General features: G+C 41.1%; 3 protein-coding genes and 1 long non-coding RNA gene across 4 annotated transcripts in view; 3 read left to right on the top strand and 1 right to left on the bottom strand.

The window, feature by feature from the left end:
- Nucleotides 1–9,379, top strand: part of Klhdc1 (kelch domain containing 1) — a 37,257-nt gene extending 27,878 nt beyond the window's left edge. The window contains 3 exon segments of the mRNA XM_038336997.1: nucleotides 1,644–1,728; nucleotides 2,954–3,006; nucleotides 8,199–9,379. Coding sequence (XP_038192925.1) covers nucleotides 1,644–1,728; nucleotides 2,954–3,006; nucleotides 8,199–8,385 — 325 coding nt within the window. The 3' untranslated portion in view covers nucleotides 8,386–9,379.
- An 11,254-nt stretch (nucleotides 9,380–20,633) lies between these two features.
- Nucleotides 20,634–35,216, top strand: Klhdc2 (kelch domain containing 2). The gene is made up of 13 exons (XM_038336952.2): nucleotides 20,634–21,047; nucleotides 25,094–25,173; nucleotides 27,298–27,415; nucleotides 29,324–29,439; nucleotides 29,793–29,874; nucleotides 30,240–30,323; nucleotides 30,847–30,927; nucleotides 31,003–31,061; nucleotides 32,256–32,365; nucleotides 32,713–32,785; nucleotides 33,934–34,021; nucleotides 34,742–34,794; nucleotides 34,906–35,216. The coding sequence occupies exons 1-13, from the start codon at nucleotides 20,895–20,897 to the stop codon at nucleotides 35,027–35,029; spliced, it is 1,221 nt and encodes a 406-aa protein (XP_038192880.1). The 5' UTR covers nucleotides 20,634–20,894; the 3' UTR covers nucleotides 35,030–35,216.
- Nucleotides 35,217–35,538: 322 nt separating this feature from the next.
- Nucleotides 35,539–70,660, bottom strand: LOC119818997 (nuclear export mediator factor Nemf). Its single transcript, XM_038336951.2, has 24 exons — nucleotides 70,591–70,660; nucleotides 70,438–70,513; nucleotides 65,226–65,303; nucleotides 64,931–65,139; nucleotides 64,555–64,737; nucleotides 63,552–63,615; nucleotides 61,262–61,352; nucleotides 56,192–56,293; nucleotides 55,373–55,435; nucleotides 50,815–50,927; nucleotides 48,854–48,911; nucleotides 48,340–48,398; nucleotides 48,144–48,264; nucleotides 46,321–46,591; nucleotides 44,530–44,572; nucleotides 44,356–44,405; nucleotides 41,633–41,786; nucleotides 40,541–40,618; nucleotides 39,895–40,092; nucleotides 37,477–37,509; nucleotides 36,517–36,617; nucleotides 36,354–36,397; nucleotides 36,193–36,272; nucleotides 35,539–35,984 (listed from the first exon to the last, which is right to left on the bottom strand). The coding sequence occupies exons 1-24, from the start codon at nucleotides 70,620–70,622 to the stop codon at nucleotides 35,907–35,909; spliced, it is 2,379 nt and encodes a 792-aa protein (XP_038192879.1). The 5' UTR covers nucleotides 70,623–70,660; the 3' UTR covers nucleotides 35,539–35,906.
- LOC121677265 lies at nucleotides 38,734–40,664 on the top strand. Its single transcript, XR_006020854.1, has 2 exons — nucleotides 38,734–39,654; nucleotides 39,820–40,664. It is a non-coding gene; the product is annotated as an uncharacterized LOC121677265 (long non-coding RNA).
- Nucleotides 70,661–71,635: the final 975 nt, after the last annotated feature.

Below are 71,635 nucleotides of genomic sequence, written 5' to 3'. Positions count from 1 at the left end.
CCTTGTAACATTCTGTTTATCTTGTGCAATTGAGAATTAGATTCAGTTTTTTTCTTTTTCTGAGAGCTAGAGCCTGTGGAAATATTGAACTTTATAAAGCAATAGAGTTGTTTTGGGTGAATAATGTGAAATTTGAGATAGGTATGAACTGCCCATCAGACCATTTCTCGAAGAACACTAGACTGAATAAATTAATCTTTTTATGTGTTTGCCTTTGCTAATCAAAAGTTTTGGAGTACCTACTGGGTGCAGAATACCATCCTGGGCCTTTTTTGGAGGGGAAAGTTAGAACATTCAAGTTGTGGTGGTGTCTTGGTGTGCGGCTACAGTCACTCTGACACCCAGAGCACCTAATGCTAGCTTTGCTGATTCCCAAGGTGCCAACTCCCACCATGACCGACACCAGATCACCAGCACGATGTCACTGAACCTGGAGCTGGATGGAAACTTGCAAAATCGACTTCAAACAGCCCGTGCGTGACCCAGGTCCAGCACACCACTGTGGCCATTTCTGCCTCCCAGGCTGTGGCAGTTAGGGAGTTAGAAGACGCACATTCAATAGCATGTAGAGCAGCTGGTCTCCAAATGTGAGCTAGAAATACAAAGGCCGCGAGCCAGAGTCAAGGGCATAAGCAGAACCAGTTCTCACGGGTGATTTGGAGAAGTTCTTGGGGGTTGAGCCTATGAAGGAGAGAACAACTTAATCTAAGCATTGAAAAAGGACATCAAAAGCCTGGAGTTTACACTTTAGGGTAGGTGCAGTTGGAATAAATAGAGGACTCATCTGGGGAAAGGAAAAAGTTAAGCTTTGTGTATGGGGGGGAATAGTAGTTGATCATAAATATTAGGCTAGGAAACCCATCTTGTAGCAGAGACCTCCAGGCAGGAAGTCCCTGAGACAGTGCTGGGTTATAACAATTGCCTTAAGACTAGGGATGTAGCTCTGTGATTGCCACACTCACAGGCCTTGGGTTCCGCCCCCGTACACACACACACACACAAAACCTGCAGTATATTCCAAACTATTTAGAGGAGAAAACCCTGAAGATTCCCGACACAGATGTTTGAGGGACAAAGAGCTGATTACCCAGATTTCACCACCGCACCCTGCATGTGTGTGCAGGTGACTCAGATCGTGGCACTGCAATCTGCATGTGTGTGCAGGTATCAGGTAGCAGTGAAAACCTGAAGTGGTTGAGACAGGAAAAAGAGTCTGCAGTTGGAGGAGGTGACAGAGGGAGAATGCGAAACTCATTATGGTATTCTGGACCCAGAGTGACAGCTTTGAAGTAGACGTGGGAAGGGGGTTCCGTGTGCACTTGTCAGCTGATGGGGCACAGAGTACGGAGGAAGGACAAAGGTGACAGGAATTGACATGGAGGCCACCAAAGGTGCTAGAAAAGGTGCTTGTTGCACTTGAGGAATTGAGCGTTTAAATTCATTTCAGGGATAATATGTATAAGATAAGGAACCTAGCAAATCTGGGAGCTGAGACAGTTACCAGGCGTTCTCTCTCTGACTGAAATATGATGAAGCCGTGGGGTAGGTCACTTCAGAGTGTGAGCGTTGGAGTCGGCTGTGAGGCTGTGATGTGCACTCTCTTCCCTGACGTGTCTCACTCTGTCCACACTTCTCCATCACAGGTTATGGCACACGGCCTGTTTGGGAAAAGAAAATGAAATAATGGTCTTTGGTGGGAGCAAAGATAACTTACTTTTCTTGGATACAGTAAGCAAATCTTATATTTAAACATTTTCTCTGAGTAATGATATTCCAACAACTGCTCAGCAGTACTGTTGCTGTGGTAACTGCAGGACCACAAGTGTTGCCTGGAGGACCATCTCCCAAGTCAGAGGCTTCGTGATATATGTCAGGATACTTCCTGTTTATAGACTAAGATCAGTCTACTAATTTCACTAGTTAAGTTACTAAAAAGGGCTTTCTCCCTCCAGTGCTGGGCTTGAACCTAGGGCCTTGCACACACACACACTGGGCTAGCACTCAACCCCCACACCACAGCCCTGGCTCCTTTTCTGTTTCTCTCTGAGCTTTGCCACAAATGAGCACTTGTAGTTTAAATGTATTGCAATGTCTGTATAGAAAAAGAATACAGGGGGCTGGAGAGATGGCTCAGTGGTTAAGAGCATTGCCTGCTCTTCCAAAGGTCCTGAGTTCAATTCCCAGCAACCACATGGTGGCTCTCAACCATCTGTAATGGGGTCTGGTGCCCTCTTCTGGCCTGCAGGCATACACACAGACAGAATATTGTATACATAATAAATAAATAAATAAATATTTAAAAAAAAAAAAGAGTAGCCTAAGTTCCAGGCTAGCCTGCGTTGTATAGAAAAATCTTTTTTTGAAAGAACACATATCAAATATTTTATTTAACTCATTAATAAGTAAATTAGGCAAATGCCATAATAAACTCAAAATAGAAGTCAAAAGTCAGAGGCATTATAGATTTGTATAAAAAATCTTATTTGAAAAGAATAAAACAAACGCGGAGGAGGTGGCACTCACTGGGACCTGCTGGCCTATCAGGAAGGCGTCAGTGCCGCAGGAGAACCTCCTGGGAGACGGAGACAGGGCACAGCGCCTTTCAGGGTACGAGTAATGTGGAAGAAATCTATCTAATGAAACAAATATTAACTAGTTCTGTTACTGTACTCAGAGAGCTGTCTCCTATTTTTAAATTTGTAATTATATTGGGTATTGATTAGGCAAAATTTTGGTTGCTGAAATTTGTATTTGTAAACCTCATGCTTCCAAATAGGAAAAATATGTATGTGGATGTATGTCTGTGGTTATGTACACTTGTATGTTTGCGGACATGTGTGTTACTAGCTAAAGAGAAATTTATTGACTATTTTATACTTATACAATAGAAATAATCTATAGTTAAGGCTGTTATTTTCTTTAAATCCTTAATAAGACTTTTTTTTTTGACTAGGGTCACTGTAACGATTTATTGATCTTTCAAACACAGCCCTATTCGCTGCTCCGGTGAGTAATATAGTATTTTCCATATGTACAATGTCATGTGTGAAAGTGTGTGTTTACCCAGCATTAACAAGGCCCTGGTACAAACTGCAGCTCTGTATAAACAGGACATGGCATCTGGTGTCTGTAATCCCAGTACTCGGAGGAGGAAACGGGCTGAGGAGTTCAGTCTCTTCAGCTATATAATGAGTTTGGTTTTAGGGGATTATTGTTGTATTGGGTCTTTGTTTTTCTTTTCTTTTCTTTTCCTTTTTTTAGAGAAACCCTAAAGCTGGGTGGGTAGGGAAGGGGAGAGGATCTAGGAAGGATTTGGGGTAAGGAAGAATATGATCAAAATATATTTAAACTTAAAAATGTTTTAAATAATAAAAAAGCCAGGCAGTGGTGGCACATGCCTTTAATTCCAGCACTCGGGAGGCAGAGGCAGGCGGATCTCTGAGTTCAAGGCCAGCCTGGTCTACAAGAACTAGTTCCAGGATAGGCTCCAAAGCTACAGAGAAACCCTGTTTTGAAAAAACAAACAAACAAACAAATAATAAAAAATTTAAGTTTTTTAAAAGGAGGGAAATTCTGACATGAGCTCTAACGTGGATTGACCTCTAAGATGTGCCTAGTGAAATCTGTCAGTCACAAAAGAACCAATGCTGTGTGGCTCCATGTGTCTGAAGTAGCCAGAGTGGGCACACGCGTGTGGACAAAGGGTGGATTAGAGGTATCAGAGTGGGCACACGCGTGTGGACAAAGGGTGGATTAGAGGTATCCAGAGGCTTGGCTGGGGAATGGGAAGTCAGTCTAACATGGGTTCAGGGTTTCATCTAAGGAGGATGGAAAGATTGTAGGGATGGCGGGTGTGGTGACTGCAAGTCCTTAACAGTGCCGAACTGTTAGCATGGCAAAGTCTCTGCTCGGTTTACTTTAGCTTAGCTTTAACAATAATAAAATGTCTGTTAAACAACAAAACGTCAAAATATGTGCTAATCTCTTGTTCCTTTGGGGAGGAATCATACTATTTTACAGGTAGTTTATTACTTGAATTCAAGAAAATATTTACATCTGCCTAAGAATAAAAGCTAGATGTGGTGTGCACACTCAGGAGACAGAGGCAAATAGATCTTGTGAGTTCAGGCCAGTCTGGTCTAGATAGCAAGTACGAGGCCACATAAAGCTACATAGTGAGACTGTGTCTCAAAATAAATAAATCTTTATTTCATCACTTGGGAGGGAGAGGCTATAGTTCAACTTTCTGGAAATCAGAATATATCTGCTAATGTCTTTTTTAAAAATATTATTTACTAGATATACAGTATTATTTATTTGTTTGTTTGTTTATTATGTATTTAATAGTCTGTGTGTATGTCTGCAGGCCAGAAGAGGGCACCAGACCTCATTACAGATTGTTGTGAGCCACCATGTGGTTGCTGGGAATTGAACTCAGGACCTTTGGAAGAGCAGGCAATGCTCTTAACCACTGAGCCATCTCTCCAGCCCTGCTAATGTCATATATAATATATGGTATAAATATATCTACAGATATACTTAAAAGAATTTAAGCTGGGATTGGTGGCACACACCTTTAAGTCCAGCACTTGGAGGCAGAGGCAGGGAAGTCTCTAAATTCAATGCTAACCTGTCTACAGAGTGAGTTCTAGGACAACCAGAGAAAGCATGTCCCAAAAAAACCAAGTCACAACGATGATGAAAGAATTTCTTTTAACTCCAAAGCTGTTTAGCTGCTTGAACACATGATCCTCTGTCTCTGTCTTCAGGATGCTGGGGTTGCAGATGACACCCAGATGACACAATCACAAGGAAGTAGATTTTAGCAAAAGAGAAAAACAGATAGACATTGGCTGAATAGGATACTCTTCTTTTTGACATAGCAGCTGGGGTACTGCTAGTAGGAAGTGTGCCTGAGCAACTAAACAAGCATATGGTGAGCCAGGTCGAATTTCTCAGTGGTTGGTCTAGAATGAGCGGAAGGGAAAATAAGGTGGCCTGGGAGCTGGAGACCGACACTGGGCCACCGTACTCAGCTGATGCTGGACGTATCTTTATATCTCCACATTTGAACATGGGGACTAAGGAGGTGGCCCGGTCAGTAAAGTGCTGATCATGCAGAGGACCTGAGTGTGGGTTCCCAGCACCCGTGCTCAAAGCACAAGACTGGGTGCCCGTGAGTGCACTGGGGAGGTGGAGGCTGTCGAGTCCCTGGCGCTGGCTGGCATCAGTCAGGCTAGTCAAACAACTGAACTCCGTGTCAAATCATCATCAGTATCATTATCGGTAATAATATGTGGAGAATCATCATCATAATCATAATAGAGTAGAGGGTGTCTCTGGTCACTTTACATGTACATATACACACATGCACACACACACGCGAACATGTGCCCATGCATACAGCATGCACCACTCATATACAACACCCTCCATACACACACACTTGAATGTGACAGGAACATAGTAGTTCTTCTGTGGTGCCTACTCACCATAGTGAATCATTCACAGTGCAGTAATGTGTCCATTTTATTTTAAATGTTAGGTCAAGGCATTTGTCACTGGCCGTTCTGAAGATCTGGGAAAAAGAATTGTGAATAGGGCAGAAACCATTGGAAGCCTTAGTAGGAACACATGTGTACACATGTATGTATAGACATACATCTCTCTCTATATATATATATATATATATATATATATATATGAACAAATTAGATGTGCTGTCTTATAGTATTTTCCAGTGCATGGGTATCTCTCATGTAAGTATGTGATCACGAAGCATGACAGTCTATATCTATATCAGAAAGGCTAGTAAGGTTCTCTCTTATGGACAGGATTGACCAGACTGAAGATAGCTATTTAGTATGTCCACAGTTTGGGGCTGTTACAAAAAACTTAGGTACGAAGTCATCTTGGGTATCCTCTTTGGAAAGCATACAGATCCTCTCAGGAGAAATTCCCAGAGGGAGTATTGATGGGGCAGACTACACTGTGATGCTCTTTGGTGGCCCCACTACTTGCTCAACCTCCGTCTCTCTGCCTCGCATCTTGTTGTGCCCGCTTTGATCACCAGCTATATTTAACCCTTTCACTGAATTGTGCTTTCTCTACTAAAGCTCATCTTTCATCTCCGGGGCTTTGGGAGTGTTTGTTGAGGTCCTGAGGTCTTAGCATGGGGGTTCCACCCAGAACTCTCCCCTGACTTATGTTGTTAGAATCATCTCTGTAGAGCCCTTCAGAGCCGTAGGACTTCCATCACCAACCCTTGGCATTTCTGTCAGCTAGACGTTCATTTCCTTTGCTAGCTCATGAGCTCCTTGGATGTGGACACAAGGGTTTCCTGTGTTGATTTCCTCTCCCAGGACATGCCCACTGAGAGTTATCTTTCATAGGCTGGCTCCTCTCTGCCTCCTCCTCTTTCTCCCCATGACAAGGGCACAGGAGTTGGGGTGCCAGCATAGGAGCAGAACTGGGCATCTACCTGGGACAAAATTCAAATCTGCCTGTACTTCTACACCCACAACTCCTTAACTCTTCTTATTTGGACTTAGTAATGGGAAGGAAAATGCCCCATGAAAATAAGAACGAGTGATGGGGGTCAGCTCAAAGAATTCAGACCTACATGGAATGTTTGTGCCAGTGACAGCTAAAGCAAGCGCCGGAGGCTGATGCAGACCCGTGGTGGGTAAGAGTCACCGGTGTCTAGTTCTCCAGCCCTGCAAACACTGAACAAGAAAGAAATCCAGTCTTGTTTTTCTTTTAGAAATCAGAAATGTTTTATTTTATAATTAGTTTTGAAATTATCAAAAGCAAATTAAAGAAGTATTTCGAAAAGAGAAAGAGGTAAAGAAAAAAAGATGACAGGAAATATGCAAGTTTCATAATTTTAAGAAGATTTATTGTTATTTTCTCTGTCCAAGTGTTTTACTTGTATTTCTGGCTGCACACCACATACATGCCTGCTTTCCATGGAGGGTGTCGGATGTGTGTGAGCCACTGTGTGTGCTAGGAATCATACCTAGGTCCTCTGGAGGAGCAGCCAGGGCTCTTGACCACTGAGCATCTCTCCAGCACAAGTTTCATAATTTTTTTTATTGTTTTTGTTTGTGACAGCTTCTCTGTGTGGCCCTGGCTGTCCTGGAACTAGCTCTTGTAGACCAGGCTGGCCTCGAACTCACAGCAATCCACCTGCCTCTGCCTCTGAGTGCTGGGATTAGAAGTGTGCACCACCACTGCCTGGCAGCGCTTATAATTTTTAGTTTTTAACTTTCCTGAGAATTTCATATGTGAATATACTGTTTTTTGTATCATTTCCACTCCTCCCTATTCTTTATTTATGATTATTGGCACATAGCAAGTTAATAAGTCAACGTGACCCAGTGTCTTGTCCGTCTGTCCCTCTCTCTTCTCTCATTACATCACTGGTCTTCCTGTCCCTGACATCCGAGTTTTGCTTTTCTTTTGGCCTTTATGCTTACTGTCAAGTGTTCTTCCATTTAGGTATATCTCTATCCCTGAATCTTCTAATGGAAGAATATTATGTGTGACGAATTACATTTTCTATTTCCTTGAATTTTACTCAGATATGGCCTCTTTATTGTATAAAAAAAGCATGATTATTGTAGTGATTTAAAAAACTCTCTTGTATTACAAAGAATATATATGTGCGCGTGCATACACACACACACACACACACACACACACACACTGCCACCTAGGGTTTCTTCATCGATTTTGCAAGTAAGAAAAAGGATTACTTAGCTTGTCAGGCATGATAGGCAGGCACACTCCTGTAGTCCCAGTACCTGGAGAGGTTGACATGGGAGAATCACCTCAAGTTTGAGGCCAGCCTGGGCTACAGAGTGGGCCCATATATTTTTGTTTTCTTTTGGGCTTCGTGCATGCTGGCAAGCACGGATGATATACAAAAATGTTCAGAAATAAGCAAACAAGACCTGATGTGGCTCAGAGGTCAGGAGGATTTGTTGCTCTCCCAGAGGACCCAGATGTGTTCCCAGCATCCATGGCAGGTGGCTCACAACCCTCTGCAGCTCCAGCTCCAGGAGATACGTGCCCTCTTCTGGACTCTGCGGTACTTGTACTCTCATGACATACATTCGTACAGATACACACATCCCTAAAATAACACAATGAATCCTGGGTTCAGAAACTAACCGTTCTCTCATGCTTATCGACAGGTCATGTCTTGACTGCATTGGGAAAAATGCTATCATTTTAAAAAGTCAGATATCTTTATTACCTCCTAAACTTCTTCAGCAAGTTCTCAAAAAAATAACATTTTGGACTGCAGCCAATTACAGAAAAGAGCAAAGAGTCCTAAAAGAAGAAACAGAAAATAAGCCCCAGTGGGTCAGTGGCCACTGATGTTCTAAGTCCCCTGTGTCCACGTGTTCCAGTCAGACTGCACTTGACCCTCCCCTCCAGTCGCAGGTCTTACTTAAAGGATAAAATTTGAAACAAATGTTTTGCTAATGTGATTACATGATATGGGATATATGGAAATAAGATGTAATTGAAGATTTATCTGTGTTATTTGTAAAATGATTTACTTGTAAAAGATTACGTGTTCTTTCTGGAAATAAGTACAGTAGTAACAGTTCTTAACTCAGTGTGTGTACTTTTCTGGAAATATGTTCATTTGAAAAACAAGTTACCCTAAAATATCCAGAAATCCTCTATCACAACTGTGGATGTAGATATAAAAATACTGGTTAATTACCATTACTTTAAGAGCACCCAAGTGTCTCCTTAAATATCATCAGAGCTTTCCATCCACCTGTAGAGCAGGGGGGGCTTGTCTAGATAGTTCTGTCTGCTCTGCTCAGGACCGCCTGGCTGGAGGTTGGTTTGTCTCACAGGCTTTGAAATATTGGGGTTTGTGATAACGAGCAGCTTTGGATACATGGAAAACACACACTGCCTTGGGAAAGTGTCTCTAAAGTACTATTTGCAAGCAATGTGGAGTGACCATCTGGTGGTTTGACTCTTTGATCCGCGTTTGTACTCTGCTGCCCCACAGAGTTGAGGCTTTCTCTAGACGCCATTTGTCCTGACGATGACAACCCCTCGCTCTCGGCATCATTTACTCAGAAACAGGAGACTGTACTGTTACATTCCTCAAAATGATACTTCGGCCATTTTGAGACATTGTCTTCATGTGCCCAGTCTTGTTCTTCCATTGACATCCTTGTTACAATTGATTGCTAAAGGGTTCAATATCTGACATAATCTCATCATTGTCCCCATGTAAGTTATCACTGAACTTTAAAATGCTGTGAAAGTATATTTCTGTATTGTATATAATTTATAGTGAAAATTGTAGCATTTCATTAAACTGTAGATATGTTTTCTAATGCTATATTTTGGATGTGTAAAGCTTCTATTTATGTATTGGGATAGTTTGTGTTTACATTTTGTGTAGTGAATGCAGCCTTATTGCCTCACAGTTTTTTCAGTGTGGACCAGTCAGAGTTCATTACAGTGTGGGGCTGGCAACATGGCCCTGGATGTAAAAGGGCTGCACAAGCCTGGCCTGAGTTCATCCCTGGCACCTACATAAGGTGGGAGGAAAGAAACAATGCCATAATGGCTGCCCTCTGCCCTCCATGTGTGCTGTGGCACATGTGCTCAAACGTGGAATGCATGCACACTATCAAATAAAAATTATAAATTTTAGTGTGAATTTTTATTTTTTTCTTACCATTTTTAGTCTGATTAGCATACTTGGAAAATGAATTTCATAAATAATATACTTATTGGGGAAATTATTTCTTATGAACTTAAATATCATTAATTAATAATGTCATAATAATCAAGACACACACATATATATGTATATAGAGAGGGAGGGAGAGAGAGAGAGAGAGAGAGAGGGAGAGAGAGAGAGCGCCCACAGAAAGGCAGGAGACTATGGCACAAAAGATGTCTCTGCCTCATTGCCGGCAGGAAGCAGTGGGGCAGGGCTCAGAGCCACATTCAGAAGCTCGCCCCAGTGGCACACTCTTTACAGCTAGGTCCTCCTGGTTTCCATGGATGCCCAAAATATCACCACCATATGACAACCAAGTGTTTCATTCATGAGCCTGTGTGGAGGTTTCATTTTTAAACCATAATATTCTACCCCTAGCCCCAAAGGCTTGTGGCCGTCACGTGCATTCTCCTAGAGTCTGAGTCTTAACCAGTTCAAACTCCCTGAGACTCATCTCCTGGCCTTGGGGATGTCTAAGCATCGTCCCATGGGTCCAGCTGACAACAGAGGCGACAGAATCCTGGACCTAGAATCTGAGCATGCCTGGTTCTGGGGTGTTCCTGCTCCATGCCTTGGAATCTTCTAGAACTTCTAGCCTAAAAGTGGCCATGTTAGGAGTCTTTACTCAAAAAGAATAAGAACTAGCTGGGCGGTGGTGGCGCACGCCTTTAATCCCAGCACTCGGGAGGCAGAGGCAAGCGGATCTCTGAGTTCGAGGCCAGCCTGGTCTACAAGAGCTAGTTCCAGGACAGACTCTAGAAACTACAGGGAAACCCTGTCTCAAAAAACCAAAAAAAAAAAAAAAAAAAAAAAAAAAAAAAAAAAAAAAAAAGAATGAGAACTACTAGAAGCACGTTTTTTAAATTTTGTGTGTGTGTGTGTGTGTGTGTGTGTGTGCTGCGCGTGCACTGGAGCTGGACCATGTGGGTCCCAGTGATCAAACGCAGGTTGTCAAGGCTGACAGCTTTCTGTAAGGGTCTCCAAATACCGCAGAGATGAGCCTCTTTGATAAGGGTGAGTATTTAGACTCCAGCTAGGAATTACACTTGTTTAGAAAAGAGGCCATCGTAGGTTCTCCACCACTAGGCCTGAGCTCTCTAGCCGCAAGTATTTGGTTGGGTTTCCAGTACCAAGCGTCATTTTCCTCCTATTATTTGGGCCTTAAGTGCAATTAAACAGCTGCTGGCTACCAGGATGTGAGTGTCGCTACTGCAGCTTTGGGGCTGTCTTGCCGTCCCCGTCTTTGGTGTGGTCCGTAGCTATGGCAGCTGGGCAGGATGCTCAGTGCTTTCCTCCCTTGCAGCTTGTACAGCACCTTCTGGTACCACGAAGGAATCCAGCTTGATTCCTCGGAGTCCAGTTTCTAGGGGATGCCCTAGGAGATGGAGGTGTGGGAAAGGGCTTTCTGACCAGGACTCAGGGATTCAGGCTAACAGGTGACAAAGCAGGACCACATAAAACTAGAAAGCTATTCTTACATTAAGGAAACAAAGATGTTGGGGGCTGGAGAGATGGCTCAGCGGTTAAGAGCACTGATTGCTCTTCCAGAGGTCCTGAGTTCAATTCCCAGCAACCACGTGGTGGCTCACAACCACCTATAACAAGATCTGGTGCCCTCTTCTGGCCTACAGGAAGGGTACTGCATAAATAAATCTTTTTTTTTTTTTTTAAAGGAAACAAAGGTGTAAAGGAGAAAGCCCACAGAGAGGGAGAGAACTTTGCCAACTATATAACTATATATCTGTTGCTAAAATTCCTGCTTGGGGGAGACATAAAGCAATGCCTACACCTCTCAAGGTCCCAGACACAAATTGAGGCATAATTTTGCAAAATTTCACTCTAGGGAACCAATGTGTTTACTGGGTGGGCCTCATTAGAGTCTTGGTGAGGGGTTACTGAGAGGAGCGAACACTGCTCCCCCAACCAGCCACACTTGAAAAGCCTTACCCAGCAGGGATGAGGATTTCTGTCCCCCTCAGTAGCCAGAGACTACTGAGCCCCCAAAGTCTTCCCTGCTCCCAGGTCATGTGCAAAGCTACCAGGTGGTAGGGAGGAGTTGGACAATGGTGAAGATCTCCTGCCTTTCTTTAATATATTCGGGGGCAGAGTGTAAACCATCAATCAAACAGCCTAGCTGGGATGATCCTCTGCAAGTGGGGGGATATGGCAGAACTCCCCAAAATGGGGTTATAACTGAACTCCCCAAGATGGTGGTCACTTGGCTCTGAGGACACTCATGATAACTTCTGACAGAGAATTAATAGATTGTATAAAGAACTCAAGAAACAAAGAATAAAGAAAACAACCCAATTCAAATGGGCCATAGATCTTGGGCAGAGAGTTTTCAAAAGCAGAAATAAAATGACTAATACGTATCTCAAAAAGTGTTGATCATCCTTAGCAATTAGGGAAAGAAAAATGACAAAAAGTTTGAGATTGATTGTTAGCCCAGACAGAACGGCTAAGGTCGAGAAGAGAACTGACGATCGAAGTTGGTGAGCATGGGGGAAGGGGAACCCCAGTCACTGTTGGTGGGATTGCAAATTGGTGGAGCCACTATGCAAATCACAGAGAATTCTTGAGAAGCTAAAAATGAATCTCCCGTATGACTCCGCTGTGGTACTCTTGGCGCACGCCCGAAGGACTTGACATCCTTTTCCACAGATGCTTGCTCAGCCACCCTCTCTGCTGTCCACTCACCACAGCCAGGAAACAGAAACAACTTAAACGTCCTTCAGCTGCAGCTGATGGATAATGAAAATGGGCTACACACTGTGGTGCATATGTCTAGCCGTAACAAACAGTGAGATCGGGAACCTGGTAGGGAAGTGGAAGGAACTAGAAAATATTATGCCGAATGAGGAAACCCAGACCCAGAAAGACAAACGACACATGTTCTTTCCCATCTGTGGTCCCTAGCCACAAATCTTCAGATATGAGTACACGACCTGGTGTGACCCTCGAAAGCAGAAAAGCAAAAAGGGCCATGGGAGGGTGGGGTGAGCAGCACCTGAGACTAGCAGACTAGCAGGGTGTGGGGGATAGGAAGGGAGAAATGGGGAAAGTGGGAGGGCAGCTAGGTGGGGAAAGACAATAAAGGAGAGAACGGGTAAATAATGCTAAGGATTTTTAACATGTCGTAGAGAATTATTTTATATAAACCTAAACTTATACATAGTAAACATGTGTTTGTCATCTGTGTGTATGTGTAATTTAATGAAATTAAATTAAAATGGAAGTTATTATTTTATATACACCTAAAATTACATATAATAAAATTACATATAATAAGCGTTTGTGTGTCTGCGTGTATGTGTAGTTCAATGAAGTTATTAAATTGTGTTATATACGCCTAAAATTACATATAATAAAAGTGTGTGTTTGTGTGTGTGTGCGCGTGCATGCGGTATCCATATACATGAGGGTAAATATGTGTTCATGTGTGTTCATGTGTAGGTCAGACAATGACCTGGGTGTCTTCCTCAGGTGTTCCCACCTTATGTTTTTGGACTGGGTCTCTCATTGGATGTTTGCCAACACAGGTAAGGACCTGCCTCTGCCTCCTCAGTGATGGGCGCACACAGCCATGCTCCTTTCTTACAGCTCTGGGGATCTGAACTCGTGCCCTCACGGTTGAATCAGCACTTTGCCAACTGAGCTCCCCTCCCCAGGCATTTGTTTGTATGTTGACAAGGTCTCTCTGCAGCCCGGGCATGGCAATCCTCCCGTCTCAGCCTTTGGATTGCTGGGGTTGAAATCACTATTCCTTCATTTGGAAATTTGATGGCTTTTTAAATAAAATTTCAGTGATTTGGTTATAATAATTTCTACACTTCTTCCAAAAGTACGTTGTTATAAAAGCATATGCTAAAGAGCTTTGAAATTTTACTTTTAAACAAACTTTATTATAAACAATCTTGCAAGTAAATACATCATACAAGAAAATTAATCAGACCCAAAATCTCTACAACTTAATGAATTTGCAGCTGAAACTGTCACTCAAGGTGAAAGCTGGGAGACCTCACAGTAAATTTCCTATTTTCATTACTGAATACATTTTATACACTTACCACCTAAACCAAGAAATCCGTGACAGAATTATGGAAACACAAATAATTAGCTTTATGTCTCTTTCATAGCTCATGTCCTTTGCCTGCATTCAGCTCTTGCTCATCCCTGTATGTCTGCCTCTTTCTTCTTGTGTTCTAGAACCCTTGTGTACATTTCTTCACATTGATACACACTGGCTAGATTCCACATGTGAGAGAACATGTGATTCCTTTCCGTCTGACACTGGGTGACCTTGTCTAACATTACACATTCTAAGTTCATCCATTTCCCGGCAAAAAAAAAAAAAATTAACTTCATTTTTCTTTAGAGCTGAGCAATGTAAAAAAAAGAAAAAAGAAAGAAAGAAATACAGAGGCAGACCCACTCGCCCACTCGGTCTCCACAAGCTGACACTGCTTTATGGGACAGTGAGGGCCCCAATCTTTCTTCAGGATGAAGGTTGAGAGCTCTTAGAGGGGCTGGGACACACACACACACACACACACACACACACACACACACACGAAGTTATAGCTATTATTTTTTATTTATGTGGGATTTGATTGGAAGCAGAGGAAGTTACTTTTGTCACCCAGGCTTATTTCTGCAGGTGAAGGGCAACAGTCAGGGTGGTGCAATTCTTTATGGCTTGGGGCTATTGCCCAGTCAGCCTGACGCAATTCCTCATGACCTGAAGCTGTTACCCAACAAGGTGCACTCCACCTATTGCAAATACCAAATTTTCATCACTCATTCATCTGTCAATAGACAACTAGGCTGATTCCAATAAATAAGCATGGGGTGCTGGAGGCTATGGAGTTCTCCGGGTGTGCGCCCAGGAGGGAAATAGGTGGGTCATATGGTAGCTCTATTTTTAATGTTGTGAGATGTTTCCAAACTGACGTCCACAATGGCTGTATTAATTTGCATCTCCACCAACAGTAACAAGGGTTCCTTTCTCTCCACATCCTCGCTAACGTTGCCACATTTGTTGATGATGGCCATTCTGTCGGGGAGAGGCAGCGTCTCAAAGTAGTTTTAATTTGCATTTCCCTGATGGGTAGATTGACTGCACACTTTTTAAAATAGCTAAAAACAGACCGAATGGCAAACATGACAAACAGGCCGTGTGTGTGGTTTTTTTTTTTCAACTGTCTATTCCAGCTCATTTGTTCTATTTGTTGACCCTTTGTTGTAATCCTTTATAAGGTCTACAAAGCCTAGAAAAGGGTACTGGTCCATGCAGAACTAGAGTTTCCACCAGCTGTGAGCTGCTATGGAGGCGCTGGGTATTAAATTAGGGTCCTCTAGAAGAGCAGCTGTACTCTTAAGCCCTGAGCCATCGCCCCAGCACCCATCCCTTAACGTTACTATTTGGTTTGTAATCAGTCTCATGTAAGAAAACTTGTTAGCGGAGCAGGAGAGGTGGCTCAGCACTTAGGAACTGGCTGCTCTTCCAGTGGCCCCAGATTCAGTTCCCAGCACCTACATGGCAGCTCACAACTATCTGTAACTCCAGTTCTGGGAGACCCAAATCCCTAAGACAGACAGACATTCAGGCAAAACACCAATGTGCATAAAATAAAAATAATTTTTAAAAAAAAAACCATAAAACTTGTTAGAAGGGTGCTGGGGAGGTAGCTCAGATGGTAGAACGTGTGGCATGAAAAACGTCCTGAGTTTGATCCCTAGCACTGGATAAAACAGACATGGTAGCGCACACCTGGAATCCCAATACTTGGGAGGTAGAGGCAGGAGGATTAGAAGCTCAATGTCACCCCCAGTTCCGTGGTGAGTTTGAAGCCAGCCTGGGCTTATTTTTCTTGAAGTCCTTTTCTTGCAAATCATATTTATGTGCCAGCCTGTGCAGGCCTGGTCCAACCTTCCTCTACTCCACCCACTGCTATCTGAGTGTGGAGGCACCCTAGGACTGCTCTGGAGAGGGCAGACAAGGTGACCGAGCCGTCAGGAGGTGGTCTATCTTTGTGACCAGCTTTTCCACTTGCCAGAGATGGGGTTCGCATTCTTTGTATACATGGCCTTCCTGAGCTTGCTGGCCACCAGCCTCTTCCCGCTGACTTAAGCACCAGTTCTTGACCTGCGTGGGTTAAGTTCTCCACCTTGTCTCACTGGTTACACAGCCTTGCGTTTCCAGGCTCTCAAGAGTGGAGATAGCCCAGGACTCTTGGGAGCACCTATTGGTAGTCTCACTGATGTGACAGTAGAAATCTAGCCTCTTGTGGACCAGGGTCAAAAGTGGCTCTGTGACGTCGGCCACCTTCATCCTGGCTTCTGTGGCAGAATCCTCTGGGATGCTAAAGTCCAGGCAGACCATGAAAGACAGGATGTGGTGTGTAGCCACCCCAACTGCATGAATACCTTGCTGAGGCCCCAAATGTGCTGCTCAGCCAGATTCTTCTCTTTCAGTATTAGTACATCTTTTTTATTTAAAAAAAATTTCCATTAACTCTTTTGTGTGCATGTGTGCATGTGGATGTGGGTGCCCAGTTGCATGTACGTGTAGGAAAGAGGTTGGGTGTCTTTCTCAATGACTCTCTGCCTTATTAGTATAAAATAATAATTGTTAAACCTTTAAATTTAGATTGGGGATGAGTGGTGTGCTAATGCCACAACGGAGGTCAGAGGACAGTTTTGTTGAGCCTGTCCCCTCCTTCCACTTTACGTGGCATGAGAGCTAATCTTGGTTGTCAACTTGGCTGCAACTGGAATCAACTAAAACTCAAGCAGCTGAGCCCTTCTGTAAGGATTTTCTCATTGGAACATTTGAGGTGGGAATATCTATCTGTCTGTCTATCTGTCTGTCTGTCTGTCTCTCTCTCTCTCTGTCTGTCTGTCTGTCTGTCTCTATCTATCTATCTATCTATCTATCTATCTATCTATCTATCTATCTATCATCTATCTATCTATCTACCTATCTATCTATCTCTATCATCCATCCATCCATCCATCCATCCATCCATCTATTCTATCAGCTGTTTCTCTAGATCATTCTAACACACATGGGTTCTAGGGTTCAGGTCATCAGGCTTGTTCATCAGTTTTATCCACTGAACCATCTTTCCAGCCCTCAAACTCATTTTTTTCCTGAGACAGGTTTTCTCTTGCCTGTCCCAGAACTAGTTCTGTATATCAGGCTGTCCTCCATCTCAGAGAGATCCGCCTGCCTAGATCTCCCAAGTGCTAGGGTTAAAGGTGTGCACCACTACCACCCAGCTTCAACCTCAGGTCTTTTAATGAACCTGGAGCTCATTGACTGGCGAGGACAGGCTTGACCAACAAGTCCTTAGGATCATTAGTCTCTACAACTCAGTGTGTGGATCACAGATGTGTAACTTTTTTCATGAGTGCTGGAATCTGAATTCAGGGTTTTTTGTTTGTTTGCTTATTTGTTTTTGCTTGTTTGTTTTTGTTTTTTTAAGACAGGGTTTCTCTGTGTGGTCCTGGCTGTCTTGGAACTCACTCTGTAGACCAGGATGGCCTCAAACTCACAGAGATCCTCCTGCCTCTGCCTCCTGAGTTCTGGGATTAAAGGCATGCACCACCACTGCCCAGCTCTGAACTCAGGTTTTTTACATTTGCATAGAAAGCACTTTACCCACTGAGCCATCTCCCCAATCCTCTCTTTATCCTTTGGGACAGGTCTCGTGTTGCTGAGGCTGACCTTCCTCCCAAATTCTGGGATTACAGGCTTGTACCATGACAGCAGGTTTTGTTGTTGTTGTTTTGGTTTGTGTGTGTGTGTGTGTGTGTCTGTGTGTGTGTGTGTGTGTGTGTGTGTGTATTTCAGGTAGAGTCTCCTGGAGCTCAGGCTGCCTTTCAGCTGACTGCACATCAATGATAACCTTGAACTTCTGACCCTCTCATTTCTCCTTCCTAAATGCTGGGATCACACCACTGCATATCCAGTTTATACGCTGCTACAGATTAAGCCCAGAACTCCTTGCATGCTGTGCAAACACTCCACCTGCTGATCCACATCCTCAGCTCCTCACTGAAACAGGGCCCAGACCTCAGCAGAACTAACTCCATGATGGAAGTACCACCCAGGCCATAAAACTTAGCACAGAGGCAGCACCACCTGTCAACATGAAAACAAAGACCTAACCCATCTAAGTCCACAGTTCTGGGAAAAGTCTCAATGTACTAACCTTGCCTTTTGGTTTTTGTAGTTCTGTTTCTGGCTAACCTTGCTAACTGAAGTATGTCAACCCAGGATATGGTTTCTGTGCTTAAAAGCACCCTGAGAAAGGCTTGGTGCTACGCTGCAATCTCAAACACCCAAAGTAGTCAATGGTCAACTAAGAAGAACTTTCTATTGACTTAAATTCATGTCTTGTTGTTGGGGTTTCTGTCCTGCCCAGTTCCCACAGTCATTAAGTCCCAAAGAAATCACACAGAGGTCTACATTAGTTATAAGCTGATTGGCCCATTAGCTCAGGCTTCTTATTAACTTTTTTAAAAAAAGATTTATTTATTAACTATACAGTGGTTTGCCTGCCTGTGGGCCAGAAGAGGGAACCAGATCTCATTACAGATGGTTGTGAGTAACCATGTGGTTGTTGGTAATTGAACTCAGGACCTTTGGAAGAGCAAGCAGTGCTCTTAACCTCTGAGTCATCTCTCCAGCCCTTCTTATTAACTCTTATAACTTATATTAGCCCATTATTCTTGTCTATGTTAGCCACATGGCTCAGTATCTTTTTTCAGTGAGGCAGTCACATCTTGCTTCTTCTGTGGATGAATCAGGACTGCAGAGAGATCAGCTTCTTCCTTCCCAGAATTCTTCTGTTCTCATTGACCTGCCTCTACTTCCTGTCTGGTTGTCCCACCTATACTTCCTGCCTGACTACTGACCAATCAGTGTTTATTTAAAATATAATTGACAGAATACAGACCATTCTCCCACACCAATGTCTGAGCAGTCCTCTTTGGTGGCCACCCCTACATCAATGAATTGTTCTTGCAGACAAAAATCTTGGGGCAGTAAAATGTGTCTAAGTGCAGCTCTTCTGGGACAAGGCTGCCGTTGTAGGGAATATCCGCATGCATGCTCCTGACCCCTAGGGCAAGGTGATCTCCACCACTGGGAGACCAGTTGTTCATCACAGACCTCAGCTTCAGTGCAGACTCGTCATTCAAATTGCAGGCAGACTTGCAGAATGAGAGTTTGTGGCCAACAGTCTGGTGTCTTCTACCCACCAGACAGGAAACTGAGACTGGGTTTTCATCTCCAGAGTCATCCAACACAGTGTGGCTGGTAGAGCCGGCAGAAACACTGCCAGAAATCTCTTTCTGGCACCGTATGTCCTGGGCGGTAGCACAGAGGTTATTTCACTATCTGGCTGCCCGGTCGTAATGGTAGGTGAGGGAGGCCCCTTTAGCACAGCACAGCGTGTATTAGGTTCACATTCTCTTCCATGGCCACAGCCACAGGGAGACCTGGTTGATGCTGGTCATGCTGGTGATGGTCAAGAAGAGTCGACTGTAGCTGATGTTGGTGGCGCAATCCACCAGCACTTGGGCGGCAAAGGAAGATGGATCTCTGCGAACTGGAGGCTAGCCAACATGGTCTACATAGTGAGTTCCAGGGCAGCCAGGGCTATGTGGTGAAAGCCTGTCTCAAAAACAAACAAACAGGAAGAAAGGAAAGAGGGAGGGAGGAAGGAAGGGAGGAATATAGTTCTCACGGTCTAAAGACATCCTGACTTTAGGAAGGGCCATCTCTGAAAGGCCTCTTAAAGCAAGAGACCCTTGGGGGTTCACCAGCCAATGTAGCTTTCCACATTTTCAGAAGCAAGTCTCACACACCTGGTCTGGGTCTTCGTTGGAGAGGGTAGAAATAACGGCTGTTGTTAAGCAACAAAAAGTGTTCACTGTGTTTTAAGGATGTAAACCTGTAAGAAGGATGGACATTTAAGCCGGGTATGATAGGACATGTTGGAGATCCTAAGCTTCGAAGATAAAGGCAGCGATACAGCGTCTCAGAAAACAAACAAAAAAATAGACGAACATTGATAAGGGCATTGGGTACATGATAAATGAGCTATATGTGACAGTCGGTTTGAATGAAACAAAACGAGGGTCCCTCAAGTGAGAGCCAGTCAAACACGTAGATCTGGCTGGCCTTGATCTCAAAGAAGTCAGCCTCGGCTCAGGTGCTGGGATTAAAGGGCCTGCACCATCCCTTCCAGCTGCTGGTGTTTTGTTTTAGATAGGGTCTCCTGTAGCTCAAGCTGTCTCTCAAACTTTCTGAGAAAGGTCTTGAACTCTGTCTCTTCCTGTTTCCTAAGAGCGGGAATAACAGTCCTTCAGGAACCACTCCAGGCCCTTAACTGAGTTTCAGCAAGCACATCCGCGGCGCCTGGAGGAACGTCAATGAAAAAAGCTTTTTTGTTGATTTTTTTGGGGCGTATATTGCTCTTCGTGGCAGTCCCAAAATGAAGAGAGGAAAGAAAAGGCTGAGCAGCACTGAGACACACCATTTAGATGAGGGACCTGAAGTGTTTTCCAATCCAACCTATTTTATAGGAGAGGAATTGGGTTTAAATAATTCGTAATTTTCATTTGGTCTCATTAGAAGCCCCAATCGTGAGTCTGGAATTCGCCCTCTTCCCCAAGGGTGGTCTGTCTGTGGCTAGGAACCATCTAGGCGTTGGGAGGTGGGAGGGACCCTCCATTGAAGGACCAACGGGCGAGGTGGGAGGGGGCACGATCGCGCTTCCGGAGCGCGCGGGCAGGGTCGGCTGTGGCGACTTCCGGCGGAGGCGTAAACAAGGCCCTAGCGCCTGGAGGCGGGGCGGGCTGCGAGTGCGAGCCGCGTCGGCCGCTCTCCCGCTCAGAGCCAGGGTCTGGTGGCCCCGTGGTCCCCTCGGTCCCCGCGAGCCCCGCAGCCGCTGCCCGCGCGCGCCTCAGCGCTCGGCCGGGAGGCGGAGGCGCAGCGCGGGAGAGGCGGGTCGCCGGGGCTGGCCGCGCGCCGCTGTCCACCGCTCCGCTTTCCTTTGTCTCCCGCCTGCGGGGCCGGAGCGGTCCTGGTGCACAGCCCTGCAGCCTCAAGATGGCTGATGGCAACGAGGATGCTCGAGCGGACGACCTGCCGGGTCCGGCCTTCGAGGGCTACGAGGCCATGGAGCTGGCCTGTCCGGCCGAGCGCAGCGGCCACGTCGCCGTCAGCGATGGGCGCCACATGTTCGTCTGGGGCGGCTACAAGGTCAGCGGGGGCGGGGCGGGCTCCGTGGGCGGTGGGCGACCCCCGTGGCTCCTGTCCGTGCAGGAGAGCATCTTCCTTCCCGCCTCGGTGGACTCCAGGCTCCGGGGCTGCTGTCACCGCTCTCTTGGACTTATGAGTCACCCTGCCCCCACCCCACCCCCCCCCCCCGCCCGACGCGTGGTTGTCTTTGGAGCGGTCGGAACCAGGCTCTGTTGTGTGGGTTGAATAGCGGGTGACTGTGGCCTAGGTTATGGAGAAGGGTGGAGGCGAGGTTGTGCGACAGTCATCCACACCTTTTGCCCAGGTCACCCACGAAGCCCTCTCCATCCCGAGTTGGGCCAGTTAGGCGACAGATAGTATTTGCCCGCTGTATGGACCAGGGCCATAGGAATCGCGCCCTCAACCTTCCGAGGGTGTAGCCGTGCCGTCAATTTGTGCTGATGCTCACCTACCTAGTGCGTGAACGCAGGGCCATTTTCCCTAACTGGATTCAGCTGAGGAGGGTTTGCTCCTCAGAAGGCCCTACTTACGAAAATTAAAGGAAAACGATCCCACCAGTCATCAGTGGATCCCCGGCAGCATATGTAATTGGAGTGCAGGTGCAGTCAGTTCTTTGGCCTTTGTGACCAAGTGTCTGTTTGGAGTCGTTTGCACGCGTGTTCTACCCCGAGCTGGGCATACTGCTGTTGTCCCCCATTTCAAACGGTGCTAACTGGTTCTATAGTACTGGTTTTAGAATTCCACGATACACTTCAATCCGTGGATTTCATTTGGTGCACACTTGTTTGATCCATTTGAACCACAAAACTATGCATACTGTTTAATATAAAAGGATCTCCCCCGTGTTACTGGCTTGAAATCCACTTCTCAGCTCCCATACTGGGAGTGTTTGCTTAGGGACTCTAGTTCTGGTAACAGTTTAGCTTATGGTACTGGCAACCTGATCATAGTTGGCCATTTTTTTGAGAGAACTTTCCTGATTTGGTTCAACCATTAGTTATTTTGCTAGTCCGAATGAATGTATCATGTTGTTCCCCGCTTCCGGGGGCTAAGTTTTTAGAGCTTGGTGATCAGAACTTCAGAGGAGGAAGCAGATGTGTTGTGACCATTATTAAAATGTAATTCTGGGGGTGGAAAGGTGGCTCAGTGGTCAAGAGCACTGGCCATATTTCTGAGTTGGAGTCTTACCACCCATATAGCATCTCACAACTGTCTGTAGCTCCAATCCTGGGGATCTGACACCCTCCTATGGCCTTTTTGGGAACTGCACCAGGGAGTGTCATGCAGGCAAAACTCTTTTTAAAAATGTAAATTCTCTTTGAGGAAGATAGACCTATTGATCAATCACACTCCAGTCTAAATTATGTTATTCATTATTTGAGCCATTATTCATTATTGAGTTCGGCCTTGAACTCTTGATCCTTCTGTTTCTACCACCCATGTCAACATGGGAATGAGACTCTTCTATAGTGTGTTGGGAAATTGCCAGAGTGGAAACTTTCTGATGGTGGGTTTCTAAGGTCCTCGATGCCTTGACGTTAGGAGAGGGAGCAGTCATTGTCCATGAAGTTGGTGATACAGATACAGCACCTGCAATCCTCCACTTCAAACAAAGACAGGGTCTCAGTATCTCTGACTGGCCTGTAAATTGCTATGTAGACCAGGCTGGCCTCAAACACCCAGAAATCCATCTGCCTCTGCCTTCAGTCCTGGGGTTTAAGGTGTGTGCCGTCATCACTGTGGCAGCTTCTATATGTCTTTGGTTGGAACCCCGAGAAGAGGCACAGGAGGCCTTGGAGCTGCTGATGAGATGGAGAGAGATGACCTGGCCTCTTCCTAGTGCCCACGCCAGGCCGGCCAACCCACTGTCTGCGTTCTAGTTCTGACCTTCTCTTCCCACTCCAGTAAGAGAAGAAGAGTTCACGGCTGGCTGCTCCATCACAAGATAATACTCAAGTGCACTGGTCACTGATGCATTTTCAGGGAAGCGCAGTTTCTCTTGTGTTTGGTCAGGATCAGAAAGTGGCCAGGGGGGATCCAGGAATGCAATAAGGCAGTCCTCATGGAAAAGGAAGGGTTCTGGTCTCACCACTGCTTGCTAAATAACCCTAGGCAAATTATTTATACTTTAAAACTTTGTAATAATGTTTTTGTTAGGTTAAATAAAGCAATTTGAGGACATATCATAAACTTGATCTTTGTTAGTTAATATCCTTCATTGAACAAACAAGGGAATTATAGTTGCCACTGAAGACTCAATATTTGCATGCAGTTGTGCCCTCAGAATGAGTGGGTGAAAGGAAAGCTTGACTAGAACACCATATTAGCATGGGCAGGGCATGTAAGTCACCTACAGGCTGGCAAATGAGATCAGGTGCATGGTCTGATCTGTTCGGATACAGCATGACCTTAGGGCAGCAGTTCTCAAATTGTGGGTCTCTATTGCTTTGGGGATCAAACGACTCTTGGCTCACCTAAGAGATTTACATTACAGTTCAGAACAGTAGCACTGTTGTGCCGATATCTCTGTGGGAACCTCCATTGCCGCGCACCCTCCCCCCATATCTCTGTGGGAACCTCCAACTGCCGTGCAGCCCCCCCCCCCCCCCCCGCGTTTGGTGTGCTATTACCCAGTTACCGAGCTTCGGGCAAGGGGGCTGGAGGTTAAAATACACAAACACACAGACAGACAGCGACACGGGTCATCCTTGAATTCCCCAAGAATGCCCCCTTTATTGTGTTCAGGGGCAGATTATATAGAGATAGCCACGCCCCAGCCAAACCCACCAGAAACCACTCTCCTGCCATCAGGAACTCCTGAAGGTCTCGTGCTCAGAGCAGCTGTAGGCACTCAGATCAGGGGATTACAAGAAATTCAGGATCTGGGGTCTCACTGCTCCCAACACTGTTGGACTAGAAGTCCAAACATCAGGGAGGAGTTGCTCCAGATACCACTCTCATAACTACAATTGATGCAGAAAGCAAGAGGATTTTTATTCTGTCATGACAGGGCCCTTCAGGTTCGGGATATGAAGGACCTCCGATAGCTGTTACAGTTCATCTTTTAAAGCAAAAAGCCACAGACATAAGGGGGGGACCTGTAGGCTGTTTTCCAACTTATTGGAATGGATTATTCTAAGGGTTACTAGCAGTGATTGGTCTATTCCAGGGCAGAAGAATAGCTGTATGATCGGGTAGATAAGGGAGAGCATCTGTGGTCCATCCTGACCTTGGTCCAGTGACTAAATCAATACATCAGGAACTGAGTCAACATCTGTGGGTTGTCTTTGCCTCAATTCCCAGAATGGAGTTATGTTTGAAGATTATTCACAAGGACACAGGAGGATAAGCAGTCCAGCATGTGTGTGTGTGTGGGGGGGGGGCACTGTCCCGTTTCCAAGAGAGAGTGAGTGTAAGGTTTTGGAAAAATGTCTTAGGGTTGAGGGGGCTTACAGATGCATTTAGAGTCTTTCAGCACAATTACAGTTATGAAGAGGCAACAAAAGTAATTTTATGGTTGGGGTCACCACAACATGAAGAACTGTATTGAAGGGTCGCAGCATTAGAACCAGTTAGAACCACTGCCTAGGGACTCCCTGGGAGTTTTTGTACTATTTGCAAGTGTTGTTTCAAAAGTTTGACTGAAGGTCTGTCTGTACTAAGATGACTGTATGTAGCTGGGTTCTGGAAGACTGCATTTTATATTAATAAGAATACAAAACTTAATTTTATATCATCAATATCATAAATAGTATCTTAGATAAGATACATTTTAAAAACCAAACCATAAAACACCTCTTTAAAATATGAGTTACTGGGGCAGGGAGATGGCTCAGTGGGTAAGAAACTCACTGCGCAAGCCTGGTGATCTGAGTTCAATCCCCGGACCCCACGTAAAGGTGGAAGAGAGAACTGACTCGGTTGTCCTCCGAGCTCCATATCAGCACTGCGGCACGTGTGCTGACCCACATCACGTACACCCTAGTTTTAAGTTAAAAATAAAATGGCAAGTTATTTATCTCTGCATTCTTTCTTATTCTTCACAGAGCAATCAAGTGAGAGGATTATATGACTTTTATCTGCCCAGAGAAGAACTTTGGATCTACAATATGGAGACTGGAAGATGGTAACTGAGTATTAGGGTCGGGGGGGGGGGGCACTTAGAAACTTTAAACAAGGTTGCAGAGGAAGTTGAAAACCTATTCTGCTGGGCCAGGGGAAGGTTTCTTTTCTGAGATGGGGTCTTTCTACATAGCTCCAACTGTCCTAGGACTTACTGTGTAGTCCAGACTGACCTCGGGCTCAACAGAGATTCCCCTTGCTTCTGCGTCCGCACCCGTACTCCTGGGATTAACGGCCCCTGAAAACCCGTTCTAATCAATGAGAATATTATAATTAAGGATGCTAAGTTCTCTCTAGTCTAATGTAGATTAGCTACTGATCTTAGTACATATCAGATACTGTCAACGCTTAGAAGCTTCTAATGAAGCCTTGGTCAAAAGTACCAAGAGGAAGGTGATATAGAACCTGGAATGGAAGATGCTACAAGTTTGACTTGGTATTTTGAAAAAAAAAAAAAGGTTTTTAGTTTGCTATAATTGTTAGGTTTTGTATGGTTTATAATTTTATCAGCTCAAAAATTTTGAGAAAATCTCTTAGGAGTACTATTTTCTGGGTTGCATTAATAGTTGGGTAGCAAAGTGCTTGCCTATCCAGCATGAAATCAACTGGGGAAAAAAAAAGGAAGAAAGATCTGTTTAAAAATAAAAATTAAGCCTGGCAGTGGTGGTGCACACCTTTAATCCCAGCACTCAGGAGGCAGAGGTAGGTGGATCTCTGTGAGTTCGAGGCCAACCTGGTCTCCAAGAGCTAGTTCCAGGACAGGCTCCAAAAGTTACAGAGAAACCCTGTTTCGAAAAAAACAAACAAGAAAAAAAAAGTAAAAATTAAAAGTTAGCTTGGTGTTATGGCGTACACCTCCAGAACAGTCAGGGCTACATAAGGAGATGCTGTCTCAAAAAAACAAAACAAAAATTAACCAGAGCTGTCTGAGGGTCTTCTGCCTGTTGATAGCAATATGAGTCAAGGATGTGTTAGTAGACTAGATGGGTTTCTCAGAATACTGGGTTAGCCTTTTGGGGCTTTATAAAGGTGTTTCCCCGTAGTTTGTTTCATGGAAACTTTATGCTTTAAAAGACTTTTGTTTTTTACTATCTTATTGTCAGTCTTGAAGTAAGAATGAATGGTAGTCCTATTTGGTTTAAGACAGGTCACAGTTATTTTTGCAATAGTGAGTTTATATGGGCTATTTATCTTTTTTTTTAACAGGACTAGAAAATTCCCAAAAGGAATTCAAAAATTTTTAATTAATTTTTATTTCATGTGCATGTATATTTCTGTGTGAAGGTGTCAGATCACCCGAAACTGGAGTTATAGGCAGTTAGGAGCTACCATGTGGGTGTTGGGAGTTGAACCCAGGTTCTTTGGAAGGGCAGCCAGTGCTCTTAATCACTGAGCCATCTCTCCATTTCTGGAATTCATATTTCTTAAGATTAAGAATTTCAATAAGCTTACTTCAAGCTAAGCAAAGATAAAGTGATAATGACTGATGTAATCAGGAGACCTGAGGTAAACGATTAATTTAGTGACTGTACAGCTGGGCATGGTGGCACATTCATTTAATTCTAGCACTTAAGGGAGGAAGGAGGAGACAGATTTCTGTCTGGCTAGCTAGGGTTACACAACTGGTAGTATTACATAGGGACTTATTTAAATCACTAAAAGGTGACTTAATAAGAAAGAAATCTGTTAATCTGTCAGCACTGGATCCTTGGCCTACTTAAACACAAACTAGCGCCATGGTGACGGCTCAGCAGGTAAAGGTGATTGCCACAAGCCAGATGACCCAGCGTCTACATGGCGGGAGACAAGCTTCTGCACCTGCCATGTGCAGACCTGCGTGTGTGTTGCCAACACACACACATCAGTGCAAAACAAAAACCTCCCGGTTAAGACCATTTAAATAAAAAAACCAACAGTTTGAGAGATGGTTCGTGGAGCATCAGCAGCTTTCACAGCCTTTCATTCTCATGTGAGACTGTTTTCCCTGTCAGGACAGGTTTAAAACTGGAAAGCTGATTCCTGAGGTTTTCTTGAAGCTAGAAGACCCTAGATATTGTCAGCCACCTTTTCTCTTATTGTGGGATATAAGTTAATAAGTGGGAAACTTATCTAACCCTCTTCCTTTTAGGAAAAAAATCAACACTGAAGGTGACGTTCCTCCTTCCATGTCTGGGAGCTGTGCTGTGTGTGTGGACAGGGTGCTGTACTTGTTTGGAGGACACCATTCCAGAGGCAATACAAATAAGGTTCGTGTCTTCGAACAGTTTTCTCCTTTCTCATTTTGAATCTCAGATTTCTAAAGTTCAGCTTATTCTTGTGCACTCTAGTTAAGTATATGTTTGATTGTGGTATGCTTGTGTATGGTAGGAGTTTCTCTACAGTCTGTATGAGGCCTGTGTAAAGTCAGTGTTAGCAGCAAGCCTGTGTGTAGTCACTTCCTAGTGACTTCTGCTTGGTGCTCTTAGTTACGCATTCTCTTGACAACGCTGAGGGGTAGAGGAATGTTAGCTAGAAAGCATTTTCAAAGTCAGTTATAGACAAAACTGGCAAAAAGTGAACTCAAAGTCATAGGGATAAATTAATACTCAAAAAAGGAAGTAGCTGGGTAATGGAGGCGCACACCTATAATTCCAGTTACTCGGAAGGCAGAAGCAGGTGGATCTCTGTGAACTTGAGGCCAGCCTGGTCTACAGATCGAGTTCCAGGACAGCTAGGACTTGTCTTGAAAAACCAATAACCTAATGATGTCCTAGGACACATGCTGCTTTGATTTTTTTTTTCCAAGTAGGCGAAAAGAATTCAGTCGTTTTTAGGCCAGTTAAAGACAGATGAAGTTCCAGAAAGGCACATGGTTTATAGGCAGACTCCTATTACTCATTTATACTCAGAGTACAACGTTGGACGGCTCACATTCTGGAAGAGACACCAAAGGAGTGACTGCCGTGTAGCCATTCGGTGGTGCCATGCAGAGCCTGGTGCACAGTAACAGCTCTGTTGGGTCTGTAGGGTGGAATGGAACAAGTGCTTACTCAGCAGGCAGTGCTTCAGTTGAACAGTGAGAAGTCACAACGCAGAGACTTGCAGGTCTATTTTATTCAAGGAATGTCAGGTGGCTTTGTGATTTTGAGATCTGGGAGGAACACTGTGGTGTCACTTAAGTTCCAGTCCATCCCTTCTTTCCTTACATAAACAAATGCAGATATGGCAGGAAAATAAGCGGATATCACCTGAAAAGGCTTAGGAGGGAGTGAAGCTGGTTTCTGGGGAGTGGGTAACAGGATGACTAATAGTTACTAACACGGCTGGAGTTCAGAGGTCACCTTTGACCAGAAGGAAACTTAGGTGTCTCAGAAAGGTGGTGAGGGGTGTGTGTTCTGTTACCTGAACTCGAGTCCTTAGACCAGTATTTAACCTTCCTTTTTTTTTTCAGGATTTATTTTCATGTGTATGAGTGTCTTGCCTATTGTGTATATCTTTGCACATGTGTGTGCCTGGTGCCTGTGGAGGCCCTAAGTATGGACTGATCTTTTAGCCCCTAGAAGTAATTAGGAAGATGTGTTCAGTTGAATTTGAAGAGCCTAGGTGTGTGTGTGTGTGTGTTTGTAGCATGGTCCTGCTATAAACACATAAAATCAGAAAAATTCAAGCTGCTTATCCAAAATTAGGGTAACGTGGAGCTTGTGCCAAGATACAAATGACCAAATAGCCAATGCCTTCGTCATAGAAGTATAGTTAATGAAAACAAAAGTAGCTGAACATTTTTAAAGTGTTAGTGATTTAAGAAGTTTACCTTCTGGGGGGCTCAGCGGTTAAGAGCACTGGCTGCTCTTCCAGAGGTTCCGAGTTCACTTCCCAGCAACCATATCATAGCTCACAACATCTGTTATAGGATCTGATGCCCCCTTCTGGCATGCAGGTATACATACAGAGTGGTCATACATAAAATATAAGTAAATAAAATTGAAAAAAAAAAACAAAAACCCTTTATATTCTGTTGTAAATTCAGAATCTTGATCCAGACCAGTGGCAGCCAGTCTGCAGTCAGATTTAGCACTGAATTACATGACACTTTTATCATAAAATACAGTTCAAAACAAATGCCAATATGAGTTTTCTATGTACGCAAAACTAACTGAAATCATTGCTTCTGACAGTTCTACATGCTGGATTCAAGGTCTGCAGACAGAGTGTTACAGTGGGAAAGAATTGATTGCCAAGGAATTCCTCCATCGTCAAAGGACAAACTTGGTGTCTGGGTATATAAAAACAAGTACGTTAGACGCACTGTAGGTTTGGCCTTTTGTACAGAATGTAGTTACCCTGTAAGTACCCTAGTCAGCATTATAAATAAGCATGAAGCACATCACATAGCAAATACGTGAGTTCATTTAACCTAGCACCTAAAAGCTAGTTGTCATGTTAAGTATTATTATTTGAGTATTTTCATATATTCCGTTATACCCAAACTCATTCCATATATCAACATTTAAAAAAACACTATGACCTAGCTTACAGATACTTACGTTATACCCAAACTCATTCCATATATCAACATTTAAAAAAACACTATGACCTAGCTTACAGATACTTAAATCTTATATAGTTTGGTTTTATATCAAACAGGCTAATATTTTTTGGAGGATATGGATATTTACCTGAAGATAAAGTACTGGGAACTTTTGAATTTGATGAAACATCTTTTTGGGTAAGTGAAGTTTCATATTGCCTATGGTCTACTTAGTATGTTGAAAAATATCTAATTTTTTTTTTTACTTTTTTTACTTACTTTGTGAACTTTTTATTACATTTTGAAAATTTGTGTGTGTGTTAGTACATGACTTTGTGAAATGTGTTTCCAAGTAAGGACAATTTGGGGGAATTGGTTCTCTCCCTCTACCATGTGGGTTCTGGGCATTCAACGTAGGCTTGACGGCAAGTGCCTTTACCACCAGCCCAGAAGTCCCTGACCAGTAGTTTTGTTTTTTTTTTACTTGTTAATAAATTGGGCAAGCAAGTGTTGTATAATTTTATAAACAGTATTTGTAAAATAATGCAGATGCTTTTCCATAGAATTCAAGTCATCCAAGAGGATGGAACGATCATGTACATATTTTAGATACTGAAACGTTTGTCTGGAGCCAGCCCATCACCACCGTGAGTTACTGAAGAAGGAAGTGTACTTAGAGAACAGGGTACCAGAGTTGGGAGGGTCTGAAACTGACAGTTCATTCCTGTTTTCTGGAGGGTGCAATCTGTAGCTTTCTTGCTCTTCAAGTAGTATAACCTCAGAAGTTTAACAAATACATAGAGGCTGTGTTGTACCTTCATTTGCTAGTAACTAAATTGAGCTTTACATTGGAAGTTAAAGATTAGATTCCTTTCCTAGTGCTAGTCTTTTTTTTTTTTTCCAGCAGCCATACTGACATAACTCATTCAGTAACAGTCTCAGAAATATTAAATGTTCAGCTGTGGTATTTAATACTGTTTTTAATAGGTATTTAATACTGTTTTTAATATTTAATATTGCTTTTAATACTGTTGCTGTCAACAACACATTTGTACTTTGGCATTTCTGAGTATCTGGAATATTCTTGTACATGAATATTGATATTCAGAAAAAAAATGGTATTTCCCCTCTGTTTATATTTATGAATCTGTTTTTATACCTTTGTAACAGGGTAAAGCTCCTTCACCTCGTGCTGCCCATGCTTGCGCAACTGTTGGAAACAAGGGCTTTGTGTTTGGTGGCAGATACCGAGTGAGTATAGAAACAGTTTTTAATGGTTTGCTTTTAGATGCTTCAAATGGTAACTACTTACTTACTCTTTTTTAGGATGCTAGAATGAATGATCTTCACTGCCTTAATCTGGATACATGGGAATGGAACGAATTGTAGGTATTACTTTAGATATTTAGAAAAGCTTTCCAAGGTACATTTCAGACCCTATGCCCACTCCCTACTAGTATGTAGTGAACGTGCTTTCAGTTTCTTACTGGGGTCCTTCAGGAAAGAATTTCAATTTTATTTCCAGTCTTCTTAACTATGTGCCTGGTACAGCATGTTCGCTGAAAAGAGAAAGTCTAAAGTTGATCTGCCTTCAAAGAACATAGTTCAGTAAGAAGCATGTAGTTAATACACTGAGAGGTTTCTTTTTAAGCATGCATCTGGACTTAAGATTTGCATACATGATGTATGTTTGTGTGGCTGCATGTTGTGGTGTGTAGGTGTGTATAGGTCCAAAGCTGACATCAGGGGTCTTCAAACATTGTCTACTGTATTCATTGAGGAAGGGGTCTCGCAGCTAAATCCAGAGATCGCCAATAGAGCTGGCCAGACTGCCTGCTTAGAGGATCTCCTTGAGGCCTTCTAAATGCCACTCAGTGCCACTACATGCACTTAGAGGTGGGCTGCCATGTCCTCTTGTTACTTATATAGGTGCTGGGGATCTAAATGGTCCCCATGCTTTTATGGCAATTTCCCTGCTGAACCATCTCCTGAGACTTCAGGAAGCCTTTTTCAATAATTTTTTTCTTTCTCTAATAATCCATGTAAATTTTAAAAGAAATCCTTTTAGCATTCCTCTGTGTTATCTGCTTTAAACAGATTTTTGTGTATAAGGTTGATGATGTGTGCATGTGGAGATTAAGTATAGTTTTTGGCATACTCAGTGCTGTCCACCTTTTCTATTTTGGGGTGGTTTTTTGTTGTGAAGGGGTATTACACTGTAGTACAGGTTAGCATGGAACTTAGTACATAGCCTAGCCTAGGCTCTCCTCAAACTTGTGCAAGTCTTCTACCTCATCCTCCCAAGTGCTGGGATTCTGAGTGTGAATCTCTTTTTCCTATTGAGATACGGTCTCTCCCTAGCTTGGGATTTGCCTAATAGGATAGGCCAGCATACTCTAGGGGTTCACCTCCCCAGCAATAAAATTGCAAGCGTGCATCAAGCCTGTCCCCCCCCCCCACACACACACTTTAAATAATGTGTGGATTCTGTGGATAGAACTGGGGTTCTCAAACACTTCAATGACTGAGTGACCTCCCAGACCTAACCACAGATATTATAACTCAGCTGTTATTTTTAGAATTCCACAAGGCATATGCCCCGTTGGCAGATCCTGGCACTCACTGACACCAGTCTCTTCAGATCATCTTTTTCTCTTTGGAGGATTTACCACTGAAAAGCAGCCACTAAGTGAGTCCTTTAAATAGATACATTATCATCATATATCATAATTATGCATTTGTAGTATACTACTCACTGAAATTCTGTCCTAACTGTATCCTTTCAGGTTGACTTCATGTTGACCCTGTAACACCTTTTAATTGTACATATTATGACCTAAATTCATTCTGCCTTGTTTAAAAAAAAATTACTTGGAACACCTAAAATCCCTGCTGAAAGGTTGTGCAAGTTATTTCTGTAACTAAGGAGAACAGGGAACTGGATATGATTTAATATGTTTCTTACTAAAGCTGTGCCCTCTAAGTTTAACACTGATAGGATGAACATGGTTCATAGCTTTTTCTTTATTTAATTAGGTGATGCCTGGACTTACTGCATCAGTAAAAATGAATGGATTCAGTTTAATCATCCTTATACTGAAAAGCCAAGGTATGAACTACCTGAAAAGTATAATTTCTTATAATTCATTATCCATTCAGTCCCATGAGTATACAGGACTGGTAACAGCTGAGGATGTTTTGGCTGAATTTTATCTGACATTTTTTTTTTAAAGATTTGTTTATTATGTACACAGTGTTCAGCCTCCATGTATGCCAGAAGAGGGCACCAGATCTCATTACAGATGGTTGTGAGCCATCATGTGGTTGCTGGGAATTGAACTCAGGACCTCCAGAAGAGCAAGCAGTCAGTGCTCTTAACCTCTGAGCCACCTCTCCAGCCCCTTATCCGACATTCTTAGGAAAATCTGGTACTCATATTAAAGTTTAACATCCTACTTCCCCAATCTAGATGCAGAACAGTGGTGATGCTTTTACGCTTTCAAGAATATACATGGGAAAAAAAAATCAAACCAAGAATTGTTCATTGGTTTGCAGTAGCATTATTCATTAAAGATTTAAGTAAGACTGTTTTCAAAGGTAGGGAAATGCCAGGTGAGGAGACACACACCCGTAATCCCAGCCCATAGGAGCCAGAAGGAGGAGGGTCAGGAGACAGGGGCTCTGGGCTACATGAGACACTCTAAATTTTAAAGTTGTTCTTTTTTTCCTTTTTAAACACTGATGAAATATTCTTTTTAGTCTCCAAAGGAACTGCTATAGGCAATTACATACTTAGCATTGGTATTTAAAATGTATTTAAATATGCCAGCCTCCATTTTTTCATCCAAGCCTCATTCTGCTAATACATTTGGTAGAAATGACCTTACCATGGAATTAATCCAGTTTGGAGAGCTTTAGTCTGAGATACTGTGTGTGAAGGCCAACTCACCCTGCCACTGCTTAGCTCCCGTAAGACTTTTAGGTAACAAAGACCTAGATTGTTTGGTTAAAAATCCCTTATTATGTTATGTAGCTCTGGCTGGCCTCAGACTTGGGGATCCACCTGCCTCCACTTCCATTGTGTTCCACACCAAGGCAGACCTTATAAAAAGCTGCTTTTCCTTGAGAATGGATTTTTACTATATTTGGCATGAACTACCTTGAAATCTCTGTCTTTCTATCACTAGATCTACAGCGTAGTTTAAATGATCAGTTTGGACTTTTGAGTTACTGAACTCTGTTTTGTTTTACATGCAGGTTATGGCATACAGCTTGTGCAAGCGATGAAGGAGAAGTCATTGTTTTTGGTGGTTGTGCAAACAATTTGCTGGTCCATCATAGAGCTGTAAGTATACCTTTACTGCTATTGAACATATTTGTGTGTGCAGGCACACGTGCATGTGCGCATGGGATGAGGACAACACTTGTAGTTAATTCGTGTGAGTCTTGGGAATCTATCTAGGTTTTTAGATCTAACTCATGGTGACAAGAGCCTTTATCAGGTGACCTTGCTGGGCTTTTTTATTTTAATTTTGATTTTTCAAGATAGGGTTTCTCTGTGTAGCCCTGTTCTGGAACTCTTCTCTGTAGACCAGGTTAGCCTTAACCTCGAGATCCACCTGCTTCTGCCTCCTCAGTGCTGGGATAAAAGGTGTTTTGCCTGCATGGATATCTGTGCTCCATGTGCATGTAGTTCTCATGGAAACCAAAAGAGGGCTATTAGACTCCCCCTAGAGCTGGGGTTGCAGTTAGTTGTGAACAGCCCCAAGTATGTACTGGAAACTAAACACAGGTCCTTTGGAAGAGCAGACAGCTGAGCCATCTCTCTGTCTCTCCAGACCCTCTTTTTCTGCACTGCTTAGGACTGAGCACAAGGCCTGTGAATGCTAGGTAGCATTTCACCACTGAGCTATATATTCCCAGCTCAGGGTCCAGCTCCTGCCCTCGCTGGCCTCAGACTTGCTGCAGTCTTCCTGCCTTGCATCCTAGAGCCGGGGTTACAAGAGGGCACCACGCCAGCCTGCTTTCAGCACTTGCCTTTTAACTTGGGCTTCTTTTCTTCTAGGCACACAGTAATGAAGTGCTTATATTCTCAGTTCAACCAAAATCTCTTGTTCGGTAAGTTCTTACCAGGTACTTGGTACCAGGTATATGGTTATTTAAAGGTAATAATGAATCTTTATTCAAGTTAATGTAAAATTATTTTTCTCTTTCCTTGTCCACTTTTAGGCTAAGCTTAGAAGCAGTCATTTGCTTTAAAGAAATGCTAGCCAACTCATGGAACTGCCTTCCAAAACACCTACTCCACAGTGTTAATCAGAGGTTTGGTAGTAACAACACTTCTGGATCATAAGGCTTCAGAGATAATAATTCTGATCTACTTGCATGGAAGACAACCCTGTATTTGTCAGAGAGTGGCATCCTTTGTATAATTACATACATTGTTGTAGTTTGCAGCTTTCTGGGTTTTATGTGCATGTGGATGGCCTAGAGAACCTATTTTTGTGTCTAAAGTTTACAATAAATGTATTTAACATGTACCCGTCTATTGTTAAAGTTAAAAAAAGAAAAAAGAAAAGAAAAAAAATCATTGCATTGGCTTTTTGTACCAAGAACGGGTATTGGGTATAACATTTTTTATAAAATGTACTTCTGATAGTAGAGATTTAGATACTTTTTGATAGCTGCTAGAAATGGAAAAGAAAATGGCACACAACTGAGTGACATTACAAGGAAGAAATTAGGGTGACGCACAGAAATAATGTCACCTTATTTTTTTGCATATGATGTAAAATTTGACAACTTTCAAGACACAAACCCTAAGTGTTTCATTGCCCACACAAAACCAAACAAAACCCCTCATGATTGGCCATAATATATATGTATTAGAGTCATCTACAGTAAACCTCCGGGTCAGTAGTTAATGCAGTCGAGCCACTTCAGGGTCTTTACATCATTAAATGAAACCTCAAGAATTTCAATAAAATGTAGAACAATTACAGATGTGTATCATTTAACTTCTCACAAATATTTTAGGAAATACTACTGTAACAGTTTATATATATATATATATATATATAAAACTTGAAAAAAATCTTAAGTCCTTTTGGTGATATAGCAAGGCAATGTATTCATTTGTAAATGTGGAAGTCCTATTAACACGTCTGCATCTGTGACTTCCAAAGGCTATATAAAACTGGCTCTTCCCAATGTCTCAGGACTCATTTCAGCTATTTTCTCTTTACATGAAGAAGATTAGGTGCAGATACTTTCACTTTGCCAGGAATGTTTCTTGATAAATCTGTGTCCTAAAAAAAGAAAAGGGCTTAATATCCCATGCAGTAAATCATGCTTAGGATGATTCTCTATATTCTACTATCAGAAGAAAGGCATTTATAACCTTTGCTGAGCTGATTATACTTATTTATAGCTCCTAGTAAGATAGCACTGAATCAAGACAACAGAAAATATCTGGACCACACCACCAGTCCCCAGAGTTCTGAAGGAAAACTTTACCTTCACACTGCGGAATAAGTCTTTTTCTCTTGCTGTTGCTTCTTTGGAATGCATGAAACTATTCAAAGCCGTCTTTGCAGCTGTAAATAGAGAGCTGAAGAATGTACTTCTGGTTCAGTCACTTAAACTATTTTAAAATCACAATTAAAACTCTAAATTACCTTTTCCCTTTTTCTGAACTCCAGGAGTAAGTTTCACTTTGTATCTTTAAAACAAACAAACAAACAAACAAAAAACCCAAAAAACATTACATGAGTTACTACATGGAGATCGCAAAGAGATTCATAAAGGCATTGTGTTATGAATGAAATAATACTGGCTTACTTATAATTTGTCATGGTGGTGTAAGGGGCACAGATTGGAATAGCAAACATTAGTACATCTTCAGGATGTGGCTGCCCTGTCAAAGAATCAAACAGATTTTCCTAAAAGAGGAAAATAAAAACAATTAGAAAGGGAAATTATGCCAAACATTAAAAAAGAACATTAGGTGTTGGAGGAGGTGGGGTGTTGAATAGTAGAGCCCTTGCCCAACATGCAGACCCTCTGTTCAAATCACAATCATAAAGGCAAGATCTAAAAATTAACATCTGAATACATAATACATGTTTAGCCTTTTCTGAAAAAAAAAAAAAAAAAAAAAAATAGAAGCTGACAGCAGTCCCTCAACTCTGCTTTATAGTTCCAAACAACTGAAAAGTAGTGTTTCAACATATATCCTTTACAACTTACAGTTCTGGCCTAGAATATTCAACAACAGGAACAGTTTTCAAAGCACCATTTAATGACAGAGAGGTGAGGAAGACAAGTTGGACTCTGCAACTAAGAATAGCTTAATAGCTTGCAGGGAAGCTATTGTGGATTTAAAAGATGCGCATTTTAAGGAGAAATTTCAGATCTCCTTAAACTAGTTCTTATTTTTGGACAAGGGCAAAATGCTTGGTGCTGAACTTTTAATTTACAAAATATAAATTATTATCCCCCATAGTAATAATTTTGAGGCACAAAGGAAGGGGAGGGATAAAGAATATTTTCAGGCTAGGTATGGTGGTGCACACCTTTAATCCCAGCTCTGAGGAGGCAGAGGCAGACTGATCTCTTGAATTCAAGACCTTTCAATAACGCATAGTAAGTTCCAGGCCAGGCAGGGCTACATTCTGAGTCCCTGTCAAACAACAAAAACAATAATTTGAGATCTGCACACTCATCTAGAATAGTCTGGAGTGTAGCTAATGTTCTGGCAAAGACTACAGAGATGGAATAGCAACCCCACTCAAATCATACCTCGTTTCCCTGCTGATCCAGATCATGTTCTTCCTAGGTCCAAACAAAGATTAAATTCAGCTTTTGTACCAATATGCATTAAGCAGAAAGAAATTGATATAACTGATATAAGGCTGTTATATAACTCATAAAATAGAAAACTGAAGAATACAACTTGGATCCTCTAAAACTCTAAAGTGGCTTAGTGTGTACATATTTAATACTATAGAAAGCACTGCCATTGAAAGAAAAAAATAAGGTTTTTTTAATCAGTGTGACAAAACCTTTTATTTAAAGTATATGATGAAGTCATGTTAAGTTGTAGAAACAACCTGAAATGACAAGTTTAATATTTGTAGAGAAAAGTAATCCTACAAAAAGAACCTCAAAAAAAAGTTTGCCAACAATTTTAAGATAAATTTTAAATATTGAGATAAACTTAATTTTGTGTATTTAAGTTACGTGGACAATACCTATTCAGAGACAAACTAGGCTGTTGTAACAAGAGACTTCAGAGTCCACAATTTTTTAAATAATAAATTTACACCTAATGGTTCTGGAGGCTAAAAGTTTAAGATCAGGACAACAGGAGGTTTTGTGAAGACTTGTCCTGAAATGGTCCCTTAGTAGAGTACAGTAGTACACACTTGTAATCCCAGCACCCGAGGTGTTGAGGCAGGAGGAGCTTACTCAGCAACAAGTTTAAGACCAGTCTGTGCTACATGAGACTACTTTTTTTTTTTTGAGACAGCTGTGTAGTCCTAGCTGTCCTGGAACTCAAACTGTAGACCAGGTTGGCCTTGAACTCTGAGATTCTCCTCTCTGCTTTCCAAGTGCTGGGATGAAAGACATGCACCACCACTGCCCAGTACATGAGACTCTTAGAACTGAACAAAAACTGGCATCTGATTGCCAAGTTTTCATTTGAGAGGTCCCTTTAATCTCATAAGGGCATAACTTCACTTCCTAAAAAAGCCCAACCTCTTATTATTACTACACTGGCATTTAGACCAGAATTCATATCCATGAAAGATTAATAATACCTCTTAGGAATTTTTCCCTTGTCCTGACTTGCTATATATCTTAAGCTGGCCTCATACTGTAGCATGATTAATAAAAACCCAGAGACAAATACTGGTGTTCAACCTGAAGTTCAGAAAGGCAAAGCAGCCAGTCACTAGAGAGCTCTTACCTCTATGAACTCTTCAGACTGAAAGAGAGCGAGTTCCTGTCTCATCCTGCTTTATACTCCTCTCTAGTCCTGGGATTAAAGGCCACACCACCTGGCCTCTAAGGCTGACTAGTGTGGCTGTTTTGTATTCTGGTCTTCAGGAAAACTTCATTTATTAAAATACAAATGAAATATCACTACATCATACTTTTGCTCCTTCCTTCTGCTTTGGCCTTTGAAGTGCTGGAATTCTAGCTATATGCCATCATATCTGGTATGGATATTTCTGGGCCTAAAGTTTACAGATAAAACTACACGTATGGCAATAATAGAAAACCTCATGAAATTTAGAAACATTAAAAACACTGCTCAGTAGAGGGAAAAAGAACAGTGACAAGAAATTCCTACAAGCATCTCACTAAGCTAAACGGGTAACTCACACTTCACTAAAAACAGTGTGGCCCAAGTAAGAACAGTCAAGTCAGGATTACAGTGATTACCACACCTGTTAACTTTCAGCCTGTACTTTATACAGATTAATTTTTAAAAGCTCAGCATTTCAAGAATTTTACCTACTCCTGTACAAAGATATACTTAACTGTGATTTTTAAATGATTTATTTGATAACACCATTAAGTAAGTACCTTAGCTGGAAAAAATATTTCTTCCTGCTTCTACAACTGAGACCTAACCTCTGGCAACATAGTTATTTTTAATATTATATAATACAATAAAGCTTATAATACTATAGAAAAGTTTACACAAGTAAAACTTTTTCTACAAAACCCAATATTTCCTTATTTTAACTGAGTTCCATTGGAATCATGTGAAACCTCTCCCATAAAACTGTTACTTTGTGTGTGCTATGTGCATGTGTACCTAACTGTATGCATGTGCCTGTGCAGGTCAGAGGGCAATCTTGGATGTCATCAAAAATACCATCTACTTTAAGACAAGATTTTTCATGGCCCTGGAGCTTGCTGAGTGGGCTCTGCTCCCCAGCCAACAGCCACCCCAGTGCGGGGATCGTAAGTAAATAAGTATATAAGTTCCAACAAGTTCTGGGGCTAGAACTCAGGTCCTATGGCAAACATTTTACAAAAGGCCATCTTTCTAGCCCCAAACTAATTTTCCAAAGGCATCTAGTCAATTTATCAGCTGCACATTTTTGTGAAACTAATTTTATCTTTGAGGCTTTGTTTCTATGATGAAGACCAACTTATCTTGGACTAACCCAGGCTCTGGTCACCCCACTTGGGAACACTCACCTTGTCATCATGTGGATCATCTACAGCCAAGTCGTGTATGTCCTGAGTCAGAACCTGAAGGGACGGTGGCTCCTTCTTAACAACATCGAGAGCCCGCTGTCCCCCCCTGGGCTTCTGTGGCTGCTTCATCACAGGCTCGTCTTTCCCTTTTCCTTTCTTCCCCTTCTTCCCTTTTTCTTCTTTGTTTGAACCTGCAGACTTTCAATTCATAAGGGGGAAAGCATCAATGTAATTATTAATAATACAAAGGTTTTTAAATAATTTTACTTTAATGTTTTGACTCTTAGCTTTTGTTTTTCCTTACAATTGTGTGTACGCTTATGAGTGTAGGGTATCCATGCCATAATATACATGTGGAATTCAGAGGATGTCATGTAGGAAAGTTTTCTCTTTTGAACATGTGGGTTCTGGGAACTGAATTCAGGTTGCCAGGCTTGGTGGAAAGTAAAGTGCCTCACTGGCCCAAATAATGTTAAATTTTTTTTCTTGATTTTTTTGAGACAGGGTTTCTCTGTAGCTCTGGAGCCTGTCCTGGAACTAGCTCTTGTAGACCAGGCTGGCCTTGAACAATGTTAAGGTTCTTAATGTTTATCATAGCCTAGATGCCCACTGAAAAGCAAGAGAAATAATTTAAGATGTTACTCACTGCTAGCAATTTCATAATAAGTTCACGATCTTCTTCATCCTGGTCTTTGTATTTTTCCTTCATTTTTTTCATTTTACTCTGAAATCAAAAGATTTGAAAAAAGCAATAAACAGTAATTTTTAAATGCCTCTTTCATTCTACCAAATATGCTTTTGAACAAGGCACCAACCAATATAAAGAACAATCAATATGGAGGACAGGAAGATGAGTATGCCATAGTCCTCATCCCTCCGGGAATCTGCCACAGTGGAACAGAAGACATATACACAAGTAAGGGTAAACCAACACAACTTATTTTGAATTAAGAGTGGCTTTAAAAGTCTGGCTCTCTGCCGCTCTCTCGCCGTCTGTGAGCCTTCCTTCTTGGGCCCCTGTGTAGGAACAGTGCAACAGGTACAGTGGATCCCTGAGTAGTGGAGGGCCAGGACTGAGCAGACTCCTCTAAGTGACTCCACTGGTGACTCAGGTTGGTGGTCATACACACTGGCAACCCTCTTGTCAGGTACAGATCTCCTGTTTCCTGCTTCCTACTGTCTGAAGCAAATGATGCCCCTCAGACGGTCTGCCACAGTGAGAACATGGTATCTACATCACAATGGCTGCCTTGTCCAACTTTCAAATCCCAGTGCAGCAACACTGGAGGAAGGTGTCCCCACCACCTCAGCCTCCATGCTAGTCCTCATGATCTGTCAGCAATGTTTAACATCAGGAAGTTTGTATGTGTCAATAGAAGCCCTTTCCCGGTACAACCTTCATCAGGTACAGTCTTACCTTTCCAGCTAACTTTCAGCCTCAGAATTAAAAAATTATGTACATATTATATTTTATTTAAAAATTATTCTATGTATATGGGTATTTTGCCTGCATGTATATCTGTGCACCACTTGCATGCATGGTGCCCCTCAGAGGTGCTGGATCTCCTGGAACTGGAGTGACAAGATAGTTGTTAAATGCCATGTAAATGCTGGAATTGAATCTGGTCTTTTGGAAAAGCAACCAGCCGCTTTTATTTCACTTTTAAATGTTTAAACAAGACCAAGAGGAACGCCCCGGCTTCACTTGCAAGGGGTCATTCAGAAGCATATTTATTACCTTTTGTCCTCTTTTCATTGGCTGTCCAGCTGCAACATTTCTGCCTGTGCTCTGGTTAGCTTCCGTGTGCACAGCATTTTCTCTTTCTTTCTCCTTTCCTTCCATCACTTCTAAATCCCCTGAGTCACTTGGAAGCTTTTTCTTTTTCATTTCTCTAAATGAAAACCAAGTAATATCACATTTTAAAAATGTCAAATGTGTCCTAAAAATGTCTAAACAGGAAGGGGAACATAAACAATGTTTGTCTCTTTTTAACTTAATAACCACTAGACCACTGTACATAAAAAGGCTCAAATTATCAGGTAAAAGAGACCTGAAAATCTTTCAAAGATTTCTCATTCTGTCATCAAGACTCAAAAGTATTCCTTTTGCTTATCCCTCCTCAACTACACATTCATTCATTGAACTAACAACCCTCATGTGCAGACACCAGGACTTCTAGTATTCTATCAGCATGGTTTTAGCATATCTTGGACATTTAATACATTTCTTGATTGGCTGGTAGAATAAATAATGTATCCAAACATAAACATATTAAGGAAGAAGGATACATTCTGTTGCTTTGGCATCTTTCTATTCCCAGTGCTACTGTCTTAGCCCAGGTCCTCACTGCCTCTTAGACTCCTCTGAGTCTTTACAACATTCCCTGTTCCTCACCTTTGTCACAGTTCCACTCAAAAGTTTCCAAAATATTCTCCTAATATCACTTGTAAAAAAATCTCCAAATCCTTAGTCATTCCAGGTTCTCTTATATTTAATCTAAATTTACCTTCTACTCTAACCATCTATGACTTCACAACATATACAGAACCTTTCTTTTTCTTTCCTCTCAAGTCTTTCATTTTTCCAAAATATCACACATACATTTTACTTCCCAACCTGTCTTTCCTTGTTTTAATACTAATTGTCCTTGAAGTCTCTTTTCACCTTCATATATCTAACTGTTAAAATATCTAAGGTATATTTCTTTTCTTTTCTTTCTTTCTTTTTGTTTTTTCTGAGACAGGGTTTCTCTGTGGCTTTGGAGCCTCTCCTGGAACTAGCTCTTGTACACCAGGCTGGCCTCGAACTCACAGAGATCCACCTGCCTCTGTCTCCCGAGTGCTGGGATTAAAGGCGTGAGTCACCACTGCCCGCCTAAGGTATATTTCTTGTGTATATGTGCATGTAGAGCCCAGAGGATGATGCGTGTTTTGCTTCATCAAACTCTGCCTTATCCCCTTGAGGTAGGATCTCCCACTAAACTGGGAGCTTTCCTGTTCTTTTGGTTTCTGACTAGGCTGGTCAGCCAAGCCCCGAGAAACCCCTTGTTTCTTTGTCCTAGTGCTGAGACAACAGGTGCTCACTGCAGCGCTCAGCTTTCTACACAAGGCCTAGGAACTGGAACTCAGGTCCTATGTGTACCTGACAAATACTTTACTTACTTGAACATCTCCCCAGTCCCTAGGGTTTTGACATATACAAATTTTTCCTAATTAATTTAAAAAATTTCTATTTATCTTTATTAATATCCTAGAATTAAAGAGAAAAAAGGGAAGAAGAGAGGGTAGGAGAGAAAATGGAGATAAGACCAAAGCATGGGAGCTGAAGAGATGTCTCAGTGGTTAAGAGCACTGACTGCTTCTCCAGAGGACCAAGGTTCAATTCCCAACACCCACATGGCAGCTTACAACTGTCTGTAACTCCAGTTCCAGGGGACCCAACACCCTCACACAGACACATATGCAGGCAAAACACCAATGCAGAGCTTAAAAAAATAAGTTATTAAAAAAGACCAAAGGATGGTATAGAAATGTATGGAAATATCATGGTAGAATTCATTAATTTGTATACTATAAATGAATTTTAAAAAATCAAGTGCTGGGGCTGGAGAGATGCCTCAGCAGTTAAGAGCACTGGGTGTTCTTCCAGAGGACCCAGGTTCAATTCCCAGCACCCGCATGGTAGCTCACAACTGTCTGTCACACAGACATAAAGGCATGTAAAATAAAAATGAATAAATTAAAAATTAAAAAATCAAGTGCTTTATATCCATAATGTCCTACATTCACTGTACATGTTTACATAATAATAAAAGGTTTGTTTTACTACTTATCTATCTCACCTATCATAAATGAGCCTTAAATACAAAAAAACGTATTAGAATTGGACATAAAGGATCTTGGTGATAGCCAGGTGGAAGTGGTGCATGCCTTTTCTTTTTTAAAATTTACTTATTTTATGTATATGAGCGCTCTATCTTCATGTACACCTTTATGCCAGAAAGGGCACCAGAGTTACTATAGATGGTTGTAAGCCACCATGTGGTTGTTGGGAAGAACAGAGCCGTCTCTCCAGCCCCCAAGGTGGTGGTGCACACCTTTAATCCCAGTACTCGGGAGGCAGAGGCAGATGGATCACTGAGATCCAGGCCAGCCTGATCTATAGAAGCAAGTTCAGGATAGTCAGGGTTGCACAGAAAAACAAAAAAATAGAAACAAAAGAATTTTGGTGACTAGGAAGTCTCCAAAATATTCAAATACATGTTAGCTAAGTTATTTTAAAGTTTAAATTTATTATTCTTCTGTATATATGATGTGTGAATGCAGGCACAGCACGCTCTATCCACGTGGAGGTCAGAGTCAATTCTCCCCTACAGTGTAGCAGGCAGTTTTACCCTTCCAGTCATCTCATTATTCAGCTGTCAATGTCTGAAACCTGACTCAGTATATAACCCCTTTTACCTTCTTTCCTTGGCTGACAAATGTCTCCGGCTATGTGATTTACTGTCACTCTATTAAACAAGAACAAAGAATTATAAAACTATTACTATTATTTTTTCAAATAGTAAATTACAAAAGAACTTATTCAGAAAAAAACACAATTTTTTTAAAAAAATAACTTCAAAAATAGCTTACTGCATTAGAAGATTCTTCTCTTGTAGCCAGTTTCTGCAGAGGCCTATGAAAACAAAGAATTTATCAGCCTACGAACGCCATTCAGTTGGTCTTAAAATCCCCCACTTACAGTCCTACGAACCTTCAACTATGACAAATCCATCCAAACCATATTCCCATTCTCTTATATACACTCCTCGTGTGACATGTGTTAAATCTTTCTCTGTGTCAGCTGCTGCTAGAAGCTCTGCACTAAAATCTCCACCGAAACCCTGTGAAGGGATACTCTGTTTTCTAAGATAGACATTCATGCTTTAACGCAATGTAGCTTGCCCAAAGAGACACCCTAAGACTTAATTTCGGTCTGTCTGGCTTCTAAGCCATGCTTTAAAACTCTAATAGCAATTCTTAAACAAAAACAAACCAACAACAACAAAAAACCCCATCATCCTCTGTGATAGTGCACACCTTTAGTCCCAGCTCTGTGGAGGCAGAGGCAGGAGGATCACTGTGATTTCAACACCAGTCTGGTCTACAGAGTGAGTTCCAGGACAGCCAGGGCTACATAGAGGAACCCTGTCATAAAGGAGAGGAAAGGAGAGGAAAGAGGAAAGAAAGAGGAAAGGAAAAAGGAAAGGAAAAAGAAAAGGAAAGAGAAAAGGAAAGGAAAAAGGAAAGAAAAGAGAAAAGAAAAGAGAAAAAAGAGGAGGGGAGGGGAGGGAAAGGAGGAGAGGAGAGGGGGAGGGGAGGGGAAGAGCGGAAAGGGGGAGGGGAGGGGAGGAGAGGAGAGGAGAGGAGAGGAGAGGAGAGGAGAGGAAGAGTGAGTGATTGATTTGTGAGAAAAGGTTTCTCTGTGTAGCACTGAGTATTCTGGAACCCATTCTGTAGAGCAGACTGCCTCCCTCTGCTGAGATTAAAAGTGCACGCTACTATGCTCTGCTTTAGTATTTGTATTTAATTATGTATATGTGTCTGTATATGGGTATGTGAAAATGAGTGGAGGAAAGCCAGAAGACAGCTTGGATTCCCTGGAGCTGGAGTTACAGGCAGCTGTGAATGGCTCAACAGGGGTGCTGGGAAAAAAACTCACGTACCCTACAAAAGCAATACACTTTCTTTTGAGTCATCTCCCCAGCCCTTCCTTCATAGCAGTATTTTCAAATAAATGCTTTAGTACAATCTTCATCCCCATCATCTCCTGAGTTCCCCTAGCTACCCCTCACTGCAGTCTCCTTTCCTCCTTCACGTTCTGTGTCCTTTTGCACCACTCCACTCCATGTTTCTTCATCATCTATTTGTTCCTCTTGGTCTCCTCCCCAGGGTTTTAGGCTTTACACCATACCCATCTCTATACACATTAGAGGCTAAGAGCTGCATATGGCAGAGAGTATAGCTTTTTTCTTTCTGAGTTTAGATCACTTTGTTTAATATCTTATTATTCAGATCATCCATTTTCCTGAAAATGTCATAATTTTCTTTTGCAATGCTGGTTGAACCCCAGGTTTCTAAGCATGCAAAACACTATCACTGAACACACATGTCCTGAGCCTGGTTATTTCTAGTCTGACCTACTTTGGCTACTTTATATACTTTTCTCCTCTGATCCTGGGAATTTCTAGAAGACCAATCAAATGCTGAAAAAAATAAAGACACAAAGGAGGGTGAGAGGACTAGAATAACCCTGAGTAATAAATACAACATGAAGAGTGGGTGGAAACAGTGTGAAGTTAATCTTAGTGTTACTGTTTTATAAGGGTTCCCTCAACATCATTTCCAGTCTACAAAGGAAACTTCAATTCTTTTCAGCGTTACCTCTGGGACTGAAGGTGGGACAAGTCAATGGTGGTGTCAGGATAATCGAGCATGTCTTCCTCCTCACCCTTCATCTCACCAACGGGCTCTTCGTCTTTCGTGACTTCTTTGGATTCTCCATCTTCAGAACTTTCCTCCTGTATTAATTCCTCACTTAATTCATCTCTGCCACTCTGAACAGCAACCTCTTGATCGCCCTGAGTCACAAGTTCTACTTCTACAGGAGTTTCATGTAATCCCTCTTTATCGTCTTCACTGCTGTCACCCCCTTCTGTAAATTCCATAAGGAAAGTCAGTATGCAGCTTCCAATGATGCTATGTGATTGATTCCAAAAATTCCTAGGTTGCCCAAGAGGTCAAGAGAAAAATTCCTGGTCATCTCTACAATGTATTATGCCCTATTCTGACAAAAGGATAGTCCTTACATGACCTCCAAGATCACTCTATCACAGATGAACATTGCTGATATTTCTGTAACAAACCTAAGTTGTCTGTCACAGCTACTTCTAGAAGGCAAGATAATAAAAGTAGCCGTATAAATTCTAGTTTTATTAATTTGTAAATGACAACCAACAAACATAACTAACTTCACACTTAATCGAAAGGATACAAATATTAATAACTGAACCTAATTACCATCTTGCAAGGTTTATCATGAAATTAAATAATAAATATTATTGTTATTTATATAGCACTTTATAACAGGGACATGGTAGGTATCAATCAACAAAATCGAACAACATAGTAGTTTTAAATTAAGCAATGCAATATGACTTCAAAAAAATGACCCTAGGAGAGAGAATAACTATAGAAGTAGTTCAGGGTACCCTTTCTCTACGTTTCTTACGTTGGTAGGTCTCTCTACTTGAAGCAATTATGAAAATCAACCAAAGCTAGGCATACTGGCTTATTATACCCATAATATTGGTATTTGAAAACTGAGTCAGGATGATAGTCAAAAGACTGGCCTGAACCAAAATTTTCATGTTAGGAATTATACTGGATATAAATTCATCTTATCATTTCTAACTCCTAAACCCAAATGGAAATGTTAATTCATATATATCCAAGTTTACCTGTTAGATATATTTACAAGATATTCAGTAGGAGCTCAAATTTTACCAAATGTATTTTGATTATGTATTTAGTTAACTATTTTTATCATTAGAATATTTTTTTCAATCCTTAGTACAAAAAAAAGCACATTTAGCATTTCCAGAAATAAAATTCAAGAAAATTAATAGTACTTTGGGCTATTTTTGAAATTCTGGTCATCACAGAAGAGGCACAATTTCTTAAGATTTAGGAATAAAACTAAAGAATGAAAAATCACAGGGCTTGGCTGGGTATGATGGTGAATTCCTTTAATGCTAGCACCAAGGAGACAAAGACAGAAGGACTGATAGAAGTTCATTGCCAGCCTGATCCATATGACAAGTTCTAGGCAAGCCAGGGCTCCACAACAGTCTCTTGTCAAGAGGAAAACAAAGTCCCAAGCCTGGTTGGGAAGATGAAGATTTTCATTGGTAAAGTGCTTGCCTTTCAGGACATGGACATGAGCTAGATTTGCAGAAACCACATCAGGGAAGCAAATCAGGTGTGGTGGCACGCATCTGTAATCCCAACAACCATGGTAAGGGGTAAGCTCACTGCCCAGTTAGCCTTGTTAATGAGCAAGCTCCAGACCAGAAAGAAACCCAATTTCCAGAGAAAGTCAACAGTGCCTGGGAAATACCCAATGTATTTCCTGGCTTCCCACACACATGTGCACATAAGCAAGCACAAACAAATCACAAGCCAATGTATTATAACATGTCAACTACCTAGCTGCTCCATCTCTTCTGACACAAGTTCACTTGTGCAGCTTGTCAGTGTCTCCATGTCTTCATCCTGTGTTCTGACTTTTCGTTCACCTCGATGTCTCCAGACGCAAGACTCATCTACCTGGAGAAAAGAGTTTTTCCTCACTGCTGAGCTTCAGTGAGAGTATAAAGTAAGCCCAAAGAAAGTGAAGAGTACCTTAAAAAGGAAGCTAAACCCCATCATTAGATACGACGGAGGAAGGAAATTCTTTTTTCCTATAAAAGATAATACGCATTAATATTATAAAAATCATTTTTCCACTTTTTTTGTCTGAAAATAATACATACCAATGATTATATCCATTTTCACCTTGTACTAGAACATAAGCATTCAAAATACTTAGTATTATATATAGGAATAGTTATCAAGAAAAAGTATGAATGCTTGTTCCCACCTTTTGGGTTTGCCAAAACCATAATAATCTTTTTTATTTAAAAAGGTCAGACTATAAAATTCTTATTCTTATAATCCAACTATGTGAAATACATTTTCATCAATAATTGTATGACGGCAAATGCTGAATTTGCCATGCCAAGGCAAAAATTTCCTTATTTCTTAAAAAAATTTGTATGTGCAATTATAGCAACCCATTTCTACTCAAGAATATCTATAAAATGGCTCCTGCCTTCATAATTCAATTTAGGGATATTTTTCATTGTTAAGTTGTTACCTCTTATCATGAAGCTTCCTGTTGTCAAATATTCTCCTGTTGGTGCTGTTTTAGACACCTGAAGAATACAATAATGCATTATATTCTTATCTAAAGAAAAAAAATGAGACAGGTTCTCAGTTATTATAGGTCAGTCTTGAATTTGCTATGTAACTGAGGATGACCTTGTATTTCCAGTCCCTCTACCGCCTAAGTGCTAGGATTACCACTGTGCCTGCCATGCCTCCTTTATGTGGTCCTGGGATTAAACATTGGGCTTTGTGCATGCTAGAAAGGCAATCGACCCAACTGAGTTACATCTTTAGTCTCTTCAGCTCTTCTTTTAAGAAGTTTTCTACCCAAGAGGAGGAAATAATCATATTCAACTCTAAGTGCTGAAAACTTTATAATTTAGTAAAAATCCTCAACATTGCAGACACATATATCCTTCCAACAACAGATATACTTGTTGGCATAAATGAAGAAATAACAGAAGATCCACTACTCCAATAGAATGACATGGGCTAGACTGGAACTAGCCTTTTCCTCCAGCATAGGATATAATGAGTAGAGAATAAGTTTAATAAGCTTAGCACTAAAATCCTTTTCTGGGATTCTTTTTGATAGTAAAACAGCTTTTCTTTTCCTTAAAAAAATAGTTTGAAAGGTTTTCTTTGTTTTGTTTTGTTTTTAATTTTTCAAGACAGAATTTCTCTGTGTAGCCCTGGTTGTCCTACAGACTAGGCTGCTAGCCTCTAACTCAAGACTGCTGGAATTGAAGGCATGTACTACCATGTCTCGCTTTGAAAGATTTTTTTAAAAGATTTCGTAATTTATAATGTCTACACACACAAGAAGAGGGCACGCACACGTACTGCAGAGATCAGAGGACAGGTTGCAAGGAATTAGTTCTCCCCTCCCACCATGTGGGTCCCAGGGATTGAACTCAGGTTATCAGGCTTGATGACAAGGGTATTTACTGACTGAGCCACCTCCCCAGCTGCTAAAACAGCTTTTCCTACAAGGAAATAAAAATTAATAGAATTTTCAAAATGTAGTTTGATAACACAAAGTGAGAGAGCTCATTCCAAAGATTTTTACAGACTTGTAAATTCTCTGATTTGATGGTATTTTTATTAGTTATAAACAGTTAGAAAACCACTTCAATAGTGATTTAATAGTGGAAGTATAAAGTATTACCCCTCAAGTATATTAATTTCCTAAAACCACATCACAGAATAGCAAACAACATAAATATAACTCTCAAGGATGGTATTTTTTAATCCTACCACATAATTTCTGATTCTTGTATAATTCATATATCATTGTCAAATATAATTCTTGAAAATGTGGATCTATTTGCAATGGGAAATCAAATATGAAATGATAATATCAAATAGCACTAACAGCTGAGCTTGGTGGCACAGGCCTGTAGTCCTAGCTACCTGAATGGCTGAGGTAGAAGAGCTGAGAGTTCAAGTCCTGTGTGAGATACAGTAAGTTCAATGCCAGCTGGAGGAACTCAAATCTCATCACACAATAAAATAATAAAGAAGGCTAAGGGCACCGCTTAGAATGCATGAGTCTCCAAGTGCAATCTCCAATATGACAAAAACAAATCAAAAAGGCATCCAAAAACAAACAAAAGAGCACTGAACATAGAGGGGCACTTACTAAAACCAAGTGAATACACAAAACACAACTAATACCTAGTTTCTGGAGAGGCAAAAGAGAATTCAGAAAACCTAATTGAGCTGGATGTGGTGCTGCACACCTTTAACCCCAGCACTTGGGAGGCAAGGCAGGTCCAAAGGAGTTTTTTTCTTCACAGCACTTACCACCTGGTTTGCATACATTTTTCTCTACCACTTAAACATAAACTTTATCAAGGTAGGTACTTTTCTTCCTTCTACATCCTACCCATCTGTAATGAGGTATAGCCCTTAAGAGATTATGAAAATGGACCATACAGCCCTTATTACCTGATGATGGTACACCCACCAAGCACTAGTGATAACTCGAGCATCCCAAGCAGCACTATAGCAAAGTGCCATTGTGCCCGCCTCAGTCAGAGTCCGTGGAGGGATGGGTTCTCCTACAACAGCAATGCTATGTTTCAATACCAAAGTACAGGGTTTCTACAGAGCAAGATGTCAAAGTTATACCCAGTACAACAGTCAACCATCTTCTATCTTAAATATTATACCACATTTATGTCAAGATTCTACCTACTTCTACCTGTTGTTAGTGTTAGGGGCCAAAAGTTTGTATTTCATTTTTTATACTTATTTGTGCATGTGTGTATATGTGTGTGCATGTATGTATGTGTGCTTATGAGTGCATGATAATGCAGTGTAACTACGGCCACTATATAATTCCAGAACATTTGATCACAGCCTGTGGCGAGCCCACAAGTATTCTACAGCAAATGTACAGCTGACACATCTATTAGACTGTCCACGGTAAGTGCATACATACACACCTGGAGAACCCTTTCTTGCAGAGCTGTGGAAATACCTGTCCTTTGGATAAGAAACTGTCAATTCAGAGGCAGGCGGGTCTCTGTGAGTTCGAGACCAGCCTGGTCTACAAGAGCTAGTTCCAGGACAGGCTCCAAAGCCACAGAGAAACCCTGTCTCGAAAAACCAAAAAAAAAAAAAAAAAAAAAAAAGAAACTGTCAATTCTGCAAAAATCCTGCGAAATCATGGCATTTCTTCTTTATATAGTATCCCCAGCAGTGTATAAACCTGACTTTTCCTGTAGGGCAACTGGATACTGTTGTAATCTGTTGGCCTTGTCTGTCACCTGGGTACCCTGTCCCTTTAAGACACAAGCCCTACCCACTTCCAACCTACCCTCCCTCCCTCCTTCTCCCAAGCTCTCTGTCTGCCCTTCTTCTGGAGAGGCAGCTTCTGCCTCTCTCTCTTCTCCCCCTCTTCTCCCTATCCCCTTCCCTTCCTCTTCCATAACCCACTAAATAAACTCTATACCCAAACTCTCTCTGCATGGCGTATCTATCTGTCTGTCTCCCACCAAGGACTCAGGCCACCCGACCTAGGTGCCCCTCTTGAGATTGGTCCCCTACCACCTCTTTATAAATAATAAGATACCTCCCCCCACACCATTTAGCTAGGGTGTGAAAAGGATTCAGTCAAGTCCTTGTTCTCATAGGCAAAATTTACATAAAAATAGTTCCTCACAAACCTTCTTCATTGACAGTAGTCACTGATAAGAAAGGAGCCTCATACAGGAGGTAATATGTCTGCTCTAACAGCAGACTCAGGAAAGTGTAATCTACTGGTCTTTCTGCTCCGACTTAACAGGCTACTGATATTCTGTATTTACCCTTACTCTGGTTTCAACTAACCTAGGATCATAACCCAGGAAATTAACTGTTTATATAGGAAAAAGGCTTGAGTCACTAAAAAAGTTCTCACCTGGGCACCCTGCTGAAGTCAAAAGCAGGGTCCCCAGAAGAGATTCCTTTTAACTCAATCAGTTAGATGATAATGCCGAACAAGCCAGCAGTGTTCCCAGTCTTAAGGGGAACTTCACAGCCACACCCCGCTCAGCGACAGAAGGTGCATGCTTGATACCACTGTAACTGCCTATGGGATTGTTAACTTGTCTATACGCCCAAATAAACTGAAACCTTTGTGGATACCACACCTTACCCTATGTCTGATGCTTTGCCCTTATACTTTATGCCCCTATGCTTTCTCCCTCTTTTTCCTTCTTACATCTTCCCCCAAGAAATAAAGATACATGCAGGAAAAACATGCCTAAGTCAGTCAGTTTGTTCTACCTCTCCACCCCACCCCAGATACTGTTCCCAAGCCAGTCTCTGCTTGTCATAGAAGTCCTACTCTGAACCCTTAGAGAGTGCTGAGGCTGGTATGCAGTAGGTCTCGATACTCCCAAACCCCCAACCCCTACCCCAAAGCAACCTTCGAACTTAGCTACCTGCAATCACTGTTACTTTCTGTCCATATTTTGCAAAGTTCAGATAAATGAAATTATATGTAGTCTTTTGTGTTTAGCCTAGAATTTAGAGTGGTCCTGCCTCCGCTCCTGGGATTATAGGTATGATCTGCCACACCTGCCTTCTTTACTTTCAATATTTTACAGATTTTACCTAAAGCCTCTATCTTGCAAGGTTATTACCAGTTTTATGGTATTATGGATTAAAAGCCAGGGCTTCATGCATGTGAGAAAAGTACTGTACCACTGAGCTGTAACTCCTATTTTTTTCTCTTTTCAAAGATAAGGTACTATATAGCCCAGACAGGCATCAAACTTGCTATGTAGCTGAGGATTGCTTTGAATTTCTGATCCTTTCACCTCTGTTTCTTGAATGCTGAGATTATAGGCCTCCACCATCATGCCTGTCTATGTGGCACTGGCAATTAATAGATGTTAGGCAAACACCCTACTAATTGACTACATCCCCATACCCTTTATTTTATTCTTTATTTTATTATGCCTGTATTATCAGTTTATTCTCTGCTAGTTGTGGTGGTTTCAATGAGATGCCCCCTCTCCCACAAACCTCAGGCACTTGACTACTTGACTCTCAGGGTGTGGCTGGAAATGTCAGTCTGCATTAAACTCCTTAATAAGCTGCTTGGCCATGCTGTTTTAATCACCAAGAGAAGTAACTAAGACACTAGTACACATAAATACAGCATATTTTTTCTTTTCTTTTTTGATAGAGAGTTTCACATAGCCCAGGCTGGTTCTCCCGCCTCTTCTTCACAGTTGCTCGAGTTACAGTCCTGTGCGGCCAAGCTTAGTTACAACTTGTTTGTGCTCATCTCCGGCTGTGTGAACACTGCTGTTTGTTTATTGTAGCTCTAAACATTCTGGGGACTTCCTTGGGTTTTTTGTTGTTGTTGTTTTGCTCTGCTTTTTAAATATAAAGACAAGGGTGGGCCTGGAGGCAAACACCTTTATTCTAAGCACTCAGGAGGCACAGGCAGGTGGATATCTGACAGTTTGTGTCTAGCCTGGTCTACATAGTGAGTCTCCATATATAGAGACCCTGTCCCCAAAAACCAAAACCACACACACACACCAAACAAACAATATTTATAAAGATAGTCTGGGTACAAGAGTTTTACTTCTTGTCAATTTGAGCATTTTAAATTTCATTTTATTGCTGTCCTAGTTTGGGTTTCTACTTTTACTACTATAATAAAACACCATGACAAAAAAAAAAAGCAACTTGGGGAGCAAAGGGTTTATTTGGCTTACATATCCAGTGTCATAGTCCACTGAGAGAAGCCAAAGCAGGAACTCAAACAGGGTAGGACCTGAAGGCAGGAAATGATGCAGAGGCCACGAAGTTCTGTTTATTGGCTTGCTCACCATGGCTTGCTCAGCCTGCTTTCTTACAGCAACAAGGGCTACCAGCCAGGGCTATCCCTACTCTCTTATTTGGGAAGAAGAATTTTTGAAGCACTAGTTTTTTTGTTTTTTTAAATAAAAGATTACTATAATTCATCAATTAAGATATCTGAGTTTAGGATTTTCTTTCTGTTTTATTGTTTGGCTGGTTAGTTGGTTGTGTTTTATTTTTTTTCTTTTTTAAAAGATTTTATTTATTATGTATACAATGTTCTGTCTGCATGTTTACCTGCCCAGAAGAGGGCACCACATCTCATTACAAATGGTTGTGAGACAATGGGCAGTTGCTGGGATATGAACTCAGGACTCTGGAAGAGCAGACAGTGTGACCTCTGAGCCATCTCTCCAGCTCATTTGTTTTTTTCAACATAGGTTTCTCTGTGTAGCCTTGTTCATCCTGGAACTTGCTTTGTAGACCAGGCTGGCCTTGAACTCACAGTTATCTGCCTGCCTCTCCCTCCTGATCGACAGAATTAAAGGTGAGCACTAGCTGCAATTTTCTTTATGAAGAGTTTCAATCTCTTGTTATGAATTTCTTTCACTTTTCTATTTCTATCATCTGATCTATGTAGAGAATGTTCCCAGTATACTTGCTGTTAGACAGTGTTCTAGAAATATGTTAGGTTTAGTCATCTGCTCAAGTCTTCTATTTCCTTGTCATCTACTGCTTCATTATTCTATTCATCTTCGATATTGACATTTCTAAATATTACTATATTCCTTCATACATTATAGAACACAATTGACAGACACGTATGACTCTTACATTCATGCAACGTTCCCATATCATTACAACCTTCCTTTATCTTTTTGTTGTTGTTTGCAATACTGGGAGCTGAATATTAATTCTTGTATATCAGCAACATTAAAAATGTTTTCAGGAGGCCAAAAGATGGCTTAGCAGTTAAGACTGCTCTGGCAGAGGACCTGAGGCCAGCCCCGAGAGCCCAGCTGGCTTATGTCTCTAAGACTGACTCTCCCCAAGGTATTAAATATAAATACTCTCTTCTGGACATAATGGGCACCTACATAGATCACATGTGCACATTCACATGCATTGCATCCACACACATACATAACTGAAACATTTTTTAAAAATGTTAAGAAAACTCCAGATAATGGAATTATATTACCTGTTGGATTCTTAATCACACAGCTGGTAGCTCCATGAAGATCAGCATGTACATAAATATCTCCTTAAAGAAAGGCAAATGTGAAGTGATACTTTAGATCCTATTCTTTTTGTTACCTGTTTCTGTTTTGTTTTCTCCTAAAATTTACTTTACTTAAAAATTTTATGTTCACAATTGTTCTACTGCATGTGTGTAAGTGAACTACCTACATGTGGTGTCCACAGAAGGAAGAAAAGGGCATCAGATCCTCTGGAACTGTAGTTACAGGTGGTTTTGAAGCCACCATGTGATTGCTGGGAACTGAACTCAGGTTAGCTGCAAGGGATGCAAGTGCTCTTAAGTGCTGAGCAATCTCTCCAGCCTGCTTCTTTCCTGTTTTTGAAACAGGATCTCTTAAGGCTACTTAGTTTATTAAGGAAATTCTGGGTTAAAGTGGCCTTCTTGATTTAGCCTCTCCAGCAGCTACAACTACAGGCGTGCACTACACACCCGCCTGTTAAACTGGACAAATGTTCAGACTTTAGCACTTCAACACTAAGCTTTAAAATCTTGGATCTTTCGTCACTTGGAGAACCGGAAGCTATTTGTGTAAATACAGCAGAAGATCAAAAGTCCAACAGCACAGAATAGCTCATCAATACTCCTTTTGCAATACCCACTCAGCAACAAGTGGTAAAGACTTTCCTAACAAATTGTAAGCCGTAGCGCATTAAATTTTCTACTGAATTGTCAAACAAGAGTATAAGATGAAAACCAGTGCCTATTAGTGAAATAACTAATAAATCATTTAAGATAAAATTTCATAGATTTTAGTCTTACCTGGTGTCAAGTATCTTTTCACAATGATCTCATTCTGTTGCTGATCTCGACCACCTATAATTAGATAGTTCTCTGAGCTAATGAACCACAGAAATTTCTCAACCTATCAATTGAAAGAAAATAAAGTTAACATTTTCTTCTTCATAGCTTGCCTGAATTCATACCCTTTTTAAAACAAAAAATACAGAGAAACCCTGTCTCGAAAAAACAACAACAACAACAACAAAAAATAACAAAGCAGGAAGCATCATGCCTATATAGAATAAGATATAAACAATAAATGATACAATTAATCTTCAAGAACCAAGCAAAATTTTTAAAAATTAAAAAAACAAACAAAAACCTGTAATGTAATTTTTACAGCAGTCTTAGAGAAACTAAATTCTGTCAGGACACAGTGGCACATGCCAGTACGAGGGGAGGCAGAGGTAGAGGTAAAGGTGATACAGTCTCTGGGGGTGGGGGTGGATGAGGACACGATGGGGAAGAGGAGGAGGAACTAATTCTATGGACAAAGTTATCTCACTAGGTATGGTGGGTAAGACATACCTACACTCCTAGCACTCAGAAGAGAATCAAGAGTTTTTCAAGGCTAGCCACAGCTACATATTGGATTTAAGGCTAGCTTAGGCGATCAGAACAAACAACAACCCACAAACCCAAGTTATTTCCATTTCATTCTTCTTTTGGTTTTTTAAGACAGGGTTTCCTTCTTGCTTTTCTGTTTTTGAGACAGGCTTTCTTTGTGTAACATCCTGGCTGTCCATAAAACAAGCCAAGCATAGTGGGGTGATGCAGGCCTATATTTGGGAGGTTGTAGCAGGAAATTTGCAAGTTCAAGCCCAGCCTGCCCTATACAGTGAGTTCTAGATCAACCAAAGATACACAGACTGTCCTTGTCTTAAAAAAGAAAAAAAAGAAGGAAGGAAGGGAAGAAAGAAAGAAAGAAAGAAAGAAAGAAAGATAGAGAGATAGACAGACTGATTCAAATTTGTAATGGAACACTTCCTAACTTTCCTTCAAGGTTTCTCTATGTTGGCCTGGCTCGAACTCACAGATCCACTTGAGTGCTGGGATTAAAGGTGTGTACCACCATACCAGGCTTTTGAAACACTTTCCTATAAAAAAATTTTTAGGACTATTCACTCCATTTTATAGGTAAATTTGATCCATATTTAAAGACAATTCAAAAAAGAACATTTCTAGCTTGTTTTATGGGGGCACTACGACCTTGATATGGTTACCTGATAAAAACACTTCAAAAAAATCACTACAATATATAAAAATAAAAATTATAGTCAAGCTCATCAATAGAGATGTCAAATGTAACCAAACTAAGTCGAAAAGAAAAGGCAAACAAAAAAATTCAACAAAAACTTGATAAATGAGAAACAATCAATCATATTAGACTCAGGAAGCTGAAATGACACTAGAACCCAGGAAAACAACTTCTTTTACAATATAAAACTCAAAATGTCAACATAAATAAGATGTGATAGTACACATTTTTGAAAGCTGAATCAAAAGGATCACAAGTTCAGGGCTAGTCTGGATTACACAGAGAAACCCTGCCTCAAAACAAACAAAGATGGCAACATAAAGAACTAGTTTTAAGGGGCTGGAGAGATGGCTCAGCGGTTAAGAGCATTGCCTGCTCTTCAAAGGTCCTGAGTTCAATTCCAGCAAACCACATGGTGGCTCACCAACCATCTGTAATGAGGTCTGGTGCCCTCTTCTGGCCTGCAGGAATACAAGTAGACAAAATATTGCATACATAATAAAGATGGGGTTAAAAACAGGACTGGCTAAAAGTTGCTCAAATAATCTTCTTTCCAATTCTAAATATGTTTGTAGTCCCCTTTCTCATGCCAAACAGAAGGTGAGGTGACACAGCACATTAAGCCAGAGATAAAACAGAGCAACAGAGGTCTAACCTAATGATGGTCCCACCGGGGGCCTGAGATTGTGACAGCCAAGCCTTCACTTTACAAGTAGGACAGGGGAAAAAAAGTTTTGCAAGATGAGACTAGATAAAAAGAAAAAAACTAAAGACAAGAGTTCTACACAAAACAGGTAACAAAGATCATGTCACAAGTGCAACCATTGGGAGAACATCATTAGCACGTTAACATCTATCTGAAATAAAAGCGACAAACAAGGGCATCAAACACTAACGATTACTACGTTTCGTAGTGATTGTCTCTACTACGAGAGCTGGAGAGTCCAGAAAAAAGGAGGTAGGTAAGCAAGGTCATAAGGCAAATATTATTCTAAGGTTACAGAGTTATGATGGTTGAACAAATCTGCAGACCAACAGTACAACATGAGAACTATAATGTAAAGCCAGGTGTAGTGGTGCACATCCTTAATCCTAGCTCTGGGAGGCAGAGGTAGATGGACCTCAGGGAGTTCTAGGATAGCATGGCTTGTACAGAGAGCCTATCAAGACAGAGAGACAGAGAATAGAAAAAGGAGAAGAAAAAAATTAACTTAATTGCACACTGGTGACCAATCAACAACAAATGGTATTCATGGGAACATGATAGGTAGAAATTTGCTTTTTACACCTTTCTAAAATTACATGAATAGAACTAGTCTCTGTCTGTTTCTGTATGCGTGATCACAAGTGAAGGCCAGAGGACAGCCTGCAGGAGCTCTCTTCTGGGAACATGTGCAACGGCTCCTGGAGCTTAAGCTCAGATTATCAGGCTTGGCAGCAAGCACCCTTACACCCACCGAGCCATCTCACCAGTCCCTGTGTTTGAGCCAGGATCTTGTTTTGAAGTCTTGGCTGGCCTAGTACTTGTTCTTTAGTGCAATTTGGTTCATGAACTCATGACAAATCTCCAGCCTCAGTTTCCCAACTACTGGGATTACAGGCATGCACAACCTAGTCTACAATATGCTTGAATGTGATAATCATTTCACTAGGCCTATAATATATAAAAACTTCATGTTGTATACTTTAAAATACTAAAATAAAATATAACAACTTGGAAAAGATATAATTGGTAGGGGGGAAAATGTAAATACGAGGTAGGGATTGACTCCCACTGGATGGTAGGAAGAGTTCTAAAATTATAGTACAGCCTGTCTAGCTAATGAGTTTTAGAATAGCTTACTGTGGGACAATTGTCTTGTACCTTGTAAAGATTTGTCAGTTGTATTAGTTTAATAAACACTGATTGGCCAGAAGTCAGACAGGAAGTATAGGCGGAGGCGGGCAACCAGAACAGGAGAATTCTGGGGAATAGGAAAGGCTCAGTCTGCAGTCAATCACTCAGACACAGAGGAAGCAAGGTGAGACTGATCACTGAAGCAAAAAGGCCCCAAGCCATGTGGCTACACAGACAAAAAACTATAGGTTAAGGTAGAGCTAAGAGTTAGTAATAAGAAGCCTGAGCTAATAGGCCAACGAGTTATAAATAATGTAGACCTCTTTGTGTCTTGGGGGACTCTGAATGGTTATTTGAACCAGGAGGAACAGAACCTCTCTGTCAGAAAAGCTTATGACTAGCAGAAATAAGACTCTTCATCAACAACACTAGTAATACGTAAATCAAAGCTTCTACAGCATTGACTTGAAGGAGAAGAACCTACCAACCACTAGTAGCTCTTGACAAACATGACAGGAGGTTCTAGAAGGAGGAACTGACTCGGCTGCCAGTAATAGTACGGCAACGAACCCTTAGTTGGATCCCAGTAGCCACATAAACAGCTGGGAGATGCAGCCCACTATCTGTAACACCAATGTGGAGGAGAGGGTAAGGAGAAGAGAGATCTGGAGGCTTGATAGGCAGCTGTGTCTAGTCAAAATTCAGAAGTCCGGATTCAGTGAGTGACCCTGTCTCAAAAGTATGTCAGAGAGGCCAGGTGTAGTGGTGCACACCTTTAATCCCAGCACTCCAAGGGGCAGAGCCAGTTCCATGACAGGCTTCAAAGCTACAGAGAAACCCTGTCTTGAAAAACAAAACAAAACAACAAAAAAAAACCTATTTAGACCATTTCACCAGCCCTAAACTAATTTTTAACTTGAAGGAAGATAGCAACAACAGAAAAACTGAGCAAAAAAGAAGACAAGACAACAGAACACTGTGACTACAACTGAATAATCCATAAAAATGTAAAAGATGAATCATGCGGTGGTGGTGCACGCCTTTATCCCCGCTCTTGGGAGGCAGAGGCAGGTGGAGAGTTCGAGGCCAGTCTGGTCTACAGAGCTAGTTCCAGGACAGCTAGGAATGTTACATAGAAAAAACCCTGTCTCGAAAAGACACAAACAACAATAACAAAATGTTAAAGCTGATTATTTAATCTTGACAAAATATGCCTGTATCTAACATAACATAAATGGAAAGAACAAATTTGCAATCTTCCATAAGGGTAAAATGAGGTCAATGAAAAAGTTTATAGAACAAAAACTACGAAGTAGAGCCAGGGCAGTTGGTGGCACCCACCTTTAATCCCAGCAATTGGGAGGCAGAGGCAAAGGGATCTCTGTGAGTTCAAGAATCAGCCTGGTCTACATACAGAGCAAGTTCTAGGACAGCCAAAACTACAGAGAAACCCTGTCTCAAAAATAAAACACAGAAAGAAACAAAAAACCCCACCAACTTTCCCCTCACAATCCCGCTCCCTAAGAAACCCCCATGAAGTAGTAATACAGCTATTACAGAGAAAAGCAGGAGTATATAAAAGTCTGACCTAGAAGAGCTAAAAGTAGCAACTGATAGAGATGGCTCAGTGGTAATGTACTTGCCATCAAACTTGAGTCCAATTCCAGCACCTATAGGGTGAAAGCGTCCTCTGACTTCCTCGTGTGCACTATGGCATGTTTACCCATTTATACACCACCCACATACAACACAATAAATAACTGAATAAGTAAATAAATACAAAGTGCTAAAACTAAAGAGTAGTTTCCTTGGGAGAGCATGCAATGGGATAAGGATGAAGAATAATAGGACTACTGGTTTTAGAGCTAGCGCTGTATAGTTGACTTTTAGAATTAATAAGCATATATAATTCCAATACAAAGAAAAGCTAAACATAAAAAAGAACAGAACACTTACCAATACACTTTTCTTGCCTTCTGGATAGAAGTAACTGTTTGTACTTCTTTTAAGGTTTGTTTTGTTTTCTTTTCTGCTGATTTAAATGCCTATTTATAAAAATTTGTTTTCATTATTTTAGAATGTAGTTACATGACATCCAAGTACACAATGGCATAACAAATTGCTTTAGACAGCTCTCATTGTATTGCCCAGCTGGCCCCTAACTCACAAAGATCCTTCTGCCTCAGCCTCATGGACTATAGGAACATGCCACCACACCCAGGTTAGTAAAACAGTTGTTATGACTCATGAGCCGCTAACCTGAGTTTGATCCTGTGCTCACAATTGTCCCCTAATCTACATATGTGTACTATGTGCAAAAGATAAAAAGGCCGGGCGGTGGTGGCGCACGCCTTTAATCCCAGCACTCGGGAGGCAGAGGCAGGCAGATCCTCTGAGGTTCGAGGCCAGCATGGTCTACAAGAGCTAGTTTCCAGGGCAGGCTCTAGAAACTACAAGGAAACCCTGTCTCGGAAAAAAAAAAAAAAGATAAAACAGAAAAAAGATTTTGTCATAAGTGACTTGATTTATACACACAAGTACATATATAACAAAAAAATAAAAGATATTTACCTTACGAAGTAAAATGAATTAAATATTTACTGCATGCAAATTTTTAAGACCTACAAATGAAGAACTTTCTTGTTGTTGGGAATGGTAGTGTACTCCCATAACCCCAGTACATGAGAGACAGAGGCAAAAGTGATCCTGAATACATTTTACATTTTATATCAGGCTGGCCTGATATACAAGAATGAGGCCAGTCTGGATTATAGAGCCTAGATCAAGAAGGTTATTCATTAATAGAAATTAAAGTCTCTACTTTGTTCCAGACAATCTTTAGAGACCAGAATGCAACAATGAACAAAACAGCCATGATAACTTTTGTTGTTGGTGGTGTTTTTGTTTTGTGTTATTTTTAGTGTGTAGCTCTGACTACCTGGAACTCCTCATGCACAACTCACTATGTAGACCAGGCTGGCTTTGAACTCGCTGAGATACACCTGCCTCTGCCTCCTAATTGCTAGAATTAAAGGTGTGTGCCACTACACTTGGCAACAATGATACTTTTATGAACTTACATTCTAAAGGATAAACAGACAAATATTCAAATAATTTTATATCAGTTGAGGAATTAAGAAAAACAGTAGAACAGATTAAGGGTGGAATTATTTTTAGTAGAAATGGTCAACAAAGGCTTCTCTGATGTCTCACTTGGGCAGATATGTAAATTAACAAATGGAGAGAAAAAAACCTTGAAATCTGAGGGCAGATCATTTCTGGTAGGAAGACTAGCAAGTGCAAAGATCCATAGTGCACTATGGTTTATCAGCAACAGGCAGGATTCCAGTGCAGCCAGAAGAAGTATGTAGAAGGAAAAGTCAGGCGATGAGGAAAAAGGGAAACATCATACAGGGCTCTGCAGGCCAGGAAAGTAGCTCTGAACTGTATTAAGAGGGAACGAAACTGGATGCTTTTGAGTGGAGGGAAAGAATGATGGAGTTTGCTTCGTGAGTTTAAAAGTATCACTATGTCTGCTAAATTGAAACAGTCTGCAGTAGGAGAAAAGTCTAGTTATTGTGAATATAGATAACCAAGGCCTAAACCAAAATGAATAACAAACATGGTCAAATTCTATTATACTTTGTGGTGTGTGTGTGGTGGTGATGTGACGTGACAAGGCTGCTCTCAAACTCACTATACAGTTTAGGATAACTTCTAACTCATCATCATTCTGCGGTCACTTCCCAAGTCCTAAAATTACAGCCAAGTGACCAAGTATCCAGCAGGTTCTGGTTATACATTAAATTGAGAAAAAAAAAGAATGTGGACTGCAAGATGGCTCATGGAGTCAAACAACCTTGATCCAAAGTCTGATAACTGGAGTTTGATCTCTGGAGCCCACATAAGGTAGGAAGAAGCAATTTCTACAAAACTGTCCTCCAGTCTACACGCTCCCTGTGGATATGCACATATATATGTACAAACATACTAGCAACAGTAAATGACAGATTTGGGTATGAGAAAAGAATTCTGGACATCTCTGACATTTATGCATATAAGAATGAAAATGCTATTTGCTGAGATGATGAAAAAAGGAGAAAGTTCAGGAAAGAAAGTAAACACAGGAAATATGCATATTTAAAGCAAAATTAAAAATGAAAGATTTCTAAACTAGAAAACCTCACTTAAACAGAAAACAACATTAAGCTGCAGAAACAATGTACATCATTTTATCAAGTTACCTTCTCAGCAGCTTCAACAGTCCTCTGTGTTTTCTTAGCAGCATACCTCTTATGATCATAATATCTAGAAAAATAAATCTATTTTAAATATTAAGTAAAATCTTTCTTTAGTTTTTATTTTCAGTTTTACAATTCTAGATCATATCGTACCAAGTTGTATAGAGCACAAAATTAATTTTTACCAAAAGAAGTATATAAACTTTACCTACAAACTGAAACACTCCTTCCAGGAGGGGGTACTAGGAGACCCAGGAAGCGAGCACACTTCCCATGTCTGAAAAAGCTGTAGCCTGCAGTAAGATTCATCAGGGTCCCTTTGGGTTAGAGATGCAATAAACAACTGCTTGAGGAGATGGCCAGCTGAACTGCAAGAGATCCCTTGGATTTGTTGAGGTGTTTCTAACTTGAGCACAGGGCTCCAGATAAACAGATTTCCTGAGGCATCACCCATGCTGAAGTGGTCTTTTCAGAGATGCAGCTGTTTCTACATTACCCTTGCTCCATAAGAGAGCCCTCACTCGTACTTCAGTTAGTAAGTAACTCCAATAACAACTCAGCGGTTTGCCAACTTAGTTAGACCTTGATGGAACTATTACTTTGATCTGTAGTGGATTCCCTTTCTAGGGTGGATAGACATATATGAGTACATGTGTGTGTGTGATGTTTCATCTCCCCAGGGAAGTCTATCATTCAACAGGCAAAATGACACCTGTCACTAACATCCTACTGATTTAACATAGGTAATATTTTACCAAGAATTTACAGTTTGAGCGAAGATATAACTCATCAGTTAAGAGTACTGGCTACTCTTCTAGAGGACCCTTGGTTTGGTTCCCTGTTACCCATACTGCTGCTCACAACCATCTGTCACTCCAGTTCCAGGGGACCTGATGCCCTTTTCTGGCTCACTCAGGCACCAGGCACACTGGTGCATATATTTATTACATGCAAGTAAAATACCTATGATATAAAAGCTAAAAGAATTAGTGGTTAAATGGCTTACTTTTTGGCATTGGCATAGGCTGACAGGCTGAGGTCCACATCGACAAGCAGCGGCTTGTTTCTCTGCAGCTTCTGCGGCTGCTGCTTGCTCTTCTTCTTCTTCCCTTTTGGTGGCTCAGCGTCACTGCTCTCCACACTGGCGTCACCGTCACCATCTTCCTCCTCTGATAACAAGTATGGATTTCTATTAAAATATTCAACAGTATTTCACTAATGTCAATGACATCACTTTCATTTCAAATTTTCTCAATAAAATTAGAAATGATTTAATTATATATTTTCTATTTCTGAGAATTCCCAAAGAAAAAAATTTATAAGAATACAATAAACAATTAACAAAATGAAAGCAAGCACTAAGTGGTAAGAGGCACACTCACCGCAGCAGCATTGTAACATGGTTTGTTTGCAGTTTCAGTTCTTTGATTGCACTTGCAACAGGGTCTCCTTGAGCTTGTGCTTCTTTCACAATCAGGCCAATTTCCGTCCAGTCTATCTGGTTGGCTAATGCACTTCGGACTACCTGAATGGCTCTGTCGACTATCTGCAGGTTCATCTCTATGAGCTCTCCTTTCAGTTTGTCTATTTCCTTCAGAAGCAAACCAAATATATTTACTATAATGCCAGTTGAGATAATCATATTCAGAAAAGAATTGGAAAAGCTAGGGATAATACCTGAGCCTGCTGAAGAGCTTCTAATCTGGTTTCATGATCCTTTCGAACATTATCTAGTTTCTTCAGTGCTTGTTTTTCCTTTCAGTAACAAAACAGATTTTTCAAAAGTTAGGCTTTTTTCAATACACAGCACTTCTACCTCTCAATCCCTAAAGTTTATTGTCCTAATGCTTCCTCTACCTATCAGTGGTGTCACTTAGGCAGCTTAAAAAGTTTGCCCACAAGTCAGGCAATGGTGGCACACATCACCATCTGCTTTAATCCCAGAACTTGGGAGGCAAGAGGCAGGCAGATCTCTGAGTTCCAGGATAGCCAGCACTACACAGAGAAACTGTGTCTTGAAAAACCAAAAAGACAAAAAGTCTCCCCAGAATTCACTCCCTCAAGCCTTACCCCCTTAAAAATGTCATGCTGAAATATTACCTCTACCTCCCAGTCCCTGTGTAGTTTGTAACCCAACTGTGTGTTTTGGTTACAAGTAAATTATATATGTGTGTGGTCCCAACCCCCCAACATTATTCAAAAAAACAAAGGTTTCTTATGGCATATAAGTTTTTCTTTCTCAGGCAGCATTAGAGATCAAACCCAGGGTCTCACACGTACAAAGAAAGCACTCTACCACTGAATTACATCAGTAGCTCCAAATAAAAAATTTTTTAATTTGTTTTAGTTACGTATGTATGAATGTGTACTTGCTTACAGGTGCCCATGGAAACCAAAGAGGACACTGGATCCCCTGGTCGTGGCGTCAGAGGTGATTCTGAACAGCTCAATGTGGGTCCTAGGAACTAAATTTGTGTCTTCTCCAAGTATAGTATGTGCTTTTTGCAGCTGAGCTCTCTCCACATCTCCATAAATTCTTGTGTAATACGTATTTAAAGATTTCATTTTTAGGGCTGGAGAGATGGCTCAGTGGTTCAGAGTACTGGCTGCTTTTCCAGAGGACCCAGGAGACCCAGATTCAACTTCCAGTACCTACATGACGGCCCACAACTGCCTGTAACTCCAAGATCTGACACCTTCACACAAACATTCATGCAGGCAAAACACCAATGCACATAAAAATAAATAAATTAAATTTTAAAAGATTTCATTTTCATTTATGTGTGTATATGTGTGGATTTCTGTATGTGAGCGCAGATCCTATGAAGTTCAGAAAAGGGCTCAAATTCCCTAGCACTGAAGTTACAGGCACTTGTGAGCCTTTTGGCATGGGTGCAAGGAACTGAACCTGGGTCTTCTGGAAGCACATTATGTATTCTTACTCATTGAGCCATCTCTCTAGCCTCCCGGTAAGTTCTTTAAAAGTACTAACTAGGAGCTGGTGAGATGGCTCAGTGATTAAGAATACCTGCTATTCTTGCAGAGGATCCAGGTCTGGTTCCCTAAATCTACATGGTGACTCACAACCATCTGTAACTCCAGTTCCATGGAATTTGACACGGATAGTAGGCACACATGTGGTATACATACATGCAGGCAAAACACTTATACACATAAAATAAATACATCTAAAATCAACTTTTTTTCTTTCTTCAAGCCAGGGTCTTACTATGTAGCCCTTGGCTGTCCTGAAACTCACTTTCTAGACTGGCCTTGAACTCACAGAGATCTGCCTGCCTCTGCCTCCCCAGTGCTACGATTAAAGGCGTGTGCAAGAACCCCACCACCCCTCTAAAATCAACTTTTGAGGGCTGGAGAGATGGCTCAGAGGTTAAGAGAACTGACTGACCCTGGGGGCTGGAGAGATGGCTCAGTGGTTAAGAGCATCGCCTGCTCTTCCAAAGGTCCTGAGTTCAATTCCCAGCAACCACATGGTGGCTCACAACCATCTGTAATGAGGTCTGGTGCCCTCTTCTGGCCTGCAGGAAGAATACTGAGAATACTATATACTTAATAAATAAATAAATCTTTAAAAAAAGATTCTTAAAAAGAGAGGGAGAGAGGGAGAGAGGGAGGGAGGGAGGGAGGGAGGGAGGGAGGGAGGGAGGGAGGGAGAGAGAGAACTGACTGCTGTTCTGGAGGTCCTGAGTTCAATTCCCAGCAACCACATGATGGCTCACACCCATCTATAATGAGATCTGGTGCCCAGAACACTATATACATAATAAATAAATTCTTAAAAAAAAGAATAAATAAATTAAAAAAAATCAACTTTTGAAAGGCACACATTATCGTCTTATTTACATTTAGTTCCCTCAGCATTATATCCCAGTATTTTCCATAACATCTTTCACTCACAGAATAATCTGACCTCCTATATAACATTTTATCAGACATAATTCATACTTCAGAATTTGTTTTTTGGGATAGGTAGCAGACAAGGCTGGTCTCAAACTCACTAGCTTAACTCCTGATCTTCTTGCCTCCACTTCCCATCAGCAGGGATTACAGGCATACACCACCATGCTTGACTTACATTTCAAAATTACTGATTTTAGGAATATTTTTTCATGCTTTATAACATGGTCAAATTAATTATTATTTAAATGTTGGACAAAATAGCTAACAGATTTAATTTATAAGAATGGTGACTATTAAAAGTGATTACCACAAAAGGTTATTGGTGTAGTTTGAGTATCCTTAAACAGGTTTTTGGTACAAGAAGTATTTCATATGCTGGAGTTGTTCTGGATTTTGGAATACTGGCATACACACTATGGTATACTAATATAAGTATCTGAAACCCTTCGGTATCACTGTGCTGATCTAACTGCATATAAAATTGCACTGGTTGGGGGCTGGAGAGATGGCTCAGTGGTTAAGAGCATTGCCTGCTCTTCCAAAGGTCCTGAGTTCAATTCCCAGCAACCACGTGGTGGCTCACAACCATCTGTAAAGAGGTCTGGCGCCCTCTTCTGGCCTTCAGGCATACATACAGACAGAATATTGCATAATAAATAAATAAATAAATAAATAAATAAATAAATAAATAAATAAATGTTTTTAAAAAATAAAATTGCACTGGTGCCCTAATGGAGTGAAATTAGGCATACATATGTACATACACACAGGCAAAATATTCATACCTATAAAATAATCTAAATTTAAAAAATATCAAAATAAAGAAAATAATGAGTATCGTTGTGCATGCCTTTAATCTCAGTACTTAGGAGGCAGAGACAGATCAATTTCTGTGAGTTTCAGGACAGCCAGGGCTATATATAGACCCTATCTCAAAAAAAATTAAAAATATATTAATAATGAGTATTCTTGCTAAACATCTGTTCTCCAGACAAAGTGCTGCTATGATGTGAAAATCATAGTGCAATTTATTTAACTACATGCTTGGAAATTGTACTATTTTAAAATAAAAGGGAAGAGTGTATAAGCATTCATATAACTTAAAATTTTGCACTGCTTTTGTTATGCTTAACTCTTTTTTAAAGATTTATTTATTTATTTATTTATTTAATCATTTATTATGTATACAGTGTTCTGCCTGTGTGTATGCCTGCAGGCCAGAAGAGGGCGCCGATCTCATTATAAATGGTTGTGAGCCACCAAGTAGTTGCTGGAATTTGAACTCAGGAACTCTGGAAGACCTCTGAGCTATCTCAACTTTTATTTTTTGAAACTACATCATTTCCCCTTTCCTTCCAACCCCTTGACTCTTTCCCAAACTCACAGCCTTTCGTCAACCATTGTTACATACACTCCCCCTACACCACCATGCCAAATACAAAACACAACCTGCTCAGTCCAAATAACACTACCAGTATGTTTACGATTTCAGTATGCCCACCTGGTATTGGACAACCAATTCAGGGACCATTCCTGGGGAAGACCTGGGAGCATTCTCAGCATTCCATAGCTGCCTATAATTAATTCTCTGTCTGGGGTTTTGAGGCCCTATGCTAATTTTTTTTTAAAAATCAAATCTCTTCCAAAATAAAGTGACTCTGGGATATATTGTATGAAGAATAATAAAATTAAAAAAGGAATAAGAAACAGATGTATAGCACAGTGCTCTAAAAATATGGTCAAATGCAGCAAAATTAGTGCATGTAAAATTCTCATTGCAGAATCATCACACAGAACAGACCAGGACCTAGTTTTTAAAACAGCTTACAAAAAACAACACAAAGTTTACAATAAAGACACAGTAAAGAAAATGCAGTTTTTCCTCTGCCAATAATATGTTTCTTATAATGTAGTCCTCATAATGTCCCAGTTTGAGATGCTCTGGGTTGCTTTAAAATGCACTAAGTCATACTGGGGGGTCTATAACAGCTAATGTTATAGATCTCACACCCTTTAGAAAGATTTGAATATGGAATAAAAGTGGGAGGATGGAATGAGGTCATACTCTCAATAAGACTCCCTCTGGGCTTTTATCATAAACTAAGAGAAGGGCAAGTCATGGTAGCATATGCCTTCAATCCCAGATTTCAAAAGTTTGAGGCCAACTTGGTCTAAATATCAAGTGTCAAAAGTAGCCAGAATTGCAATGAGTTCCTATCTCAAACACAACACTTGGGCTGGAGGGACGCAGTGGTTAAGAGTACTCGCTGCTCTTCCAGGACTACTCCTCAGCACCCACACACTGCTTCATAACTGTCTTCAAACTCCAGTTCCAGTGATCTGAGCCGAGAACTCCCTACGACATCCCATTCTTCTAGAAAGCAACTTATTCTTAAATGAAAGCACATTTACTTCCAAATCACTCTGACTAGCTAGTCTAATATAAATGCTTAAATTATACTATACCTGTTGTAAAGCTTTTAAATCAATTTTCTGACCTTCTATCTTGGAATAAATTCATCCACGGCCTTATTAAAACAAAACAAAACACAATTGGCTGTAAGGGAAAAAAAGCGTGGTCTCTACTTCACCTTGTGCACACACAATGTTAGCCCATTTTATACCATAATGTCTTCATTGGACCTGACCACACACTTCCAATGATATAGCTAACAACATCAGAAATAAAACTAAGGTCAGGTATTTAGTCTTGATTTGAAATAAAAATGGCAACAACTGTTTCTAATAGTTGTATGTGTAACTGTATTCATTTTAATCAATCCCCAGATTCACACTGACTACAAGGCAAGAATATGTTGAGTTTCTTTTCTTTCTTATTTTTGTCTGCAGTGAGGTTTAAATCCAGGGTTTTGTGCATGCACTCACATTGGGCTACACTCCCAACCCCAGGACAGCATAACAACTCATGTCATGTTAACTTGTAAAACAACAGAACTAGAAAACCAACCTTGTCAAATGATTCAAATTCTATATATGGACATTGTAAATGTTGAGAAAACAAGAAAGGATGAAATTCTTCATACCTGTAAAACATTTATTATATCACAATTAAGAATATTAATTAGCATACAAGCAAACTGACCCATGGCTACAAACTCACGTGAGTATGTCTTCAGCTGGTTTTATCTGCATCCAGGCTTGGTTTACCTCTCTTTTCTGAATTAATAGCCCTACAAAAACAAAAAGCAACTAATAATTAGACTCATCTATATTTACAATTAACAAGAGATTGACATATTGACTTGCTTTTTCCTAATTAAAGATACATTTTGAATACATAGAAAAACATTAAAATGAGGTATTTTCCAACTGTATAACTACAAGGAGATGATAAGCCAACCGTGTTTTTTTCTTCTTCTTCTTCTTCTAAGTACTGGCAAATTAAAGAATGTTTCTCTAGGGCTGGAGGGATGACTCAGAGGTAAAGAGCACTGGCTGCTCTTCCAGAGGTCCTGAGTTCAACTCCCAGCAACCACATGGTGGCAAGAATGTTGTATACATATCAACAACAAAAAAATTAAATAAAAGAATGCTTCTCTAAATCAATTCAGGATGGAACGTTTTAGCTAGCTATAGTGATACTGCCTATAAACACAGCACTCGGGAGGCTGATGTAGAAAATCTTAAGTTCTAGGCCACCCTGGACTCCATAGCAAGACCTTGTATCAAAGAAAAGAAAACTGGCTGGAGTAAGAGTTCAGCAGTTAAGACTGATTGTTGCTTTTCGAGAGGACCCAGGTCTGGTTCCCAGCACCCACAATAGGAGGCTCATGATCAGCACCTTCTTTTGGTCTCCAACGGTACCCACATACTGTGGCATATACTTACATATGCACATAAACATAATTTAAAAATCTTTTTAAAAGTCAGTTTTTTTTCCTTTTACAAAAATTCCTCAACTTTTATTGTCTTTTGTGGGTTCCTGTTTCCTTGTTTTGTAAGTGGAGTCTTGTTTAGCTCTGGTTGGCTTTGAACTTGCTATGCAGACAAGAATGACCTTGAACTTCTGATTCTTCCCCTGCCTTTACCTCTCAAATGCTGAGATTATAGGCACTCCCTAGTAGTGCCTAATTTATGCCAGTTCTGGGGACAAAAGCTAGGGCCAAGTGAACTCTAGTCAAGACTTTTATCAAATGAGTTTTTTT

Source organism: Arvicola amphibius, chromosome 7 (assembly GCF_903992535.2).
Source record: "Arvicola amphibius chromosome 7, mArvAmp1.2, whole genome shotgun sequence".
Taxonomy (NCBI): Eukaryota; Metazoa; Chordata; class Mammalia; order Rodentia; family Cricetidae; genus Arvicola; species Arvicola amphibius.
The sequence above is the reverse complement of the archived record's forward strand: the minus strand, read 5'-3'. Positions and strand labels throughout refer to the sequence as shown.

Bases quoted from the DNA above. Each gene is read 5' to 3' on its own strand.
- Klhdc2 (XM_038336952.2), top strand. From the start codon at position 20,895: ATGGCTGATGGCAACGAGGATGCTCGAGCGGACGACCTGCCGGGTCCG. The intron at 30,928-31,002 runs GTGAGTATAGAA...ACTCTTTTTTAG, and splicing joins TGTTTGGTGGCAGATACCGA to GATGCTAGAATGAATGATCT. The intron at 32,786-33,933 runs GTATGAACTACC...TTTTACATGCAG, and splicing joins CCTTATACTGAAAAGCCAAG to GTTATGGCATACAGCTTGTG.
- LOC119818997 (XM_038336951.2), bottom strand. From the start codon at position 70,622: ATGCAGATAAAACCAGCTGAAGACATACTCAC. The intron at 63,616-64,554 runs GTAAGCCATTTA...TTATTTTTCTAG, and splicing joins GCCTATGCCAATGCCAAAAA to ATATTATGATCATAAGAGGT. The intron at 48,912-50,814 runs GTAATAAGGGCT...TGTATTCTTCAG, and splicing joins GGTGGGTGTACCATCATCAG to GTGTCTAAAACAGCACCAAC.